A 72089-nucleotide genomic window follows, 5' to 3' on the forward strand; every position below is an offset into this window, starting at 1 on the left:
ACCGATATCACCCCATTCATAATTAAATCACGAATCATGCTATGTCTCACACCTATGTGTCGAGACTTACCATTATAGATTTCACTATAAGCTTTAGACATTGTTGAAGCGCTATCACAACGAACAGAGATGGGTGGCACCGGTTTCGGCTATAATGGAATCTCATATACCAGGTTATAAAGCAATTCAGCTTCCTTCCCAGCCGCGGCTAATGCTACAAATTCAGATTCCATCGTAGAACTTGTGATGCACGTTTGCTTCTTGGAAGCCTAACAACTTGCACCTCCCCCAAGCAAAAATGTCCATCCAGTGGTGGAATAATGATCTTCTGCATGGCTTATCAAACTTGCGTCTGAGTATCCTTCCAAAATTGACGGAAAACCAACATATGACAATCCATAATTTACAGTCGATTTTAAGTACTTGAATACCCTTTTAAGTGCATGCCAATGATGTATACTAGGCTTACTAGTAACTCAACTTAATCTTCCCACGACATAAGCAATATCCGGCCTTGTACATATCATAGCATACATCAAGCTACCTATGGCCCTCGAGTATTCAAGTTGGCAGACGGGTTTCCCGATTTTAGGCTTAAGTTTCACACTAGGATCCCAAGGTGTACAAACCGGAGTACAATTTTCACAATTGAATTTCTTCAGAATGCTCTCAATGTAATGTGATTGTGTAACTGTAATTCTCTTGTGTTCTTGAATAATTTTAATTCCGAGAATCACATCAGCAGCTCCTAAGTACATCATAGAAAACTTAGATGTGAGAAACATTTTGGTTTCATCTACCTTGCTTTGATCAGTGCCGAAGATAAGCATGTCATCAACATATAAGCAAATGATGACTCATCTTCCATTATTGGCAAATCGACTATATACACACTTGTCTGATTGGTTTAAACAAAACCATTTGACAACACAACTTCATCAAACTTTTGATGCCATTGTTTGAGAGCTTGTTTCAAGCCATATAATGACTTAACAAGCTTACACACCTTATGTTTGTTTCCCGGTTCAACAAAACCTTCCGGTTGCTTCATGTATACTTCCTCCCCCAAATTGCCATTTAGAAAGGCCGTTTTAACATCCATTTGATGGATAATAAGATTATGAATTGTAGCCAAAGCAATCAACAATCTTATAGGAGTATTCGAGCAACCGGTGCATAGGTATCGAAGTAATCGATACCTTTCTTTTGTCTAAATCCTTGGATGACCAATCGAGCCTTAAATTTGTCAAGTGTTCCATCGGATTTCATTTTCCTTTCGAAAATCCATCTACAGCCCAAAGGTTTGCATTCCGGAGGTAAATCCGACAACACCCAAGTGTTGTTTTCTAAAATAGAGTCTATCTCGTCATTAATAGCTTCCTTCCAAATGAAGCATCCCGAGATCTCATCGCTTCTTCATATATCTTTGGATCTTTTTCTAAATTACAACAATATTGATATAAAGATCCAAACTTGTCTCCCGATCCTTTAACTAAATAAAGATGAAATTCGGTACCAAAGGACTTTGGTTTTCTAGCCCTTTTACTTCTTCGAAGTTCAGCCGGTTGATTATTTTCATCAATATTTTGATTTTCTCCCTCATTTTCATCTAAGGTCACGTCCAGATGTTCATCACTCTCATGCTCATCATACCTGGTGGATTTGACACTAGATGAAGGCTTAGGCATCGACGTGAAACGTTCTTCATCGAAGAATGCATTACGTGATTCAATGATTGAGTGTACAGAGACATAATCATTTGGTTCCAGAATTTAGAACCGATATGCCTTTGAGTGCTCGGCATATCCTAAAAAAAATGCAATCAATTCCTTTTTCACCTAAAGTTTTTCTTTTAGGTTCAGGAACATGAACAATTGCTCTGCAGCCCTATATTCGTATGTATGTTAAGTTAGGCCGCTTCTTGTGCCAAAGCTCATAGGGAGTGACTTTGTTTTCGATTGTTAGGGACCCTATTTAATATAAAACAAGCCGTTAGCACCCCAAAATCCTTCCCTCAAACCCAAAAAAGACATCATGGAATTTGCCATCTCTTTCAATGTCCTGCTTTTCCTTTCGGCTACACCATTTTGTTGAGGTGTATAAGGAGATGTGGTTTCATGGATTATTCCAACAGCTTGAAAGAATGGAGAATCAAGATATTCTTCTCCTCGATCCATACACAGCGTTTTAATTGACACACCAAGCTGTAATTCAACTTCAGTTTTATAAACCTTGAATTTTTCCAAAGCTTCATGCTTTGCATGCAACAAATATACGTAGTAGTACCTTGTCGCATCATCTATATAAGTGACGACATAATTTTGATTTCCCAATGATGGTGTTGAATGAAAATCGCAGAGATCACTATGGATCAACTCAAGAATTTCAGATTTTCGAGTGATCCCTTTAAATGGTTTCTTTGTGATTTTCGTTAAAGCACAAGTCTTACACTTGTTTGTTGTAACATCAATTGCAGGAATTAAATCCACTAGACATATACAGCATTCTTTTATAATGCACATGTCCAAGTCTAGCATGCCACATGAATGAATCATATTTTGAATTGGAAACCATGCAAGTAGCATTAGAAACACAAGGTATATTAACCAAATTTAACATAAACATACCATGGTTCTAATAACCAAATCCTATGAATACACCGTGTTTAGACAACATATACTTGTCCGACTCAAATACTTGTTTATAACCAGAATTATTTAATACAGGACCCGAAACTAAGTTTTTACGTAACTTAGGTACATATAAAACATTACATAAAGTAATACTTTTCGTAGAACTAATTTCTAGCGTCACTTTTCCTTGTCCAAGAATTGGAGCGTAGTGATTGTGCCCCATATATAACACGGATCCATCATTCACTTGATGAAAATCCTTAAACTAGCAACGATCTTTACATACATGTAACGTGGTGCCAGAATCTACCCACCAAGCAAACATGGCATCCTGCACATAAAGTGCTTCAGAAATTAGTGATACAACATGTTTAATCGAATTATTATAAATATTCACTAAATCCAGACCTTGGTTTTGGGAAGGATCATTTGATCCCTTTCCCCCTTTGCTAGTGCTAGCACCTCGGCTTCCTTTTCCTACACGACAGTCGCGTTGAAGGTGCCCAGATTTTCCACAAATCAAACAGGCCATCTTGGCTTTCTTGTTGACACCTTTGTTAGAATCATTAAATTTGTGTTTTTTACTATGGCCTTCTTTTGAGGGCTTGTCTTTCTTTCGTTCCTCAATCATGTTTACCGAAGGTCTGGAAATATCCTTGCCTTTACTACCCTCTTGTACTTTTATTGATTCTTCTATACTCAAATGGCTACCGAGTTCACTACCAAAACAACAGTTTTCTGCTACAGCCGGAAATTCGTAACAAAAAGCCTTTCGTGCAATATGCGTATTTGCTACGCATTAGTGACGAGTTTTATCCGTAATGTGTACTCGCGAAATGAATGTTTTTTGCCACGCACATTTTCGTAACTACTACTCTTGGTCAACGATCCTTATGGCAAGCTTTTTGTTACGGTATTTGTTACAAATCTTTCCTCGTAATAAAAAGTCGAGCTTCCCACGCGTGTGCCAGGTCTTTTAGTCACGATATTTGTTACAACAATGCCTCACGTTACCAAAACATGTTAGCCTGATCCCTTGTCAGAGTACGGTTATTGTTACGATTTGTTGTTATGTTATTGAAGCCGTAATAAACAATATATTCTCCTATGGTGACGAAACCGGCCGTAACAAATAAATCCCTATATATTTGTTACGTCGAAAAACAACTTTTCGTTACAACATTTCAATTTTTTGTTACGTCTTTTTTTTTTGTTACGTCATTGAACCCTTACCAAAAATACCCATTCTTATGGTCACAGAACCGGTCGTAACAACAAACACCAAAACAAATATTTTGTTACGTCATTTCTCATTGTTGTTACGAAAAAATAGCATCTCATAAAAATGAGTTGTTGTGGAACAGTTGAATTTGTGCGTAACAAATAAACTTGTTGTGATCTTTCTTATACAACCATGCTATAAATATTACGATCGGCCATAATTGCAAACAATAAACACTATAAGGAAATCCCAACATAGGATATTAACATAACAATATTTACTAGTCGATGTCCTCCAGCAAACAACAAAGTAAATTGACCAATCGAACAAGGCTAGCAACATCTCCACTTCGGCATTATGTTCCATCAAACATAAGCATTTCAAACATCCAACCTAGTAATAAGCAAGTGGGGAGATCCATCAATTCATAGCAACAATTCTTACCACACAAAATATACATCCAAATGTCTATGCATATATTCCATAGGTATTTCACATAGCCATAAGAACCTACCATCCAAGCACATCCACGGCATGCAATTGATAATGCAAATACAAATAAAACATAAAGGAACCGGTCGATGTGCTTTAGGGGTGGCGCATGAGCTGCAATTAAAAACAAAATAAGGTTTAGTTTAAGTAATAATTATTGTATTTACGAAGCCATACGTGAAAGTTGTGAAAGTCGATCCATACATCCTTATAGTTCCACTCAATAGGATCTTAACCGACCACCTCGCGAAAGGTAGTCGCGCCAGCAATTGTCGGCAAAATAAGGGGTGTGTCCGGGACTGCGGCGGATGTAACGAAAACCTTGACCAGGGAAAGTGTGTCACCTACAACATTCACAAGAGCAATTTAAAAGTATGTAGTTCACCGTATATATCAACACATTAAACTGTATGTAAAACATGTCATAAATTATTTGAAGTGTATATTTCCCAACTTATATACCACGAGTATGTACATTCGGACATTTACTATGATACATGATATTTGACCCATTAATTAGGCACCAAACTACACTACTTTCTAATTTTCAATTCGTTTGCAACTCGAACTATAAACCAGCCATCCAAAAATAAAACCTACGTAAAGCAGTTGATCATGTACAATATTAAAATAATAATGTCAATAATTAATAATTCCTTACGGTTACCCCCAAATCCGGGCTGCTCCATGTATGTGTTGTAGTATCATGCCATTGGAGATTAATTATCATTTATGCGCTAAATATAAGCATACCCCCACAGATGAGTTAGTGATCTTCATCACATAAAAACCTATTCTGTGCAGGTCGGGAATACACAAATACTCAATAATAAAGCATCCATTCATCGGTGTTGGGACTGTAGTGTGCGCCTAAATAGTATAATAACAGCATAGCCATAAACAATGTCATGTCACCAATGAAAAATATAAGATCAGCACAAAATCAACATTACACCAACATAGCCATTGTCCCTACAATAACAACCTATATATACACAATACTTTAACTGCCACATATGTCAAATTAAGGATGCCCATACTTAATAAAACCATAATCAACTGCACTATAAGACCTGTATGGTCACAACATCGACAATGCGGTATGAACATCATATTGAAAGATTCAAAAGAATAAAATTAAGGCACTATGCCACGAACCTGGTGCAGGGGGGCTGAGCAGAAGTCCCTCAGCAACAACTTTCTTCTCTCTGGTGCGAGATAATATAAGCACACGGGTGCCAACCTACAATAGAGATTGCAGAAGAGTTGGAAGCATACAGGTTGGAAATGAGGTTAGCCTAAAGTTGACACTTTGTTAACTTTAGGGTTTCACAAAATCATACCGTCATAGGTGATTCAGAGACGGGCCTAAGAAACTCAGAGACCGTATCAATACGAGTTGTGGCCTATGAAAAATAAACGGATTGTAGCGAATTTTTTAGCCATTCAAAGAAGTGGGATGCAATTAAAGAATGTATGAATATTAAGAATACTTACAGATGGGCCACTAACTGCTCCGGAGTTTCTGTGCATGAATGCATACACATCAGCCTTGATGGTTTTGAACTCAGCCATCATTTCCTTGAACTCTGCAAGTCCGCTCTGCATTTCTTCCCACCCTTGCTGGAATGCTACAGTATCTGTTAAACCAGTTGCCTCACTACGGGGATGAGCTAAACTGGCAGCACTATCAACCTTTGAGTGTTTTTTGGTCTTTCCCCCAAGAGCCCGTCGGTAAAGAGTCTCCCGAACAGCCGGAGTCTACCCTTCCGGCGGAATCTTGTTTAGCTCATTCTGCAAATATGTCTACAACAAAAGAATCAACTGAGGCCGACCTTGCACGTATAGTTATAGAGGTAGTTAATGTCTAAATTGTATTAACATAGGAAATGAATTTATTATACCAATATCTCTTTGGTTTGTTGATTGTCTGTTCCTTTGCCTTGTGTCCGACTGGATATCCATATCTCTAAACTGTCGGGGTCCTTCCAATTCGCCTTGATCTGCATCAACACAAGGCATAGCGTCATTGAAAAACCCATCAACTATACAAAAAGAAAACGTATGGATAGAGCATAACATAGAAACAAAGAAATTTGGATTGATTTCTTAATTGTAATAAAAGGTACCTCCTCAGCGAGAGTCGTGAAGGACTTCCGCCCAGTACGATGCGGGAAGCTTCTTTTATGTACGTTAGATGCATTTTTCTTGGATTGAAGCTACATATATACGAATTATATATATCTCAAATAAGACTCTGCCAATATAATATTCAAATTATTGTTCATCTCTATTCCATACCTTAACTTTTTCGTCCTACCAGTACTCGACCAACTTCGGCCATTGATCGGCCACAATCCGGCTTGAAGGAACCTTCTTCAATGCTTCGTTGTCATCCTGGATTGGGTTGAAGTAAGTTGATTTGATGCTGTATTTCCAATGCCTCCAAACCTCCCGTAAGTCAGCCAAGACCACTTTCTCTGCTGAGTTTGGTAATCCGATGTTGCTCTGGTAGGACATGTGGTGTGGTTATCGCCCCGTCCAGACAAGATAGTATGAGAGTAAATAGAACTCTAAAAAAATCGAAGGAATTTATAATTAACGAAGGTTACATCACCTGAACCTCCATCCATGCACCCTGTCTCTTTGTCTTCGGTATTTCAGCAAACGTCGGGTAATGCAGAGGAAGTCGAGCTCCATTGCGCGCAATCACCCCAATAGCGGTCTTGTACTCGTTTACGTCAGATCCAACAATGCTTTTGCCATCCGGCGATGTAAATACAAGCATCTTGTGATCTTTTCCCCATCTATATGGCATTCTCGCTGCCCCCCTTCCCTGTTTCTTCTTCGAGGAACCAACTAATACAAAAAAAATATTACATGTTATTATAAGGAGCGTGTGTACCACTTTTGTCTTTAGTTAATGCAAGATATAAACTGTCAATGATGATTTCCAAACCGCCATCTGATGTTATCCCATCCAAGTGTGCCATATCGCCCGCCTCTGTGTCTTCTATGGCCATAAGGTCGGGCCCCAATTCCCCACCCAGGAACGGCATATCACTCTCCGCAGTCTCCATGTCTTGCATCGGTGGGATTGTTTCGTCATCTACTTGTGAGGGGGTATTGTCTCATCCTCATCCTGCATGGCTGCATTTGGCTCAAGGGAAGCTGGGATATCCCTAGCACTATGTTCCTGTTGGGTTTAATACTGTCAGCACATTACGGACTTATGTCAATGACAGTTAAAAACCAAGTGACGCAAAAGAACAACATTACCTCTGCAGGCCCCTGCGAATTCTGAAGCACTGCCCGTCGAGCGGACGATGTCGTTGATTTGGTGGGAGCATGAATATTGCCCTCTTTCTCCCACTCTGATGTGATGGAGCGAACTTGCCGGAGCAATGGTGAGACCCGCGTTCCCTTTCGTTTTGTCATTTTTTTTTTGCAGTTTTCCGCACAGGTGATGGGTTCCTGCTAGCTACATTAGTTCCATCTACGGGGCTGTTGCGTGCGGATGCCCGGGTAACACGTCTTACGGGTGAGCCAGTCGGATCTTGGGACCCTCCCATGGCACCTCGTTAAGTTTTTGCCATAACCTGCAATATATAAGCATTAGGGAGTTGTGCGAAACAACCAAAAAGTCACAACATAATAAAACAAACAATGCATGTAGCTGACGAAGAACATACAACGATAGAAAACAGAGTTGATAAAACGAGACGATTCACGCAAAGTTGTTACCTTAGGCGTACTTGAACTGATACACCCTTACGAAAAAAGTACCATATGTTGAGATGTGAAATTGATTCTGACCCTGGAGCTCAAAAAGAAAGTGAGGTTGTCACACCGTCAAAATAGGGGCGTTCACTAAGCAATATTTACAAACAGTCAAAAATGCCCGTTATCTTCCTTCACCACTAAGCATATTCATCTTCCTTCTACATTGTCAATCTGTGTTGTTCCATCAAGAAGCTAGCCCTCAACGTCTTCCCTTAGCCAATAGTCGGCAGCTTCTCTGGCGTTGCCTCCGTCATCTAAAGCGAACCTATTACTGAATCTATGATCGATTGTACTATACACATCAAATGTGTCCTGCCGAGTCACCGGAACAACAACACTCCAGTCCTCCTGAACCGGGTCTGCAATGTACCAAACTTGATTGGCTTGGGTTGCCAAGACAAATGGCTTATCAGTGGGCAAGTTCTTCGGGTACATCAGATGATTGAAGTTCACAAGCTTGTACTTGAACTCATCTTCTTTAACACCTCTCTCTGGATCCACCCAATCATATTTTAAAAGAAGGTACTTCTGTAGATTGTCATAGTACACCTCTACAATGTCTGTAACAATCCCATAATATACCACGGAACCTTCTCGTGGGTTATGGTCCCTAGCAGAGGCGTAACTTACTGTATCTACTGTAACCATAACATCTGCACATTGTGTCCTCTTTCCCGATAACGTATTCCAGAAACAATGCACGAAGAGTACCGCGTTGCACTACACGATGGTCCACGGGCCAATGCACGTATCCAATCTGAGATTGGGCAGACATCGTTATGCGTTGGATCATCTACCTACATTTGACGTAAAGTAGTTGATGTTCAGATTCATGGTTTCAATATTGTTTTTGGGGCGTTCCCGTGTAGGGTTACTGGTAGAGGATACTCACGTATGATTGAAACCATGACGCAAATTGTTCGTTGTGTTGGCGCTGCACCCCACGTGGAGGTGCGCGACCTCGACTGGACCTAATACTATCAACGTGAATCCTACAATGCAAAAAGAGAATTGGAATATATTGAACATCAATAAAGAATGCATACAAGTATTGTGAAGTTGAGGTGAAGTAACCTTCGTATCGGACTTATTGCATCTACATTTCCTAGGATGTAACCATGAATCTGACGCATCGTATTGTAATCAAGGTTAAACCTAGAACTAAATAATTCTTTCTCGTGTTGTGTCCCTTCTTCATCACCTTGAACACCCCGGTTCTCTTTGGTCTCTATGTCCCCAAGATATCTTGAGCAGAAGGTCACGCACTCTTCCATAAGGTATCCACGTGCAATAGAACCCTCAGGTTGGGCCCGATTCCGTACGTACCTCTTCAGAGTACTAAGGTACCTCTCAATCGGATACATCCAACGGTACTGCACTGGACCGTTGACCATTGCCTCCTCAGCCAAGTGGATTGGAAGATGCTCCATCACATCGAAGAATGAAGTTGGGAATAGCTTTTCAAGGTGGCATAATATCAACGAAACTCTTTTTTGTATTCGCTCCAGCTCGCGAACTGTGTTGCTAGTTGAGCACACAGAATTGAAGAAGTTACAAAGTTCAATCAACACGAGCACAACATTCTTAGGAAAACACCTAAAAGAAGTGATGAAGTGGCACCTTTAATTATGTTAAGACGAAGCGTGACTTGGGTTATCAAATATAATTGTGTTACAACGGTATACCGTCGGGCTGCAATAGGAAGAAGTCGTTGCATAAGAATGTGGCAGTCGTGGCTCTTAAGACCCCATAGTTGTTGTTGTTGTACACTAACACGACGCGATAAGGTCGAACTGAATCCATAAGGTGGTCGTAGATCCTTCAACACAGATAGGAAGATTCGTTTTTCTGGGTTACTCATAGTGTACATAGCAGCAGACAAGTATATAGAACCCCTCGGGCCGGAGACCGGGTGCAAAGAAGTGCGTATTTGCAGTAACTGCAAGTCTTACCTTGTGTTGAAATTATCCTTTGTTTTTCCTTTAGTCCCCAACAATGTATACAATACATTCTCACACACATTCTTTTCAATGTGCATCAAGTCGAGGTTGTGACGTACTTCGTTCTCGGCCCAATAAGGGAGCTCGAAAAGAATGCTCTTTTTTTCTATGTACGTTGGTTCACATCTACCTCCCGGATACGCTTTCGGGATCTCTGTGCAACAAGCTTCTGAATAAGATCAACCTTACGGTACTCAGTTCGCACATCCTGAAGTTGCTAGAGCAGTTCATTGGAAGTCAAGCGAGACGGCTTTGTCTTAAAGTCCATCATACCGTCAAATGCATGCTTATCATAGTGCATTCTATCCCCACTCGGTAGGAACCTTCGATGCCCACAGTAGCTATATTTGTGGCCATTTTTTAGATACCTGGAATGAGTTTTCACACCACAAACAGGACATGCATTCGCCCCATGAGTTGGCCACCCTGACAACATACCATAACCTGGAAAATCACTGATGGTCCACAGCAACGCAACTCGCATTTGGAAGTCCTCCTTGCTTCTTGCATCGTATGTCCGAACACAGTCATACCAAAGCTCCTTCAACTCATCCATCAAAAGTTGAAGGAAGACGTCGATCCGATCCCTCGGGCCTTGCGGACCATCTATAATTGTAGAAAGGATGAACGATGGTTGCTTCATGCATCGCCATGGTGGTAGATTATATATCACAAGTACTACGGGCCAAATGTTGTAGCTGACGCTCGTATTTCCAAAGGGGTTGAAACCGTCGGTGGCCAACCCAAGGCGTACGTTGCGAATATCCTCAGCAAACGTGGGGTACCGATGATCAAACCCCTTCCACGCAGGAGTATCTGCTGGGTGACGCATCTTGCCATCATCGACACGCCCTTCGGCATGCCATCGCATAGATAATGCTGTTTTGGAAGATAAGAACCATCTCTACAATCGGGGAATCAACAGAAAGTACCTCAACTTCTTCACGGGAGATCTATATTTACCCTGTGTGAATTTTTTTTCCCCACACACAACACAAGCATCACGGTGAACATCTTCCCCGATAAACAACATGCAATTGTTGATGCATGCATGATTAGTCTTACATGTGAACCCCAAGTCCTTCGTGATCTTGTTAGCCTCATAGAAGTTCTTCGGGAGGACAACATCGTCTGAAAGTGCATCCCTTAACAACTCTAACAACAAGTCAATAGATTTATTAGACCAGTGGCACAAAACCTTCAAGTGCAAAAGGGGAGTCTGCTCATTTTTTTGCACCCTAGTATAAGCTCCTTCTCTACATCTTCTAACATTTTTATGTACCCCTTACTGTCACGATGTATATGGTCATCCTCCTTATCATTAAGAGGTTCGGTGTTACTGGGCCCCGGCCCGGTGTCCTCAGTGATTGCGTACTCTTGCAACAGAAGATCTAGTTCATCCTCCCAACGCATTAGAACACTGTCTTCTACAGCCACATAGTTCACCTCTCCTTCCCCATGACAAGTCCAGACCTTGTAGGATTGGTCGAATCCATAGCGAATACAATGAAGCAAGATATCCGTTCGAGATTTTGTTATGCGATTGCCACATGATGTACAGGGACAATAGATGGAAGCATCAGAGTTCCTATATTTGAACACAAAATCTAAGAAAGCCCTGACCCCATCCAAATATTGAGCCGAGATATGGTTCGCATTGTCTATCCAACTCCTATCCATCTAAAAAGGCAATGTACATGTGATTCCATCAACAAAACATCCATTCAAACTTGTATTGCTTAAGTCTTGATACCGGCGTGCACCCTCAATTTAAAAGAACAAAGTTATAGCATCGGCTTTAATAAACCGCATTTTTGTACCTATAAGTCCATGTAATGCACTTATAAGTAAAACATAACATTCATCACAACATTAAGGCCCATGGTTTAAAATCACCCATTATCTCCACTTTAGAACCTTTTATGGATGCCATTTAATGAGAATTGAATGATTTCTATGCTCCGCCAAAAATTCTGAGCGTCATCTCTAGATACTAGAGCAGCAAGCATTATCCATACCCTACTTGTGTCAAGAAAAATTTCTAACTATTCTAAATTTTTCCTTGCCCTTTTGTACGAATATGAAAAACATCCTCAAATCTGATGTCCAAAGAATATTTCAGGTATGTGGGAATGCACACAACACTTAACTACACCACCACTCGAGAAAACATAGAACACTTAGAAGCTTTGCACTGTGGAAATGCATTAAAAAAAAATCCGACCTTCCGTTAAACTCAAGTCTGCTTATCCTGAATTCACACTGCATGCCTTTGTCTCCACAATTTAGTGTCCTTTAAAAAAAACACAAGTTAAATATGCACTCATTTTCAGTAAAAATAGCACAAATGGTGTTGCTTCCGACAAATCGGCGCATACAACCACGTTGCCAAAAAAATGGTGTTGCTTCCGACAAAGGAGCCAATACTTAGAGTGTAGATATGATATCATATTAATATTATGCAGCATATGTATGTATCACTATCTAAAAATATATGCATCTGAATCCGTATATATTATGTTGTAGAATCCAATTAAACTTACTTAAATATCCACACATAATAACATAATTCAAAGTTGTTTTGGTAGATCATATTTGTACTTCATTGCAATTATTGCAGGATGAAAAGATAAATGAGTGAAAGTCTTAGGAGGGTACACCAATAAATAAATAAATAAAATTCACAAAACCATCAAATCATGTAGTGTATTTATTAACTTTGCTTTTGTGTGCACTTTGGTTTCTCACCTTAAAAAAAAAAATCTTGTTGCATCATATAATCTATACTAAAATAATCCTCTTCCCTTTAGTTAATTATCACATCCGACACCTATTTTCTATTCAAGACATAATATCCAAAAAACCTTTTTCCATTCCAAAAATTTCAAATCCAAAAAATCCACAACACAAGCACCCTTTCCCAAATATTCTAAAAAGCAGCCTTATAGATGACTGAAATGCAATACAATTACACAAACAGAGAAGCCGTCATATCTTCATGAAAATTGAAACAAAACCATACACCATTGGAATTTCGCCTATATATATCATAGTGTAGGATGCCCAAATTCCATAAACCAAACAGCACAAAACATCACACTTAACTTAATCAATAAATTCACTTGGCACAATTGTATAAAATTACAATTAACAATGTAAAAAATTCAAAAGAGCTGCACTTTGCTGGGTAAATGAATTTTCAGTATCAGTGTTACAAACACATCACCAACATGGTGGATCACGCAATACCAGAGTTTGCTTCTAACAAAATATCAGACTTCCAAATATATAACTCAGTGTGTAAAAATATACAAAAGAATATTTTAAATCTAACAGAAGGAGCTTCAAAATCAAACCTAGAGGACATTCTACAATGTAAAATACTACAAATCTTTCAAACTTATTGGCCATTGGTTGTTGTGGCTGAAAAACCAACCCCAACAACAAGCAATGAACAAATGGAATGGAAACGCAAAATAGAATAAACAAAAATCACCAACAAGGGCATGGCGAGGAAGGAAAGCAAGACAAGAAGAAATAAGAGAAGGGAGAAGCTAGAGAAACCACCTACCTGATGGGTCGACGCCGGAGACGTGTTCCAAAAGCCCTCACTTCAACGGGACGCTGCGGCGGGGAGAAATCGACCTGCGATTACTAACAGTAAGGCACAGGTAGCTTCAGTGGGGTATTTTGTTCGTCAACGAATGCGAGGGTTACTAACAGTAAGCAGCGGTACCGGCAACGCTTTTCGGAAGGTGCAGTAAATCGGGCAGGTACGTTAAGAAAAAAGAAAAAAATTATGGAAGAAAGAAAAAAAAGGGAGAATGAGAGGAAAGGAAGAAGTGAGAGGAATTAGAAAAATGAAGAAATGAGAGAAAGAAGAAGACGACCAGGAGAAGGGCGGCGGCTGCAGGCGCAAGGGTTTCATTTTTGTAAAAGATGTTTTTTCTTTTTCTTTTTAATGTTTTTTTAAGAGAAATAATTAATAAATATTTTTATAATTAAAATAATGTTAATATTAATAAAAAAAATTCAATTTATTTAATTTAATTCAATCATTACGTATCAAATCATTATCTATCAAAACTCTCCAAACTCTGACAAAACCTACTTTGCCAAAGGAACGCAACTTCCCAAAACTATCAAAAATTTCAAATTCAATCCCAATTCTAACCAAATCTTCCCAAATCAACCCCAAAGAAACGCACCCTTTATAAATATAATTAATTAATAATAAATCTTTATTTATATTTATTTTACATTCAATTTGTTAAAAATACATTTTCAATAGAGAGGGAGGGCGGCTGCTAGGAAGTGCAATATGTTTTTACTTATTTATTATATATTGTAATAAATTATATATATATAATTAATTAAATATAAATTTTTATTTATATTTATTTTACATTCAATTTTTTAAAAATTATTTTCAATATTTGGAGTTTGAAAATTTGTGACTAAGGCCGTATCAACAATCTGTCCCAAAATTTGTGTAACTCATCAAAATCACGTCAAAATTAGCTTCTTCGAGTGCACACTTCACGCATCCCATCCCAAGTTCATTTAATCCCAACATTCATTGGTCTCGAATAAATCCAATTACGCTAAAATTACCAACAATACTCGCCATGCATAAAAGTTAGTTGTGATATTATTATTATTATTGTTGTTGTTGTTGTTCATTGTCCAATGGATGCACCCCACCCAATAAAACTGAGGAATGTTGGTTGCTTCATCACAAAAAAGGTTTTTTATTTTCTGACAACATCCTTCGTTATACCTTTTATGGTAGATAGATCAACAATTTTCACTTGTATGTTCATGGAATGGACCACCCGATTGATTTACCAACACGTGCATGCCTTAGTTAAGGTAATCTATGGATATCTCTGCTAGACTGGCTACCTATGTGTTGGATCCTGCGATTCGGAGCTCCAAAATAGCTCGTCAATTTCGTCGGTGTGGGTTCCGGAAGTACTCCAGAGAGCCAATTCGTCATCGGGCAATGCAGAATTCACGCGATTAACGAACTAAACTACGATAATCTACGGAAAGCGAGTAAATAAATTGCAGAAAGCATATAACCGGAATTAAATTGCATAAACAAAAATATAACAGGAAAGAGAAGTATGAAAATAGACGAATTGTTCTGTTGCGCGTGTGTGTGTTGTGTTTCTTTTTCCTAATTGTAGTCCTAGGCTAGAATAACCACTTCTCCCACTAACAGGGGTGGTTAAAATTATTCTTCCACTTATTTCTACCTCTCTTAACCACCAAGTAACCTCCTTCCATTAGTTCCCAGCGGCTTCCATTGCCTCTGGACTGAGTTCCATTCGCTTTGAGCATCTTCCATCGTTCCTGGACCAAGTTCCATTCGCTCTAGATTTCTTCCATTGCCTTCAGATCAGACTTGCAGCCTACCCTAATTTGTTTCCATCATACTCCTAGCCGGTCTACAGGGGTATGTTCCCGACAGCCTTGAGTTACATGGAACCCTCATTCCTCTTCCTTCCATTTTGACCCCTAGAACCTTCCATATAGGACATATAGGTACCGTGGTCTTCCATTAACATTATGAGGTTGCCAATTCAGGGTTGATAGAGCTTGTCGTCCGAAGGTCTATGGTAGTCATATATTCTTGCTCTATGGAAGCTCCGCAGCCTAATGGAAGTTACTGCCTTCGACATTTAAATCATTTTGGACCTGGGGTCCAACAATTGCCCTCCTCAAAAAAGAGGTGAAATGCAAGCCACACGAAGCTTTGCTCTCTTTTTTGGGACTTCATTCGTATGGGACTTACCCTCGTGGGCCTTGGCACAAAATTTATCCCAACTTAATATCTCACGTAAAGCCCTCTAGCCTTGATGTGACAGCTGCTTCATTCGATTCCCGTGTCATCTGAGAGAGAAAAGACGTTCAAGGGTTTTTTTCCTAAGGGTTTATCATCACTTTCCTTTTCCACTTTCCTCTCCCTTCGTTTCTTCTCTTTCTTCTCCTTCGAAGGTTTTATCCTGTTCGGTGGATGCGAGTATCAAGCTGTATGGCCTCTTCGACAGCTCTTCCTTCTGGTAGTGTAGCTGAACCTTCGCCGCTAACGGTGGTCCCAGGTCCAATCCGCTACTCGATGCCGGTCGAGGAACTTTTGCGCTTGTCCGATGATGGGAATTCGTGGGTATTGATGCCGTTGGCGGAAACAGATTCCCAAAAGGAAGAACTCCAACAGGTCCTCGCCGGCGATGGTGTATCTCCCTTGTTGATCACAAAACCATTTTATTTGTTGGCTCTTCGACAAGGTAGGGTTCTGACCAGATATCCCGACGGTGCAACCTTCAAAGAGTGGATGTTGACCCTTGGCAGTTCAGTCGATACACAATGGGAAACTTGGGGGATTGATGACATGATCACCGTCAGCACACAGGTTTCTCATCCTCACCTTGACCTCCTTTTCGTACTCTTAGGGTTTTGGTGTCCGGCTATGAACGGATTTTGCTTTCCTTTCGGCATGATTTCGCCTACATTGCTCGATGTTGTGGTGTTGTTAGGTCTCCCTGTAACAGGGGACGATTATGCTCTATTCCCTCCCCCATCGAATGCCGTAGATTTTGGTATAGATTACACGAAATCTAGCTCGAGTGCCCTGCTTTATGGAAAGTACGGCGCGCCAAGCTCCAAAACCAATTTACTGGACAACCATAGGACTTTCTTAATGCTTTGGGTGAATCGCTTCTTCATAGGCATAGCTGGTAGAAATTTGGTTAGGGAATACGAGCCCTTGGTAGTGTCGATAATAGAGGGTGGCAATTTGGCGCTAGCTCAGTTGTTCTTAGGGCATTTGTATCGAACCCTTAACGATCTTCATACCCGCCTAAGTCGTGAGGAACACGTATCCACCCAGAGCGGACCTTTGTGGTTTCTTCAGCTTTGGGCTGCTTACATGTTTCCAGAGTTGTTCAACATACCGTGGCCGTTCCAAATTTCCGAAGAAAGAACGTATCGGTGTGTTTTTAGCTGGATTTGAGTGTTCTCGTAACGCTTTCCAAATCGCTAACTTTTTCTTGTCATCCAGTAATCGTGAGGATGCATGATTCTTTCCTTTACTAGAGCGATCTCATGGGCCTCATTGGTTTTCTAAGCCCCCGCCGATGAAGGATGATGATTCTCTTGATTGGTCTTCCATTACTTCATCATGGAATCAGGTTCTAACCGCAAGGCCTTTGTTGTTGGGTCTAAGACCTACGTCTCGTTCTTTACCCGTTGGGGTGGAGGGTTACTTCCCACAGTTGTATGCACGTCAGTTTGGACTCCAACAAACTATCCCGATGTACTGCTTCCATTGTCGAAGGTCCTTTCCACTGGTGATGAAGGATTTAACCTCCGAAGGTCTTGATATGTTCCGGGGCCTGAATGCGGCCATTGAGGACTGACCCCTTTTTGTTTTTGAAACCAAGCCTTCCATCGATTCGAAGTTTGCGAGCTGGTGGGCATCCTTAAAGGACGTTCTTTTTGCTGATCCTCCGGCTTCCTAGTTATGCCATTTTATCGATACTGATTCCAACCACCAAAGCGAAGTAGCTGACATTGTTGTCAAGGAGGTTGAAAGTGCGGCCCTTGAGATCAACGAAGGTAGACTTTCATCCCCTCCTTTAGCTTTGATCAATAAATATAAGCTAACACTTGTTTGTATTCACAGTGATGGATTCCTTCCCCGTACGTACATCAACTCGACATGCCAAAGCCAGAGTTGCTACCCCAAAGCCTTCAGAGAAGCGTCGTGCAACCATTTCTCCCAACACCCAGTTTCATATTCATCTCCATGTATTTACCAAGGACACTTCATGGTTTTCTTACTCGTATGTATTGTTGTATCCAGCCTACTAAGAAGGTGCATAAAGGTGTTGATGCAACCCCTGTGACAAGGACTGCGGCTTATACTGCGGTGAATCTTCCTTCGAAGGTTCATCCACCAAAAACTTCTGTGTCCAAGGTATTCCCGTCACCCAAGTTGCATTTCTCTTCACACTCATATTAAAATGTTATTCGCTAACATCTTTTGTCAGCATGTACCTTCGAGAACGTCGGGTACTCTTTTTCCACCTCCAGACTTCACTCCTACCCCACCTCATGCGGGCTACATTACTTCCGATTCAGCTATCAGTCAAGAGCGTATTTGGGAGTATTTCATTGGACATCAGGGTGCACCGTCTGCCTCTAAATTTGCTGGTCAACTCCCCGAAGGGATGGATGAACAATTCATCACTACCTGTTTGGAGGCGTCCCCGGGAGACTCTGAAACCTTAAGTTACATCCAATTGGCTCTATTGAATCTGGTGGAATCCCCTTCCTATGCAAATCTCCCCGAGTCTATTTGTGCGCAATGGGTCAACTTATCTTCCAAAGTGAACACTTTCGCTCAACGTTGTAGGATGGCAGAGAAGAACCGAGACTTCGGGAGGACACATTTGGATCAACTGGGAGCACTAAGGGACCAGAAACAATCTTTCTAGGACGAATTTTTGCATACTGAGGATGAAGCCTCCAATGCTTCAAACCGGCTTGAAGCCTCTCGCGCCGAGCAATTAGCAAAACAGGCCAAAGTGGTTTGTCTCCAAGCTCGGCTTGCCCAACTAGGTCCTGAAATTGCAGATTTGGAGCGGCTATTGGCGGAGAAATGCCGAATGAAGGCTGATTTATATAAGAGGTCCTAACGTCTAGATGCCCCCACAACCACTTTATCACAGAAAAAAGGTTCTATATGAGTTTAATGCTGCCAACGGGGAGGCGACTTTGAAGGACTTAGAGTCGGAATGGGGGACCCTAGCCTCTTTGTGGGAAGTTTGTAAACCTTCAGCCCAGGTATTCTCTTCACCATCTCCAGGTTTTGAAGATAAGCATGCAGGGGATACATCACCCTCTGCTCCCGTGGCCGACACTCCCATGGTTTCCAAAGCTGAACCTCCATTACAGACTGTTGCCGGTGTCTAAGCGTCTATTGCTCACGTTGTGAGGGATTTGATGTCGGCCTTAGAAGTGGCAGCAGACCATAGCGCCTCCGAATCACCTTCGACTTCAGCAGTTCCCATCTCCAAGAAAGCTGTATCGATCCTGGAAGGCTCGGCTTTAGCCGGTGTAGCTTTGAGCTCCGGTGGAATGCCTTGTCCTCGGAAGGTTTCATTTCTGCAGGTGTGACTCCAATCGTTGATAGAGCAACCCCGACCCCAGACATTTCAACTCTAGTGGAAGCAGCGTCAGTTCTTGGTGGAACAGCTCCGGCTATGGAGAATCCGATTCCGCCTTCAATAGATCCAATACCTGTGGAAGCAGTTCCAGGGCTTGATGGACTGGTTCCAGATCCGGAAAATCTTATTTCAACTCCAACAGATCCAGTTCCTATAGAAGCAGTGCCAGGCGTCGATAGAACGGCTATGTCTATGGAAGGTTTGGTTTCAACTACAACGGATTCAGTTCCCGTGCAAGCAGCACCAGGTCCCGATGGAACAGCTCCGTCTCTAGCAGGCCCGACCCTAGTCCCAACAGATCCAGCTCCCATGGAAGCAACACTTGATCCTGATAACTCCGAGCCCAATGTGGTCCCAGCAGCATAAGATACTCCTCCTACCGTGCGTTAACTTTGGGAACCATTCGCCTTTCTTTGATTCACCTGCCGTTTCGTTTGGATTTTATGATCTGCTACTCATTTGGCTATTTACGATGACTTATTTTTGTTTTGTTTCCATTCGCACATTAGCAGCTTAATGGCCTGCTTTCATTTTGCGTACTAGCGGCTTAATAGCCTGCTTTCATTTTGCATACTAGCGGCTTAATAGTCTGCCTCAGTTTTGCACGTTAGCGGCTTAATAGCCTGCTTTTATTTTGCTTTATATCTAGCGGCCTAAACAGGACCTGCTTTCATTTTGCACATTTCATTTCTTTATCTGAACTCGAGTTGTGACATGTATCTCTTAAGTGCTTAGCATTGATAACCTTTCTATGTTTTATCCCATCAATACTCATCAATCTATAAGCACCATTAGGCAACACTTTCCTTACTTGATACGAACCTTCCCACGTAGGAGACCACTTCCGGAATGTGTTATCTTTGAATTCCTCTGGCAACACTGCCTTCCATACCAAATCTCCTTCTTGGAATGTTCGCCGACGTACCTTTTTGTTGTAGGCTCACGCTACTTTCACTTTATTTGCTCTGATATTCTCCAAAGCCATCATCCTATCCTCGTGTACGTCATCCAATCTTTGTAACATCATTGTGTCGTACTGCTCGGGACTAAGCAAATTCTGCTTCAAAACTCGTAGCGATGGCACTGTGATTTCTAACGGCAATATCGCCTCTTGTCCATAAGCCAGTTGGAATGGAGTGTAACCAGTGGCTTTATTTCGGTATTGCCTACAAGCCCATAAAGCCTCCCCTAACACTTCGTGCCATCTTCTCGGGTTATCTTCCATGGCCTTTTTTATTACCCCAATTAAGACTTTGTTGGCTGCTTCGGCCTACCCATTTTCCTGTACATAATACGGGCACGAATGCAAAAGAGCAATCCCGTACTGTGCGGCGAAGGCGGCCACTCTATTGCTGGTAAAAAATAGTCCCTTGATCGGCTGTAATCGTCTGCGGGATTCCATATCGGTGAATAATGTGCTCCTTAATGAACTTGATCACTTCCTGATATGTTACGTTCGCCAACGGTACAGCCTCTATCCACTTTGTGAAATAATCCGTGGCCACCAATATCCGATGATATCCATTGCCCATCCCCGGAATGGCCATGGCTTCACCACTGCGTGCATTTCTTCCGCCGAATCTCGGATCAAAGAACCATGTCGCTGACACGCTTTACATCCTTGAGCGTAATTGATGCAGTCTTCTGTCATTGATGGCCAAAAATACCCATATCGTCGGATCGTCCATCTCATGACTAGCCCGGATCTATGTGCTCCACAAATTCCTTCATTCACTTCACCCATCACCTTCATGGCTTCTTGATTATCTACGCATCTTATTAACATTCCATCGGCGGCTCTACGGAAAAGATCTCAGTCAATCAGAGTATACTTCAGAGCCTCTTTCCGCAGTTTTTCCAAGGTTTCACTGGTTGGTTGTTCCAAGTATTTCCTTAGTTCTATACGACAGTCCTCCGTTTCCACTGGGCACAGACATACTTGCCCTAACTTGAAGTTTCCCGTGGCTGATGACTTATACCCAGAGGCTTCTTGAGCCAAATCATTCGCTATTATGTTTTCAGCTCGAGGTATGAATTTCATCACCGCGTCATCGAATGTTTGCAACATCCTAACTGCTTCCATTTGAAGATTTCTCATTTTCTCATCTTTGCATTGGAACTCTCCAGCAATCTGCTTCAAAATTAATTGTGAGTTGCCTTGAACTCTGATCGCCTTGGCTTCCTTTTCATGGAGAATTCTCAATCCAGCTAATAAGGCTTCGTATTCTGCTTGATTGTCAGTAAATCCGGGTGCCAATCACCTAGCAGCGGTCCACTTTTTTCCCCAGGGACTCTCAATGAATACCCCAGCTCCAGTGCTAGTCTGCGTTCTGGACCCATCGAACTTCAAAATCCACGGCTTCGGACTAATAACAGCTTCCATACGATCAGCCGCCTAGTCAGCCACCGAGCTCGGATGATCTACTAGAAAATTAGCGACTACCTGTCCCTTAACAGCTTTGATTGGTACATATCATAGATCAAATGCGGCTAGATTTATGGCCCATTTTGCTTGTCTTCCCCTTAAAGCTGACCTGCTTAATAGATATCTCAAAATATCAACGTGACATACAACTTCCGTTTCCCTATGGACCAAATAATATTCAAGTTTTGTGCAAGCGTAAAATAATGCGTGACATAATTTTTCCATAGGGGTGTACCTTGTTTCCGCATCACTCATTACCTTACCAAGGTAAAAAAATGGCACGTTCGCTTCTATCGGGAGCCTCTTGCGCCAGTAAGCAACCAACCGTATTCTCAGTGGCCGAAACATACAAGCATAGAGGTTTGCCTGCTTGCGGCAGCATTAACACCGGTGGATTGGCCATGGCTTTCTTAATAGCTTTGAAAGCCTGCTGGTGTGACGGCTTCCACACGAACTCTTCTATTTTCCGCAGCTTAAGTAACATGGAAAAAGCTTTAAGCTTTCCTGCAGCGTTCGAAACAAATCTCCGCAAAAATTTGACCTGCCCGAGGAATCCTTGAAGTTGTTTCAGATTCTCCGGCGGTCGGGCGTTGATGATGGCTTTCGTTTTATTGTTGTCCACCTCAATGCCCTTATTATGCACCATGAAACCCAGAAAGTTTCCAGAGGCCACTCCGAATGCGCACTTTGCTGGATTCATCTTCAAATTATAGTGCCTCATTCGCCGAAAAGCTTGCTCGAGATCTACCAGATGTTCCAGAAAACTCTTGGATTTCACCACTATGTCATCAATGTAAACTTCCACCGACTGTCCAATTAAATTGTGGAATATGGTGTTCATCGCTCGCTGGTAAGTCGCTCCAACATTTTTCAACGCAAATGGCATCACAACCCATTCATATACTCCAAGGGCCCCTGGGCATCGGAATGTCGTTTTTGCAACATCATCCTCGGCTATGAAAATCTGGTTATAGCCGGTATACCCATCCATAAACAAAAAACTCCCGTTCATGGCGGCTGCATCTACTAACATGTCGGCAACAGGCATGACATATTCGTCTTTGGGTGTTGCCAAATTTAAATTGCGATAATCGACGCATACCCATAATTTGCCATTTTTCTTGAGTACGAGGACGACATTGGCTACCCATTCTGGGTATCGAAAAGTTCGAATGAATCCTGCCCCCAAAAGCCGTTGAATTTCTTCCTTAAGCTTTAGGTATACATCTGGGTTGAACCTTCACGGTAGCTGCTTGTGGGGTTTATATCCGACTTTTATGGGTAGTCGATGTTCCACTAGTTCTTGAGCTAAGCTTGGCATTTCATCGTAATCCCAAGCGAAACAGTCCCGGTACTCCTTTATAAGTGTCACCAAGGCAGTTCGATTTTCTGATGTTAACAGCGCACTAACTTTGGTGATTCGCGGAACTTCATCGGTACTCAGGTCAACATCTTCCAATGGATCTTGAGCCTGGAACGCTGGATAGGTCTTATGCACGGGCGACGGTAACTCTACTTCGCCGGAAATTTCCTTGGATGGTTCCGGACCGCCGATGAACTTTCCTCTAAGTTGTTCCGCTTCTTCTACGGGGTCTGCTCTGGTCGGCTCTGGATGTTGCATAATAAAGCCTGTTTCGGGCGGCCCAGGGTTTTCTAAAGGGTCAGCTCTACGGCTCTGAACGCGCCATAGAGCTTGTTCCGAGCCGCTGAACACTTTCTGGGGAACCCATTCTGAATGGCTCTGTATTTGCAAGGGAGCCTGCTCCGGGCGGCTCAAATTGAATTTCGATGCATTCGAAATTCATCATAGTCTTCTTCATTTATAGGCCGTGGATCGGCCCTCGCTTGAATTCTGAATTGATTATCACTAAACACACACTCATAATTTCCCTCGTTAGGCATAGGGACGATCACTTCTGACATCGGAATCATCTTCGAATAGTAGAAAGTTGCATCTACAGCTGTGACTTCCGCTGCGAATGGATCTTTCTCTGCCTCCACTTCTTAAACCTCATCGCCATCCCAGAACAGCGACTTCTGTTGCAAAGTCGACGGGACACACTCGCAAGCGTGAATCCAGTCTCGCCCCAACAATGTTGCATACGGAGGGCGACTATCTATTATCGCGAACGCTGAGGGCAACTTCTTGGTGCCTACTTGTACCTCAACGGTAGTGATTCTTGCTGGTTTATACGAATTTCCAATAAAATCCGTAGCTCACACCGAAGTTGGTATTAAATCGTCCCTTGTCTTTCCTAACTTTCTGAACGTCCGAAACGGTATTACGTTGGTAAATGCACCACCGTCTATCAATACTCTGCCCACTGGTCGTCCTTCCATTAAAGCTCAAATGTAAAGGGGCTTTACGTGTTTATTCTGCCCGGACCCGATTAGATCAAACGTGACCGTTGTCACTATATCGTTCCATTCTGCAGCTGGCTCTTCATCTACGGTCACTCCCTCGTAATTCTTCTCCCCTTCTGGAACTTTGAACTCAGATGGCAATAATCCCACAACCGATAGTTGACCACCTTCAGCATCACACTCTTTTGGTTGTGCAGTTTTCGGCACCCATCGGCGCTGCCATTTTGGAGTGGGTCCGGCGTTTGGCGTAGAAAAAATCAAACAAGGTTGCAACTCTTGACTTTTCCGAGGTCTTTCCTTCTGCTCATAGGCTTTGGAGGTTTTTTCGTCCCGATTTGCTGCTTGCTGAATTTCTGATTCAATTTTCCTATCCTTGGCCCCTACACCCCTCTGATTTGGTTGAACACCTTCAGCTTCCAACTTAGCCTGTAGTCGTTTCCTTTGTGCCTTTCTTTTCTGGGAACGCGTGAGGTCACCCATTGTCCTCCTGGAATTTTCCTCCGGCACATTGATTGTCCACTTCTCCAAATCTACGGCTGATGGAGGCTTCCGTGTTATTCTCAGAGTAATGGTGATCTGATCAGCAGACGCAATGGTCCAAACTCGTTTCCCCCTAGCAACTTTCACTTCAGCCACCGTGGCATCCGGTTTAATAGTTGAGCCTGGAGTTGTGGCTTTGGTTATCATGTTATGACGCTCCCGATGTTCTCGGGCATTCGAAATCGTCACTTTCAAATTAGGGCTCCTCGCTACGACCCTAGGTTCCATACTTCCAACATTTCCATTAGGCGTCTTTCCCATAGAAAGCCTATCGAAAACTGAACCCCGTTGTGGTATCCTAGGCCCGAGTCGCTTATGAACCGGTTGCCGGACCGGTTGCTTCCCTTTGTTCTGTCTCTTGAGACCTCTTGTAGACATAGTATTAATGGACGGTGCAGGAAACAGATTTGCATCCACCTGCATACTCTACTCTTTTCTGCTAGCTTCAGTCTGCGCTCGTCCAAGGCTTTCTGAATCGTGTTTCATAGGTACGTACAATTGGCGGTAGCATATGTATAACTCCCATGCCACTTGCAGTGCACTTTCCCTTTCAGTTCTTCTGGTGACGGCACTCACTGCCCGTCTCAAAGTTTGATTTGTTTGTCCTATTAGCAGGTGATCAAAAATCTGTTCTACTTTAGACACGTCAAAGGTATACTGCACGCCTCCGACCTCCTTACCCCTGGTAGGTTTTAATGCCGAACAAGAGTAAGTTTTTCCTTTTAGCAACTCAGCCGCTAGCACATCTTGTTCTTCACCACAATCTTCATCGGCTGAGATTTCATCGTCTGCACAACAAGTTATCCCTGTTTTTCCATCTTTCTTCCACCTACCTACAACAGCATCCTGTCTCTCTCGAATGAGCTTTTCTGCTCTCATTGCAAGTGCACTTAAATGCGAAAAAGTCCTGGAAATCCTGAACTCCCAGCCGGTCTCGAAGATCTGATCGCATGTTATCCACGGCCATCGCGGTTGCTTGCTGTTCAGGGATCTGCACCGTGCACCGTGTATTAGCTTGTCGAAACCTCTCCAAAAACTATGCCACAGGCTCGTCATATCCCTGTTTTACAGCTACCAGGTGGAATATTGTAGTTTTCACTAGTGGCGCATAAAAATGGTTGAGAAAAAGCCTCTCCAAATCCAACCAAGACTGCACAGTGCCTGGAGCCAACGATTTGTACCATGAAAATGCAGTACCCGTCAGAGATAAGGAAACCAATTGTAAACGATACCAGTCATTTCCTCCCAAATCCCCGCACTGAGCCGTAAATTTCCCAATATGCTCTATCGTTGATCTCCCATCTTCGTCTGAGAACAGTGTAAAATCCGGTGTTTTATTTCGCCTGAGAAATTAAAGGAGAGAAGAAAGCTATTAGATTGAGTTGTCAAGGAAAGGTGTATCTTTTTTTTATAAACATTTTCACCCGTGGGCTTGGCATGGCCTATTTGGGTTCACACGACCAAAATACGAGGCCTTTAAGGCTCCTATTTTATTAAAAAAAATTATGTATATATAGAATAAATATTATAAATATATTCTTAATATTAAAGGTTTGTTTCTTTACACAAGTTTGGAAAAAATTACTTTTCGGCCACTGTTGGTCCAAGTTTTGGCTTCAAACTGCAAGCACTGACCCTTTTTTCTAACAGGCTACGCCTTAGCCTGCTAATATGGTGTCGGTTACTTTTTCTTTTCTTTTTTTAATTTGACGGTAATAAAAATGTGTTTCCGTGAATGGGCATTCATACACAACCTCATCTACGACCTTCTCTTTTCCACCACAGCAAAGAAGATCGACTCCAGAGAAGTACGGCGGAACAATTAGTCAGAGCGTCGACGAGTGGTAAAAAAATATATATACTCATAATAAATACTTAAAGTGATAAAAATGATAAAAAAAAGATACTCAATATTTATTTACTTTTTTGTTGAAAAATAAAATAATATTATCCCAAAGTATCCAAAAAATATCTTCTTCCTATTTTTTTATTGTACTCAAATTTATGTTAAAATTTGTCTCATTGTATTTAAATTTAGTTTTTTTATTTAATGCTTAATTTAAATATATTTTAAGATAATATTTTATTAAGAAAAATAGAACTCCAATTTTTTTATTTTTGTCTGTTTTGATATTTTTTATTTTGGATAAAGTTTACTAAATAAAAACATATTTAAGAAATATAAATCAACTTAATTAACTATATAACATATAATATTACATATTGTTGGATTATACTGTAAAGCAAACTTTTAGTACGCTTTTGTATTATTCAATTTCCTTATTAACTGGAATAAATAAATTGTTATTTCACATTGTGTTGCTTTTATTTATGTTTTATATATATTAGCATGTCCACTTATTTAATATTGTAGACAACATGGTGTGTGGAGATCACACAGAAGATCTTGTTGTCAGTTCTTTATTAAATATAAATGGGTTTCACAACTGAGATGGTTATGGACAAAACCATCGGTTTAAGTTGTAGTGTAAACTTGGAATTAGTTTGTCTTGACTATTAGTTTACACTAATGTGCTGCGTCACATTGAAAGGATTACAGTTGAGATATGTTCTTCTATTCTGACATTGAAGAACCAAGATCTCGGTAACTCTGTTAATTCTTAACCTTAGATGAAATAAATTAAATATATGGAATAAATGTTCGTTGCTTTAATTTACCATAAGTGAGAATCCTTAGTGATTCAATATGCTTCGTATTTTGGGCAACTACATTATTCGCATAGTAATTAATTTATTATCATTAAGGCACCATGTCCTGGACATCCAGGTTGATGACATCCCCTTAAGGAACTCAATAAGGATTATTGTATAAACCCTGCAGGTGGATTTAATCCGTACAATAATAAGTTTTGAGTGGTATTACTTAAGGAATTAAAAGATATTAATTAATTAAATTGTCAGAAGATTTAATTAATTAATGGATGTGGAACATCTTAAACATGGGGAATTAATTAAGTTTAATAGAAGCCCAGATTCAATTTGGGTTGGGCTGGGAGTGCAATATTAATTCTTTAATGGAATGAATTAATATTTTATGATTCGAATTATATTCAGGGCTGAATATAGAGATTTGGATCTATAAGGGAGCCCGAGCCCAACACCTTCTAAAGATCCCCGGTCTGGCCCAATTACCTGTTGGGAGACTTATTAATATGCGGTCTTTGTCAAACCCTAGTGACGTTTTTTTTAAAAAGAGGCGAAAACCACAGGTGCAAGCCGTCAGCTCTAGGGTTTCACGAAGAGCAAAATTCGTCTCCCTCCGTTTGATAGATCGCCGCCCATCCGGTGTTCGAGCGGGGTTCGGGAACAGTCTGGAAGGTCTCTAGCGGAATCAACCTGTTCGTGATTGCTGTTGGTGGTTCCAAAAAGGGTACATCTCTAGTTCATTCTTATAGGAGCATGCTTAGGATCGTTTAATACCATGTATGTACGCGTTGGCATCCAACAACGATCCGTGGGAATGAACAGCCCTCACCGGCGTGTTCCTACAATTGGTATCAAAGCAAGGTTTTGTGGATTGTTGGCTCTGCCAGAAAACGTGTAGTTGGTATTGTCTTTAACGTTTTCGCATGTAATGTATGGAATGAATATTTTTTTTGTGCGTGTATGTTGTTTCCCTTCGCAGCCCTTTTGGTTTTGTTGTAATCGTTTTTCCCACCAGATAATAAGTGTGGGTAGATAGGCGGTTTTGTATATAGATCCATGTATGTAGGGCTTTTCATGTTGTTTTGAGTTATACTGCGTAATTCTGAAAAAGACATGAAAAAGGGAGGCGATTTGGAAGCAGTTCGCATAAGCAGAACAGCCACGAACGCAGTGGGGCAGCGAAGCAGAGGTGGCGCTGGAGGTAAGGGCGGACATGAGGCTTGTAGTGACGGCCAAGAAACAATTTTTGGTGATGGAAATTAGGTTTTCGGCTTTTGGGCCGAAAATCTAGGGTTTCCGTCGGCTGAAACTGTTTTGGCCATAACTTTTGCCTCGGTTGTCCGTTTTCAGCCCATGATACCTTTTCGGAAACGGGAGGACGAGATCTACACGAATTACGGCTATGCCGTAACGGCGAATGCCGCAGCCAAATTCGATCGTCTTCACGAAGTTTTCGCGACTTCTTCCCGAGGCGGCCCGGTTCCAGTTTTTCCATCACGTGAGAGGCCGATGTCTAGCATCTGTCCGCGCCCCTTTTAATCCTGTAATGGTTGTCTTAGGCTATTGGTTAGGGTTTTAAGGGCTGCGTGGGTGTGCTTTTAATTTTCTGCCTTTTATTGCTTTGTGGATGTATTTAAATTAATGCTTGCCAAAGTATTATGTGATATGCATGATTATGTGACAGGCATGATTTAAATTTACAAGCATGTTAGGAGCATGCTAGGAATTTAATTATTCTATGCATGCTGTCAAAACCTTAAAGTTTAAATGACTAAGTATTTAAGTTGAATTATTATTAATTCATGGGCCTCCATAATTGATCTTTAAGTAAAGTGTTTGTTATACGCGGGATCCATGGGGTCTCCTCCCTAACGGATATTAACATGCACAAGTTTACTAGATAAGATTTCAATTAAAGTGATTTAATTTTAAGTAAAGTGTGTGGCATACGTGGGATCCATGGGGTCTCCTCCCTAACGGATATGTCACTCATAAGTTTACTAGATAAATTAATTCGTGATAACTGTAGGAGATTATTTGCATTAAATATGACTGCCCTTCGGTTGCATATTAACTGTAAATAGTTGTCCTTGGCGTTAAATTATGGTCATTACTTAGATGTGGATTTTAAATATAACCCCCCAACGGGGTCCCTGTTTTAATTCACATGGCCAGTTCTAAAGTATCGGCAATTAATTTCATTCGTCATAAGGATAAGTTGATGAGATAATGAAATTATAGGCTAGCTGCCTGTTTGGTGAATGCATGTGTAAACGTCCGTCATAACATGGCTTGCATGTGCGATTTACTGAGTTGTCGTGATATGTATAATCTCGTGGTTTTTGAGGTTTTCCCATGATTTTATGCTTATGTGTTAATGTGAATTACTGCTTACGTGTTTGCATGTTTCTGTTTGTTTATTTCAGTTATCAAAATGTCGTTCAATCCACTTATGACTGTTCTCAATCAAAACAAACTCGTTGGTCCGAATTATTTGGACTGGAAACGAAATCTGGACATTGTCCTTGCTGCGGATGACTATAAATTCGTCCTAAGCACCCCTGCTCCAGCAGACTTAACTGAGGAATCCACTGAAGAGGAAAGGGAGGCTCATCGGAAGTGGCATAGGGCTGATCAAATGAGCCGTTGCTACATATTGGCGTCAATAACCAATATGTTGCAATTGCAGGTTGAAAAGTTGCCTACTGCTACTGACATAATGTTGAGCCTCAAGGAGCTCTTTGGTGAGTCAGATAGGGCTGCTCGATTTGAGGCAATGAGGAAGATTATGACTTCCTTCATGCCAGAGGGAACTTCTGTGCGTGAGCATGTTCTCAAGATGATGGAAAATCTGAATGAGATAGAGCTGCTCGGGGGTCAAATCGATGCTGACACCAAGATCGATATGATCTTGCACTCACTCCCTAAGTCCTGCGAGAATTTCCGTCTCAACACAATCCTGACCAAGAAGGACTATACTTTAGCCGAGCTTCTTGTGGATTTGGTTGCAGCGGAGGGACTCATGGGTAGGACTCCACAGGCGCTGTTTTCTGCGCAGTCTGGACCTTCTTCGTCGAAAGGCGGGAAGAAGAAAAAGCCTGCCAAGAAAAAGGGTGCTGCAAATAGTGGGAGCAAGTCGGTCGCGCCTTCTGGTGGCGTGAAGAAGCCAAAGGGGAAGTGCTTTAAATGCAGCAAGACAGGACATTGGAAAGCTGATTGTCCCCTTCTGAAGGGCAAAGATGGTACGTCTTCTACTTTGCTTGTTGAAACATGTTTCGCGGCTAGTTCTACCAGTATTTGGGTAGTAGATACAGGAGCCACTGATCATGTTTGTTGTACAATGCAGGGGTTCCTGCCACCAAGGCAGCTGAGTGAGGGCGAGATTATCATAAGCTTGGGAGATGCAACCAGAGTGGCAGCGGTTGCAGTGGGAGATGTGCATTTATCTTTTTCTGATTCAGTTTTAGTTTTAAAGAACGTTTTGTATGTGCCAAGTTTTAGAAAGAATTTAATTTCAGTTTCGAAACTTTTTGTGGATGGATATTCAGTTGTTTTTAATAAAAGCGTTTTTATTATGAGAAACAAAGTTGTTATCTGTTCTGGCACATTGGAAAACAATCTTTATACTATTACTAGTGCGCATCAAACTGAAACCAATACTCAAGTTCATGCATCTTCATCATTAAAAAGAAAACAATCTTTTAAATCGAATCAAACATATCTTTGGCACCTTAGATTGGGTCATGTCAACCTTAGGAGGATCCAAAGACTAGTGAGCAGTGGTTTCTTGGACTCTCTCCAAGTGGAACCATTCTCAGTCTGCGAGTCCTGCTTGGAAGGCAAGATGACCTCCAGGCCTTTTAAGGCCAAGGGAAATAGGGCTAATGAAGTGTTAGAATTGATTCACTCTGATGTATGTGGGCCTATGTCAATTCAAGCTAGGGGTGGTTTTGAGTATTTTGTGACTTTCACAGATGACTACTCAAAATATGGATACATTTACTTGATGCGCCGCAAGTCTGAATGCTTTGACAAGTTCAGAGAATTCAAGGCAGAAGCGGAGAACCGTCAAGGTAAAAGTATCAAGTCATTACGGTCTGATCGTGGTGGCGAATACCTTAGCGCTGAATTTAGGCAATATTTGTTAGAGAATGGGATTACATCCCAGTTGACTGCGCCTGGTACTCCGCAACAGAATGGCGTGGCAGAGAGGAGGAATAGGACTCTTTTAGAAATGGTGAGGTCAATGATGAGTTATGCTTCTCTACCCATCTCGTTTTGGGGATATGCCTTGGAAACAGCGGCGTACATCCTGAATTATGTGCCTTCCAAATCAGTTCCTAAAACCCCAATAGAATTGTGGTCCGGGCGAAAGCCCAGCATGAACCACATTCGGATTTGGGGCTGTCCAGCACACGTGTTGGACAAGGAAGCTGATAAGTTGGCATCTAGGACGGAAGTACGGCTATTTGTAGGATACCCTAAAGGAACACGAGGGGGTTGTTTTTATAGTCCTAAAGACCAGAAGGTTGTGGTGAGCACCAATGCCAGGTTTTTAGAAGAAGACTATATGCATGAGCATAAGACCCCAAGTGAAATTATTCTTTACGAATTAAGGGGAGACAATCAAGTACCAAGTGTACAAGAAGATATACCACAACAAACTGCACAGCGTGTTGACCCTTATGTCACCACACATGAATTGCCTCGGCGTAGTGGGAGGGTAACTCGATTACCCAGTCGTTTCTTGTTAGTGGGAGAGTCCTCGGATTCAGTCCCCAGTGATGAACAAGAACCTGATCCCTGTACCTATAAAGAGGCAATCCAAGATGTTGATGCAGATTCTTGGCATAAGGCCATGGATTCAGAAATAGAATCCATGCATGCTATGGAGGTCTATGACCTCAAAGACCTTCCCAAAGGCAAGAAAGCCATTGGGAGCAAATGGGTCTTTAGGCGTAAGAGAGGACCTGACGGGAAGGTTACTACCTTCAAGGCACGGTTGGTTGCAAAAGGTTTTACCCAGAAAGAGGGCATCGATTATGATGAAACCTTTTCACCAGTAGCCATGCTAAAGTCAATCCGGATACTCTTATCCATAGCAAGTCACATGGACTATGAGGTTTGGCAAATGGATGTCAAGACAGCATTCCTTAACGGGAATCTGGATGAGGACATCTATATGCAGCAACCTGAGGGTTATGTGAAGAAAGGCCAAGAGCATCAAGTCTGGAAGCTAAAGAAGTCTCTTTATGGACTTAAACAAGCTTCCAGATCTTGGAATATTCGCTTTGATGAGGTGATCAAATCCTTTGGATTTGAGCAATGTCCAAGTGAAAGTTGTGTGTACAAGAGGTGCAACGGAAACGTAGTGGTATTCTTGATACTATACGTAGATGATATTCTTCTCATTGGAAACAATGTCAAGATATTATTAGACGTAAAGGTATGGCTTTCTGAATAGTTTCAAATGAAGGACATGGGAGATGCATCGTACATTCTTGGTATGAAGGTCACTCGTGATCGGAAGAAAAGAATGTTGTGCTTATCTCAAGCCGCCTACATTGATATTGTGCTTGCCCGTTTCAGCATGCAGAACTCCAAGAAAGGATTCTTACCTTTCAGACATGGAGTTGCTCTATCTCAGGATATGTGTCCTAAAACACAAAAGGAGATAGATGAGATGGCTAACATTCCTTATGCTTCGGCTGTAGGAAGTCTCATGTATGCCATGCTGTGCACGAGGCCTGATATCTGCTATGCTGTTGGCATGGTAGCTAGGTATCAGTCCAAACCTGGTCAAGGACACTGGATTGCGGTAAAACATATTCTCAAGTATCTGAAAAGAACTCGAGATTATAGTTTGGTTTACCAGTCTGACAATCTAGTTCCTTTGGGTTACACTGATTCAGATTTTCAAGGTGATCGAGATGAGAGAAAGTCAACCTCGGGTTATGCGTTTACCTTGGGAGGCGGAGCTATTTCATGGAGAAGCGTAAAGCAGAAATGCATCGCAGATTCTACCATGGAAGCCGAGTATGTTGCTGCTTCTGAAGCAGCAAAAGAGGCTGTATGGCTCAGGAGCTTCTTGTATGACTTAGGGGTGTCTGAGAGTTTGCCTGAGCGTGTAATCATTTATTGTGATAACGCTGGTGCAGTGGCAAACTCAAAAGAACCTAGAGCTCATAAAGCAAGTAAACACATAGAAAGGAAGTACCACATCATACGAGACATCGTAAAGCGAGGAGACATAGCTGTCACTAAGATTGCATCGTTGGACAACTTGGCAGATCCCTTCACGAAGACTTTACCCATTAAGGTTTTCGAGAAACACGTAGACGGCCTTGGTTTACGATACATTGCAGCTAGACTTTAATATAAGTGGGAGAGCATGTTTTTGCATTGTATACTAAAAGTTTAGCTTTAGTATAAGTGGGAGATTGTTGGATTATACTGTAAAGCAAACTTTTAGTACGCTTTTGTATTATTCAATTTCCTTATTAACTGGAATAAATAAATTGTTATTTCACATTGTGTTGCTTTTATTTATGTTTTATATATATTAGCATGTCCACTTATTTAATATTGTAGACAACATGGTGTGTGGAGATCACACAGAAGATCTTGTTGTCAGTTCTTTATTAAATATAAATGGGTTTCACAACTGAGATGGTTATGGACAAAACCATCGGTTTAAGTTGTAGTGTAAACTTGGAATTAGTTTGTCTTGACTATTAGTTTACACTAATGTGCTGCGTCACATTGAAAGGATCACAGTTGAGATATGTTCTTCTATTCTGACATTGAAGAACCAAGATCTCGGTAACTCTGTTAATTCTTAACCTTAGATGAAATAAATTAAATATATGGAATAAATGTTCGTTGCTTTAATTTACCATAAGTGAGAATCCTTAGTGATTCAATATGCTTCGTATTTTGGGCAACTACATTATTCGCATAGTAATTAATTTATTATCATTAAGGCACCATGTCCTGAACATCCAGGTTGATGACATCCCCTTAAGGAACTCAATAAGGATTATTGTATAAACCCTGCAGGTGGATTTAATCCGTACAATAATAAGTTTTGAGTGGTATTACTTAAGGAATTAAAAGATATTAATTAATTAAATTGTCAGAAGATTTAATTAATTAATGGATGTGGAACATCTTAAACATGGGGAATTAATTAAGTTTAATAGAAGCCCAGATTCAATTTGAGTTGGGCTGGGAGTGCAATATTAATTCTTTAATGGAATGAATTAATATTTTATGATTCGAATTATATTCAGGGCTGAATATAGAGATTTGGATCTATAAGGGAGCCCGAGCCCAACACCTTCTAAAGATCCCCGGTCTGGCCCAATTACCTGTTGGGAGACTTATTAATATGCGGTCTTTGTCAAACCCTAGTGACGTTTTTTTTAAAAAGAGGCGAAAACCACAGGTGCAAGCCGTCAGCTCTAGGGTTTCACGAAGAGCAAAATTCGTCTCCCTCCGTTTGATAGATCGCCGCCCATCCGGTGTTCGAGTGGGGTTCGGGAACAGTCTGGAAGGTCTCTAGCGGAATCAACCTGTTCGTGATTGCTGTTGGTGGTTCCAAAAAGGGTACATCTCTAGTTCATTCTTATAGGAGCATGCTTAGGATCGTTTAATACCATGTATGTACGCGTTGGCATCCAACAACGATCCGTGGGAATGAACAGCCCTCACCGGCGTGTTCCTACACATAACACTCACTCAAAATCCTTTTATTTCTATATATCTCCTAACATATAAATATTTTTATCTATATTTAAAACTACACATGTGTTTGTTTTGTGAAATAATTTGAACGAATATTTTTATGTGACGTATAGAAAGTTGTGTAGATAATAAAAAATAATGAATATATGTAATGTATTAATTTTTTTGGAAAAACTTGTAGAAAAACCAAAAAGAACACACCATCTTTTATAAAATTAATTTATATTAATTAGAAATAAATATATAAATATATTTTTTTATTTACTTGTATTATAGAAATTTTATTATCTACAAAATCATATTTATATTATATATATTTTTATTGCGATATAATATTTAAAATATTTAATATATATTCTAATTTTTTAATCATATATATTAAATTTATTTTAAAACTATCAAGATTATTAATTATAAAAAAAATAAAAAATAAAATCATTTCTTATTATTATTAATTAATTAAACAATATTACCTTAAAATTTATTATTTTAAAATTATGTATATATAAAATAATAATAAATTATTTATATATAAAATAATTACATAAGGGCTTTTTTTTTTACTAGGCTTTTTTTTTACTGGGCTCATCAAAATTCAAGAACAACCCTATACGTGGGATTTATGATATTACATGAATTTTTACTATTCATAATTGTGGTAATTGTCATTAGTCATTGTTGGTCCCACTAACCAAATCCAGCAAACAATAAGGATAGAACCTCGACACCCCAATATGAACTCGATTAAGAGAGAGAGTTTGTAACCAGATCAAACAATGTAAACACACTGACCTACATCAATGACCAACATGAATAGTTCATACTTACATTGATACACTATCAATGTTTAGCACACACAAATCACAAAAATCCCAACTCTCAGATTTCTTTTTGCCTTACATCACACACACTGTATCACTCACTAAGCCATGTTTTCTTCCTTCCTAGAGCACGTATACTCGGTACCATTTTCACACCATTATGATCAACAACCTCACATGCCATCCCTCCATGATCGATTGTATAATGGGGACTAGCCTTCTTTTCTTTTCTTTCTAGTAACATCAACTGGATATCTTCATATTGGGCCACATTTAAAGCATCAAGCCCAAGCTCAATTGGATTTCTGTACGCCACTGAATTTTGCTGATTGATCGACCTTTCTGTAGACAATTATCAACCAAAACTAAAAATCATTTTAACTATTAACAATCTCTCCCTTTTTAGTTGATGTTGACCGGCCAGAGGAGATGCGCCATCATAAAGTACGCCTAGGCTAATACAAATTAAACTCCCCTCAAGTCAACAACCGAAAAATGCATGCACAAACATAAAAACAACAAAGTTAGTTTATGATAGTTCAACCCACATACATGATCATTCAAAAACAAAAAGAACACAACCACTTTCATGCCAAAAAAAACATTGTTGCGGCAATGTCACAGAAACTTCATCATCTCATGCCACAAAGCCTTCAACTTCGACAAACACTCCAACATCTTCTTCTTATTTATCTCCCCTTTGGTTAACATTAACCAGAGTTATAATCTCCGCCGTCACCGTGTCCATCGTCTCCATCAACATGTTCATCCTCAACATTGTCACCACGATGCAGAATACCATGAAGCATCCTGTTCATCTTTCCAATGGAATGTCAAATCTGAACACTCCGTTGCTCGAGCTGTAATAGCTATTGTTCATCAATGTCGTAATTATGGGTTATGACTGTCATAATTGCATGGGCTACAATGTATGATTTCTTTTGGCCTCATCTTCGTCCTTGAACCATTAGTCTTGTCTTGAAATATAAAAAGTAATGATTGGATTGGATTTGGGATCATAACTAGCCTCACCAATTCAAGCATTTACCAAGGTACAAGACTCTCGACCAGTGTCTATTCTCGTAATTGTTTCAATGTAAATGTAATGCGAATAATTCAAACTAAACCCATAGAGTTAAACTTTGTCTATGTTGCATGGACCACATTCTATGGTTTCATTTGGGCTCATATTTACCATTCGACTCTTGGGTTTGTCTAGAAACATAGAAGATAATAATTGGGTTGGGCTTCCGATTAAAAATGATCTTACAAAGTCAAATTTTTACAACACTCTCAACGCAATCTAGATCTGGACTCGTGTTCGCTCTGGACGAATGGTACACACGTGTGGCCAACTTTTACCAAAGCTTTCTAGCTCAGTACTCGTGTGTACAGATGATGCACATGTGTGTGGCTACGTCCAACGCTTACAACTAATTATGACTTGTATTTGTATTATCTAAATAAATTTTATACAAACATACCAAATTATGTTTTAACAAGCAATATTGAATAACTAAAATTAATTTCCTATTTTCCTTATTAATCTGTTAAACAATGATATCACATTATTTATCCTTTAAGCCCAATTAAGGCCACTAACCCAGCCCAACTCAACGACAAATATATCATTAATTTGTGTTTCTCATGTGAAATTTCTATAGCCTATTGATATATTTCGAAAATAATTTAATTTAAATTTAAAATTTTCATATTAAATACTGTTAATTAATTTTGTCTCATTAATAAATAATTCTAAGTAGTTGGAGAAAATATGGAACACAAACCACAATTTAGAACAGGAGGTGTGAAAATACGAGGAGAGGAATGTTGGATATTATTATATATATACTACCTATTTGTAGAAACCATCTGCATATTGTTTCGATTTTGATTCTGAGTCAATATAGAAAGAAAACTAACTACTATTAGCTTTAGAATTAGAATAGAATGTGATCGATCATGATGATCCATGCAACCCAGAGCAGATCAGAGAAGAGATTTTTCCCATCCCATGTAATAAATAGTAACTCTTAACCCACAACGTATAATCGATTAATTTACTATTAATTTATTTATCTGTTTTCTGGAATTTGCAGGAGGGGTGGGAATTACTACTGAGACTACATTTATTTATTGTTTATATATGACTAGTGTCTGTCTGACTACAGTTCACATGAAGCAGGAATTCTTTTATTGAATGCTAAATAATTATTTATTTGTTTATTAGAGCAACACAAAGAAAGAAAGAAAGCGGACAAAAAGGGCGAGCAAGCATGAGAAAAAGGAATATGCAATGGCAAAGGCAAAGCAGCACCACCACACAGTCACCCACACACCCTACTACCAACTTAATAATAATAATAATAATAATTCATTCCATTGAATTGAAACTTGTGGGAGGCACCATCGGCATCATCATTCTAAGTATTCGATTCCCCTTCTTTTTCGTTTCCTTGAGTCGGGTTGGGTTGGGTTGGGTTGGGTCTTCATTACAGTCACTCATTCCCTCCATTACATCTCTCTCTCTCTCTCCCTTTCTCTTTCTCTCTCTCGTAATGCCTTGCCTGGGCATTATGTAAGAATCGTATTTGAGTTCCACTTCCAACAATATTATTGATTTGTTCTACATTCTGGTTTGGAATTTCCGCTGGGTTTTCTTTTAACTTTGCAATATGAGACCTGGTGAGTTCTTGCGCTTGTTAATTTAATTTGTTGGGTTTTGAGTAGTTTTCTTTTTAATACTAACATTTAATACAACAAGCTAGTTTTCAGTGTCCTTTATCGGAGAAATGTATGGTCTGGTCTGCTCTAGAACAGTAAGTGAGTGAGTGAGAAGTGTATGGGTGTGCAAATCTGAAAAGAAGAATTTATCTTCTAAAGTTCAAGTTGTACCGTGCCCATGCCCTAATACTTTCTGTTTATTGCTTTGAATTTTAACATACTCATGATAATGCATATTCATTCTGTACATAAATTGGTATAGTTTATGAGCAAGTCAGGTAAGATCTGACATTTTCAAAATCATATTATTCCTAGGATTTGACTATTGATGCATTTCTTATTCTGATTTGTATATATATAAATGCAGAAAGAAATTCTAGATTTGGATGGTTTGTACTTTGTTGGGTGCTGTGGTTTCTTTGGGGTTAGCAACTGTAGATGCAAATCAGCAAATATGGAAGAAGCTATATGTGTATAAATCAATTAATCAAAGGATTTCATATCATAAAATGCAATGCAGATCTAAAATGCAGCTGATATGTACTGTCTAATAGAGTTTGGGGCTTAAGAAAATTGTGCAAGAATTGCTGCAAATTTTACTACTCTCTCTGGACTTTAGCTCCATTGTATCTCTCTGTTATCAATGCCATGCCCTCAGATCTTTGTATTTGATAAAATTGTATGCCGAATGAATAGTCATACTCATTTGTGGTGTTCTTCTATATGATAGAATTCAGGATATTGATTGTCAGTCAATAAAAAGAATATTTTGAGCCAAATCAGTTATGTGAATGAAGTTTTTCATATTGACAGTTCAAATGCTTACTTGAAGTTTATGTTCTTTTGGTTTTGATCTTGGCTCTCTTGTTGTTATTTCCGGAGACAAGTTTTACTTGGATTTTTTCTCTTACATGGTTATTGTCTGGGATTCGAATCCAATGAACAGGAAATCATAAAAGTGATTCCGAGTCATCTCCGGGGCCAAGTTTTGATGGAAGTTTAAGGATTCCAGGATCTGGTATGTTCAACATAACTCTTTCTGATGCATTTTCTTTATCGATTATAGAAAAAGTTCCAAGCTCGGTGTTTAGATTGAAGTACACTACTCGATTACACCAGTTCTTGCAACATTGAACTATTTTATTTGCTTATGTTGCCTGAAGATCCATTCTTGTTTGACGGTGGTTAAGTAAATGTTCTGAACTAGTAGTAGTGTCTCCATTTTAACAGGCATCGAACGAAATTTTACTTGCTGAATTTCATATCAAGTCCATTAAAATGCAATTTAATCTGTTTGTTGTAGTTGTACTTTATAAAATGTGACTATTTTGTTTAGATCTAGATCATCAAATTTCTGTTAGTGTTGCCAAATGACTTCAATTAATACAATACATGATGAAACAGCAGCTTCTGCCCGGACTCCATCCACCACTTCAAGCAAATTCATACCAACATCAAAAAGGGTGTATAAAGTCCTCAAGGAGTATTCTTCAAAACTCGTGGACTTCAATATATTTCAGGACTATCTCGAGGATTGGGTGAAGGAGACCTTGTGCAGCAAAGCTGGTGACGGCGATCACTGCTATGGTTCTCCTTTCTTAACTGATGAATTGTCGATGTTTGATTTAGCATTGGAGGGAGTCTTCTTTCAGCAGCTGCTGCGAATGCCTTACACGCCGTACTCCTCCGGAAACCTCAAGGAAGACGAGTTTCTGGCATTCGAAGATTTTCTATACACAGCTGCTGAAGGACTGTGGCACACATTTTGGCATAAGAACAAACCGTTTCCGTACTTTGTGGCATGTCCTCGATATCCTCGATCCAAGTTCTACACGGTTGAGAAAGCAGTTTCGAGGGGGAGGCTTGGGGGGCTAAGCGGGGTTGCATTGATGTCGAAGAGTAAGGATAATCTACATGCTCGTTGGGACGATGTCGTCCATTTCATGTTGTTCAAGCAGAATCTTTTCCGAGAATTCAGGCTTTCCCCGTCGGTTCTCTGTGAAGCGCTGTTCTATGGTGTTCATATATTGTTTTCCCGGAGCTTGAGCAAGTACAACGCAGTTACGTCTGACTTTGTCTTGGTCTCTATTATGGATTCTCGATTTGGAGGCGTTGTGAAGCTCGGTGGCGACCTCGGTAAGCTTGAGGTCGATTCAAATAATGTGTACAAATCGATGGCCGAGTGGATAACATGTCACGCCGATATCGCTGTTTCTCCTGTGGAGCAAATATGGAACAAACTCGGGAACGTAAACTGGGGTGACTTAGGCTCGGTGCAAATACTTCTGGCTATCTTCTACTCGGTCGCCCAATGGAACGGGCCACCACGGAAATCGTTATCTTCAGCTGCGGCAAACCATAGCCTCCGCCTCCAAAAACGTCGCATGGAGACTCGTCCTGTCAAGAATGGAAGCTTTCCATCTCCGGTTGGTTATCAACACGACGGAAACTACAGCAGGGAAATAGTCGAACACAGCTTAGAGAAATGCGACGACTTAACGAAAAAAGGGAAAGGGAAAGGGCCACGGCTAAATCTTACTCGCGGCGAGGTTTTGGTGCTCGAAGATCTGAAAGAGGGGTGTCTCAAAAGTTTCCAAATACAGGAGTTTGTATACGACGGAAGCGATTGCTCGTACACGGCAGTCTCCACCGAGTGCCACTCTCGGTTGCTTACTCTGTTGGTCGGTGCCCATCCATCCCAGTTGGAGCCGTCGTGGGAAGACATGAATCTATGGTACCAAGTGCAACGACAAACCAAAGTACTGAACGTATTAAAGGAGCACGGCGTTTCGAGCAAGCACCTACCGGAGATAATAGCGTCGGGTAGGATCATGCACTCGGGCGCTTGCCAGAAGCAAAGCCCCAAGGGTCGATGCGATCATCCGTGGTGCGGAACACCCATTCTCGTCACCTGTCCAGTCGGGGAGCCTCTTTTGTCTCTCATCGCCCACGACGGCCCGTTCTCCCCCGAGGAAGCTACTCGATGCTGTCGAGACTGTCTTGCGGCGCTGAGAAGTGCGAGGATGGCAAATGTCCTCCACGGTGATATCAGGCCTGAAAACGTCGTCCGCCTTATCGACGAACGGGGCTCGAGAGGGGATATTAGCGTGTACGTTCTCCTGTCGTGGGGGCGGGCGGTGCTGGAGGACCGTGACAGCCCGGCGCTGAACTTGCAATTCTCGTCGTCCCATGCGCTGCAGCATGGGAAGCTTGGCCCGTCGTCGGACATCGAGAGCCTCATGTACCTCGTATACTTCATGTGCGGCGGATCGATGCCGCAGCAAGATTCAATCGAGTCAGCACTGAAATGGCGGGAGAGGTGCTGGGCGAAGCGCATCGTCCAGCAGCGTCTCGGGGAAGTCTCGCCGCTGCTGAAGGCGTTGGCGGACTATGTGGACAGCATAATCGGGACGCCGTATGCGGTCGACTACGACGTGTGGCTGAAGAGGCTGGATAGAGGATTGGCGGAGAGGGGGAAGACGGTGGAGATTGAGGACGATATTCAGGTGGCTGAGTCTTCATGTGGGAATTCTTTGTGATCCTCTCTGTGTCTCTCTCTGTTTATGTATGTTTTGTGTTTTTCTTCTCTGTGGTTGTGGTTGGGTTTTCTTTTTTGCAGTTCAAATGGAATTCAATTATTGTTTGATTTGAGGTGAGGGTTCATATTATGTTTTTGGTTGATTTGCTGGGATGATAGATTGATTCTGACTGGAAAAAGGATGCAATGGACTATGTTCTTACATCGTTGTGTTGTAAGGCTTTTACTGATGCACAATTCAATTATTTTTTCTTATTTTTATTTTTTTTTTGGTAATTTCCACCTATTGTGTTACTATGTATATATTTGTTACCGTGAGTATGATAACCAAGGCTTATTTCTTAAAGATACCAAAGCTTATTTCTTAAAGATTTAGAGTGGTTAAATCTTAAATTCGTATCAAAACGCAGTGTCAAGACGTTAAAAAACTAACGAAGAAGAAGAAAATGCGAGTAATTGTGTTACGCATGAAATTTAGAATTAGGTTAAAAAGCCCAAGGGAAAAAGAAAAATGGGCCTAACAATTGAGATGATCGAGCTGGTCGAGGGGCATTGCGGGGAACTCAGGTAAAGTAGATGTATTTCTAAGGAAATAGCGGGTCGGAAGGTCCGTAGCTTGGAAGGTCCGCAGGTCGGAAGATCCGCAGGTCGGAAGGTTCGCAGGTCGGAAGGTCCGCAGCTCGAAAAGTCCGCAGGTCGGGAGGTCCGCAGGTCGAAAGGTCCGTAGCTTGGAAGGTCCGCAGGTCAGAAAGTCCGCAGGTCGGAAAGTCCGCGGGTCGGTTGGTCTATAAGTCGGAAGGTTTGCGGTTGGACCAAACAAGTCGGATGGTCTATCAGTCGGGAGGTTTGCGGCTGGACCAACAAGTCGGATGGTCTGTAAGTCGGGAGGTTTGCGGCTGGACCAAACAAGTCGGATGGTCTATCAGTCGGGAGGTTTACGGTTGGACCAACAAGTCGGATGGTCTGTAAGTCGGGAGGTTTGCGGCTGGACCAAACAAGTCGGATGGTCTATCAGTCGGGAGGTTTGTGGCTGGACCAACAAGTCGGATGGTCTGTAAGTCGGGAGGTTAGCGGCTGGACCATACAAGTCGGGTGGTCTGCAAGTCGGGAGGTTTGCAGTCGAACCAACAAGGCGGAAGATTTACGGTCAGACCAACAGGGCGGAAGAGTTGCGTTCGGGCCAAAAGGGCGGAAGGTCTGCGGTCGGTCCAGAGAGTCGGATACTGTTGAGAGTGAGCGAGAATGATACTTCGGTCGGTTGAGGGCACGTGTCAGCAAGAGAAGCGTTAGCAGACGGTTGAAAAAAGAGGCATTGTAACCGTTCGGGCGACGGTTTCCAGTACTGTTTCTGAAGAGTATTTAAGGATTAAAATTTGCAACTGGCGATTCATCTTCAATCAACTTCAAACAACGACAAAGTCACTGATTCGGGGATCATCATTTAAATTTTCAGCATTTTAATTTCCAGTTAATTTTCTGTACCGTACAGTGTTTAGAGATTTTTAATCTCAGATGCTAAATATATCAAGTTCGAAAATAATTTCCTATTTTCGGATTTTACTTTTTGTTTGTTGAAAAAATACATAAACAAATTGGCGACCACAGTGGGAGAAAGGCAAGATTGCTAATCCTGCATTATCAGAGAATTTCATACGACTGCGGTCTGGCCGAATCATCAGAAAGATCAATATGGCAGGCTCACAACCTCAATCATCATCAACACCGGTGGAAGAAAATATTTCACCACCTGTCATGCCAAATTCAGGGGAGATTCCCCAACCACCTACCGATTCGTTGTCTTATGTTCAACAAATGAACAATCAGCAAACTTCGGTTATGCAGAACATGTTGCGCGAGCAACAAAATCTTATGCAGAACATGTTAGATCAAGCATTATCAAGGGTTGCTCTTCAACCCACCCAGACGCCGCCAGGGGTGTCACCATCAAGAATGCAAACAAATTTTGCAGGGCCATCATATGTGGACAGCACACTTCCAATCGCCACAACGTTCAACCGAACAGATAGGGGAAAGACTCCTCTGACTTTTCCAAATAATATTCCTTTGGGGCCAAGGGTTGAGAATCTGCAGCCGAACATTACAAGGGAGGAAAGACCAGGGGGACATGTGAAGCATCCTATTCTTGTTCCTGTGCAAAATCCCATTGATATTCCTGATCATCAACATTTTCGTTTGGGCGATGAAATTGCTCACGTATTGAGGGTTCAGTTTGGTCTAAATCCTCAGATGGCAAACCGACCTGTTTATCAAAGACCTTTTCCAGAAAGGATTATTAATGAATATCCTCTCCCAAGGAATTACAGGCCACCAGATTTTCATGCTTTTTCTGAAGAGGATGGATCCTCTACTATAGAGCATGTGGGGCGTTTCACAGCACAGTTAGGGGAAATGGGTAACAATCCTTTTTACAAGTTACAACTGTTTGGATTGTCTCTAACTAGGACAGCTTTTTCGTGGTTTGTAAGTCTGCCACCTGGGCAAATACAAACTTGGGAAGGTTTAGAGATGGCATTTCATGCCAGATTTTTCAATCCCTTGCCAACGGTTTCTTTGACTGATTTATTGGAAATGAAACAATATCCAGAAGAGTCAGCTTCACAGTTTATTGAAAGGGTGCGATTGATGAAAGGACGATGTCCTACAATAATCAATGAAAAATAGATGACCAACTTAGTGGTCCGAAATATGCATGGTCGCCTAAGAGATGCGCTCACTGCACATGATGTCGAGGATTTGGCAAGTCTTGCATCCAAGGCTGGACGTTTAGAATCTCTTTTCAGGGAAAGGGATCAGAATTTCAGGCGTAATAAAGGTCAACATATGGCTAGTGTGAAAACAAAGGCATACGACTTTGATTATGATCAAACAGAAGAGATGGCGGCCGAAATAATTTTAGGGAAGCCTTATGTATGCTCTAAGTTAAAGCCAGCACCAGGAACAGAAGCTAAAGGGCAACCGATCTTTGACAATTCAAAGGCCGATGAGATATTTGATATTCTACTAACTGATGGTCAGATCCGAATTCCAAAGGGGCAGAGGTTGGCTACTAAGGAAGAAATCAAAGGGAGGCCGTATTGTAAGTGGCATAACTCCTTCACACATAATACAAGTCAATGCACTCATTTTCGAAATGAGATCCAAAAGGCTATTAAGGCAGGTCGGCTCAAATATATTGCTTTGGGAGTTGAGCAACAACCATTTCTAAAAGTAACCACAGCAATGGTTAATATACGAGCAAGTTCCAGATCAGAAAAAGGGAATTCATTAAACACTGGCTGACCAGAGGAGAAACTCAAGGTCTGTGAAAGAACAGTGGCTGAAAATGGGATAACCAAGATGGTTCTTTTAATGTGGAATTGAAGGAGCAAGTCTTGGTTCGGGACCACCCGACTAGGAGAACGGGTTCGGTCGGAAGCAAATAGACTCGAAATAAGAAACCTTTACCAATTGATGTGGATCCTCGCTTCCCAGGCATAAATCGTACTCAGATTCGGAATGCCAAGCGCAGGTACGCTGCGAGATACAGAGACAAAATCGCTTCCTCGAGGCAACCAAGTATGCAAGGCACTAACAACTCTTCAGAAGGAGGTCGGTACATACGGGGCGCCTCATCAAAGCAACCGAACGACAGCCGAGGCGCTGCCAAGTATATTAAAAGAGGTCGGTCCATCAGGTTCGTTTCGTTTGAGCAGCCGAATGAGGCAGAAGAAGGTCGGCCCATTGAGGTCACCTCGTCAAAGCAGCGGACCAGCATACGAGACACTCCTAAATACAATGAGGGAGGTCGGTCTATGCAAAGAAAGGGTAAAGGCTTGTCTGATGAAAGAGTTGAGGGTTTCAGATGTCAGTATTGTGAGAAGGTTAACATTAACCCACCACTTGAGGAATTTCGTTTGGAATCTCTGACGATTCAACCTGAAAGTGAAACCAATGATGAAATTCCAGAAACCGTGTCAAGGTCTGTTAAATCTCGACTAGGGCCACGTATCCCCTGCCGAATGACAGAAATTAATTGGGTTGAGGAAGAGCCTTTGTGGGCAAGTCTGGTGGATGAGTTTATAGAGGAGCGAGAATGGGCAAAGATTTCGGATCTTGATTTTCAATCAGAGGTCCCTCCAATAGTCTTCCCTCCCATTCCAGAAGGCATGGCGTCTCATTTGAAGCCTCTGTACGTTAATGCTCATATTTGTGGGAAACCAATCACAAAGGTTTTTATAGATAATGGGGCCGTCTTCAATGTAATGCCATTAAAGACTCTCAAGAAGTTAGGAAAAGGAATTCACGATCTATCTCTTGTGGATTTTGAGATGACTAGTTTTACAAGGCAGCCGACCAGACCAGAAGGCATGATGGTCGCCTCAATTGAAGTCGGTTCTGTTTTCTTCGTGGTGGATGCAGATACCACATATTCAATCCTGCTTGGACGAGATTGGATTCATACATTTAAATGTGTGCCATCAACTCTGCATCAATTATTAATGTTCTGGGAAGGCAATCAGGTCTTCAAAATGGAAGCAAATGACAATCCTTTTGGAGCATCAGAACAAGTTGAAGAATCAGTTTTTTATTCTGGTCATGTACCTCCAATGTATTAGTTTTTTATGGCTAATGAGTACCCAAAGAAGGGTTTTAAATTCATTAGCCAGAATTCAATGTTCTTTTAAAAGAACAGTTGTACTATATGGCTCTTGAGTAAGCCAGACCTACTTTTTATATTTTTATGGAGGTTGCAGATTTACAAGATTGTAGTTTACTTATTAATCAGTATTATTTAGACCAGCTTTTGAAAAAAGTAGAAAAAATCAAAAAGATAGATGATGTTCATTTCCAAGAAGATGAACAATTTCGTTGGCCTGATCTATTAGAGAAAACAGAGCCAACTTTCTCAGCACAAGATCCTTTACTGGATTTCAACTTAGGAACCGACCTGGTTCCAAAAATAATCAGGATGAGTGGTTATTTGTCTGAAGAGCAACAAAAATTGATGCTCGAGGTTATAAGAAACAATATTGATTGTTTAGCATGGGATTATTCAGAAATGCCCGGTTTAGAGCAAATTCTGATAGAACATTTATTGCATTAAAAAGGATTTCAAACCTTGTAAGCAATCTCCAAGACGTATGAGTCCTGACTTGATGCCTCAGATCAAAGAAGAGATTCAGAAGCTTCTTAAAGTGGGTTTCATCCAACCTTTCCGTTATGCGGATTGGTTGGCCAATATCGTGCCAGTGGTTAAAAAGAATGGTAAGATCAGGATATGCATCGATTTTAGATATCTTAATATGGCCAGTCCTAAAGATGAGTACGTGATGCCTATGGCCGACATGTTAATTGACTCAGCAGCAGGGCACATGATTCTCAGTTTGATGGATGGTTATGCAGGATATAACCAAATCTTTTTGGCAGAGGAAGACATTCACAAGACAGCATTTAGATGTCCAGGAGCATTAGGTATTTATGAGTGGACAGTTATGCCTTTTGGTTTGAAGAATGCTGGGGCAACTTATCAGAGGGCCATGAACTCAATTTTTCATGATCTCATTGGTAACTCTATGGAAGTATATATTGATGATGTTATCGTCAAATCTTCCAGTTTTGAGGAACATTTGAGGGATCTTAAAGATGCTTTTAGTCGGATGAAGAAGTACAAATTGAAAATGAACCCGACTAAGTGTGCTTTCGGTATATCAGCCGGGAGTTTCTTGGGGTTTTTGGTTCATGAAAGGGGAATTGAGATCGATGCTAATAAAGCCAAGGTAATTCTGGTCAGCCAACCACCTCAGACGGTTAAGGAAATTCAAAGTCTATTGGGGAAAGTAAATTATTTCAGGCGGTTCATTTCCAATGCTGCTGGCAAGGTCAGACCAATCACTAAATTATTGAAGGTAGGAGGAAACGCCTTTGAGTGGGGACCAGACAAATAGACAGCTTTAGAGGCTATAAAGCAAGCATTGGCTCAACCACCTGTGTTGATGCCTCCCAAGGAAGGTCGGCCCCTCAAACTTTATTTGGCAAATACCTATGAAGTGGTTAGTTGCTTACTAGCTCAAGATGGAGATTATGGAAAAGAAAGGGCAATTTATTATTTGAGCAAGACTCTCACAGGACCAGAATTAAATTATACAATGTCAGAGAAGATGTGTTATTCACTGGTGTTCGCGTGCATCAAACTTGAACATTATACGTTGCCCAGAAGAGTTGAGGTTATTTCAAAGATTGATCTCATCAAGTTAATTTTGCAAAGACCTACGATGCAGGGCAGACTCATGAAGTGGGCCATTAAATTAGCGCCTTTCGATTTGTATCATTCCCCTTTGAGGGCGGTCAAAGGCCAAGCAATAGCAGACTTTGCAGGTCGTGAGGAGCAGCCGACTGGGTGTATATCTTATGTAAGCACCCGAAATTGGTTAATGTTTTTTGATGGTTCTACCTCAGGAAACAGATCGGGCGCATGAGTTTTGTTAGAAGGGCCAGACGTCCAAAGGATTAATCTGCAGTTGCAATTAGAAGCTATGACCCATAATTCAACAGAATATGAGGCTTTAATCTTAGGATTGGAGGCTTTGATAGCTAGGAAAGTTCAGTCGGTCATTATAAAAGGGGACTCTCAATTGGTGATTAACCAGGTAAACAAACAATATGTTTGCAATTATCCCCACCTACGCAGGTACAAGGATTTGGTAGGTCGGTTGCTATCAAAGATCTCCGAAGTGATAATTGAGTTCGTCCCTAGAAAGGAGAATCAATTTGCAGATGATTTAGCTCAAAAAGCTTGCAAGGGAATCCTAAAAGATATATGTGCAGAGGTCGGCCCTGAGACAGAAACAGGAACCGACTGGAGGACAGAACTTGTCATGTATTTACAAGATCCAAGAGCAAGTGTACCGATTGGAATTCGACTAAAAGCTTGGCGATTTCAATTGATAGAAGAAGTGCTATATAAAAGAACATTCGAAGGATTGCTCTTGAAATGTTTGGGGCCCAAGCAGGCTTTGGAGGTAATGACAGAAGTGCACAGTGGAATTTGTGGAGCTCATCGGGCAGGTCTGAACATGAGATGGGCTATCCATCGTTTAGGTTTCTTTTGGCCAAAGATTTTTGAAGATTGCATACAATTTGCCAAAGGCTGCCAAGAATGTAAAAGATTTTTGAAGATTGCATACAATTTGCCAAAGGCTGCCAAGAATGTAAAAGACTGCCAATAATGTAAAAGGCATGGGCAGTTAATTCAAGCAATGATAAAACCATGGCCTTTTAAATCTTGGGCTATGGATATCATTGGTAAAATTTATCCTCCCTCATCCAAGAATCATTGTTTTCTTCTGGTTGCAACATATTATTTCACCAAATGGGTGGAGGCAGTTGCTTTGAAAAATGTAGATCAGAAGGAGGTGATTGATTTTGTGCTGAATCAGATCATATATAGGTATGGGATTCCTCATTCAGTAACAACCGACCAAGGTTTGCTCTTTACTGGGGAGAAGTTTTTAAGCTTTTTGGCAGAGTTTGGCATTCGTCTAAGTCATTCTTCGCCTTATTATCCCCAAGCTAATGGGCAGGCAGAAGCAGCTAACAAGATTATTATTGGAATTATCAAGAAAACGATTGAAGGGAACCCAAGGAAATGACATTTGTTGTTATCTCGAGCTTTATGGGCACATAGGAATAACAGAAGTTCTGCCACAGGGGTTTCGCCATATCAACTCACTTTTGGACAAGATGCTGTGTTGCCAGCCGAAGTGCAGGTCTCATCTGGACGCACAAGCTATACCAATGATGAATTTACTGAGGAATACCAACAACTGATGCTGCAGCAATTGGAAAGTCTGGATGTCAACCGACTTCATGCAATTGATCAAATTGTAAAGCAGAATGAGATCAGGGCCAAGACTTATGGAAAGAAAATCTTTTACAGAACATTCAAAGAAGAAGATTTGGTCTGGAAGACTATTCTTCCAACATATAAGAAGATTGATCAATTAGGAAAGTGGTCCCCGAATTGGGAAGGACCATTCATAGTTCAAAAGGAGATCAGAAATGGTGCCTTTATTATTATAAATCAAGAAGGTAAAAGGGTACACGACTATATTAATGCCAGATATCTGAAGAGGTATTTTCCTGCCTTTTCAGCTTACAAGAAAGCATGAAACAGTAAGTTTTTCAGAACCCATTTGCCAAGGGTTCGAACCTAACAAGGGTTCATTCATTGTCAGATCTTGAATCATGCAGAGGATCACTTTCTCCTGAGTCAGAATCGTCATTCCAGTGATTAGGGATTAGTTCTGGCTCTTCATCAATAAGGTCCTCTAAGCTAGGTCGGTACTTCTCCCATTGGTCCTGCATCTTCTCAAGATCATAGTCGGTCCGAGCTTTCATGTCTGTCACAGCTTGGCGCTCACGATCAACAAGAGTTCGTAATCTCGAAAAGACTACGCGTTGATTGGAGAAGGTATGATCCCAGCCGAGGTCTGGGAGTATGGCTGTCACATGGTGTTCAATCAAATCCATGTGATGATCAATGTCGGGAAGGCGATTTTGAATATCCCGAAGATTTTCATATCCTTCTAATACAGTTTCCATCAGGCGAATAACACGATGGATGGCCTTTCTGCCTCGTTGGGAAAATTTGAATTTGAAATCTAATTGCTTGAGGATGCATAGCAGGTCTTCGGCATGACCTCTAACTGGATGATTACCCACAAAAAAGGGTTGAATGACACCTTGCCAATTGTTTACAGGAACATGAGGACGGTGGGGTGGCATTTTAATATCTGTTAGCAGGTGTGTTCAAGGTTTGATTTATGGATAAACGCTTGTTTGCTGGTTAGCAAGGGCTGCAAGTGTTTATAAAGGAGATGAATTGATTGGTTCCCCGGAGGGCTGGAATTTGGAAAGTGATCCTTAACAATAGGACAAAAATTTATTTACTAAGTCAAAGTTTCCAAAAGTTTATAGAAGAGATCCTAAAACAAGTTTAATCTGGGACCATTTATCTTCTGTCTTGGAAAGTCGCCTGTTATTGGCAGCCGACTGATATTGCCTTATAAGTTGAGATCGGGCGTGAATCTTTAATTCCTGGTCTAGGTCGGCTTCATTGGTCTTGTACCGATCAATCAGGCGTTGCTCGTCGTTGATATGGCCTTCCAGAACTTACTTTTCTTGATGAAACGCCCTCAGTTCTGCTTCTTTTTGCTGGATTAATCCCTCTATTTGTGCCTTGGCATTAATAAGGCCTTCTAGTCGGCCAATTGCCTGTTGAATGGATTCCTTGGTTTTGGCCAAGGAAGCCTCCAGACTTATTCGATCCAAATCAGGCAAGGGAGTTTTAGTGGTCAGAACACGAGCGAACAAAACTTCATTCCGGAGTTCGGATAGTCGCTCCATTATTTGATAAAGAATGGAGGTAGCAGCCGACTCTGAAGACGTTTGAAACAAAAGACCACCAATGGCTTGAAGAAGGCTGTCAAGCAAGTCTGATCCCAGGTCGGGGAAAGATTGGTCAACAGCCTGTGCAATTATAGTTCGGACGTCCGTCGGAATAGGGATAGCCGACAAGAGAGCTAGGTCAGAGCATCCCTGGAGGAAAGGATGTCCATTTCAGACTGAATGGAGCGTGAATATTAAGAATTGATTGTGGAAATTGTTCTTACCTCTGGACGAATGGTGGTCACTGAAGGTGCCAGAATAGCCATAAGTCTAGAGGGCTGGGCGGCTGGTACTGTGATGGCCGACTCGTCGGCTGGTTCAAGTGGACGTTGTGGTATGGATCTGGGCCCCTGAGTGATGGAGATATAGTGTGTTAAAGATCATGTTAATACTAGCTTGTAGTTTGGAAGAAGGAATCTCGAGGGTTTACCAGATTAACAGAGGTCTCTGATTCAGATGAGGGAATCTCTTGTAACTCCTGTAAGAGTCCCCCCGGTTGAAAAGGCATAGGTTCGTCTGCATGTCTGTCCACTTCTGGAAGAGGGTCTCCTGCCCTCGGGTCTGCTACCCTTAGGTCGGCTGCCTCCAGGACGGCTGCCCTCACTTCGGCTGCTCCTTGGTCGGGTGCTTCTGGGGCGGCCGCAGCTAGTTCATCGAGAGCGATTTGAATGGCCGCATCAAGGACATTTCTGTCTCTTGAAGCGACCACGTCAGAGGCGTCTGCAGTGGAGGCGGATGCAGATGTGGCCATTGGCGCCATAGGAGGCAGAGATGGGTCTGAAGCAACATAAGGTAATCTACCCATCTCTGAAGCAGTCGCCTCACTCGGGGATGAGACCCTTGTTGTTGCTGGTTCGGCCGGTGAAGACGCTCTCACTAGGGCCCGTCGTTTGGTTGGGGGTTCCGGTTCGTGGAGTTAGTCGGTTGGTGGCTTTGTTGGTTTATTTGGAATTGAAATAGTTTGGGCGGACGCTCTGGCCGAAGTCGGACCTGTATATTAGAATGATGGTTAATAAAATGCTAAGTACAGAAGTTGTATTGAATCAGGATTATTGGAAAAATACCTGAACGAGGTCGGGTCCTTACAGGTGCCCGACCTGATAAGCGGTCTCTCAAAGGCTATTGATCGTTTCCAGAAGAGGGAATAGCTTGAGTCTGAGGAGCTCTTCTTTTCCTCTGTGGAGTGCCCGACCCAGTGCCTTGAGTAATTAATTTCCTTCGGGTGTTGGTCAGAAGGGTCACCCCTAATGTCAACGCAGGTGGGGGAAGGAGAATGCCCAGCAAACGATCTTTTTCAAGGGCAATTAAGGCCCAAGTAACCAACCACCATTCACGAAACGATTCGGCCAAAGCTGGAGAGGTCCGGAAGGGAATGCAGGAGTTGGAAGTTATGTAATTAGTGAGCTGGGATACGTACGGGGCAATCAAATCAGGAATGGCTCGCCCATCCGGGCTTTGAATTATTAAATGTGGATGAGAAATAGGACCAGGTAAGCCTTGTTGGTATCCGAATTGACGTGCCAAAAATTGAGGCTGGTAGCTGAAGGTATAAAAAACTTTGGGACCTTTCTTATCAATTTTCTTACTAGTAAATAAGGACCTGTGCTTAAGAGCAACATCCCAGGAGAAAGAATAAGTTGGATGTGGAAGTAGGTCTGGTTCGGACAAAGGTGAGGATACAGGGAATGGCCAAAACAAGCCGGATGCATAACAAATATACCTTCTATGTATTTAGAAATGGGTGCCATTTCAATTATCAGCAAGAATGGCAGTTATGATCGGATCAGATGCTTGGAGGTTATTACGACCTAAGCAAAGTCGGTTAAGAGCTATTCCTAGAGACTTCTCAAGTGTGGGGGCAATGGGAGGATGACCGAGTTGGAAAGCGTCGGGAAAATAGAGACGTAACCATAGTTCCAGGAACCAAAAAGGACCCGACGCAGCTGTGTCTAATTTTTTACCGTCCTTATCTGTAAGGCGGGTGCTAACCCTGGATAACCCTTCAAAAAGATTGGCAAGGAAAAGAGTACCCAGAGAAAAGAAACGGCCAGAGGCTATATGTATGGCCAAATCAAGGTGAGTAGGAAGAACACACTTCGAAGGAGAAGCTACAACATACTTACAGATCCAAAAGAGCAGGAAGGCAGTATGCTCGCGGTAGGTGACAGGGGTACCGTCTGCTCCTTGTTGATCATTTAAAAATTTGGTCCAGCCCCATTCCTTCACGTCCGTCAGAGACCAGCCCAAATGGTCTGCATTGGGCTCTTGCCCATCTAAGGCACCCATTACAGGATCTTCTTCTACAATGGGTAGATGAGCGATCATAGCCACATCCATGAGTGTGGGGCCGATGGGGGCTGTTGGAAGAAGGAAAGTGCAAATCTCAGGGTGCCAAAACGTCGCCATTGCTGAAAGAACTTTCTCATGTAAATGACATGGGAGAGTAGACAGACGTATGGCTCGATCGATCTGTTGATGTTTCCATTGATCCTGAAAATGTTCTGCTACTCTCTGGTACCAGGTGCGGTATGGATTCTTGGGGTCCGTCAAATGAGTTTTGATGTTGTCATGGAGGCGGACTGCATTGTAGTTAGGATTGTTGACAGCTAGTAGGTTTCGGGCTTCCAAGACTTCTCTCATTCGGTTGGAGTCTTCAGAAGTTGTGTAATATGGACGAATGGTTGGAGTACGCATTTTCGTCGACACAAGAGTGGTTTCAGGGATTGATCCGTCCAAGGGGAGTCCAGGGATGTATTGATTCGCCATGGTTTGGAGTTGCAGGAAGTGCAATTAACAGGGGTAGTTTTGAAGAAAGGGGGAGTGTTGCAAAAAACTGATTGCAGTTGCAGAGGCAATTCCTCAGTGGGGTTGTGGTTTATGAACTTCCAAACGGCGATTGAGAAATGGCGTTTGAAAGTCCCTTGGCGGCGAGCAAGTTGTTACGCATGAAATTTAGAATTAGATTAAAAAGCCCAAGGGAAAAAGAAAAATGGGCCTAACAATTGAGATGATCGAGCTGGTCGAGGGGCATTGCGGGGAACTCAGGTAAAGTAGATGCATTTCTAAGGAAATAGCGGGTCGGAAGGTCCGCAGGTCGGAAGGTCCGCAGGTCGGAAAGTCCGCAGGTTGGAAAGTCCACAAGTCAAAAGGTTCGCAGGTCGGAAGGTCCGCAGGTCGAAAGGTCCGTAGCTCGGAAAGTCCGCGGGTCGGAAAGTCCGCAGGTCAGGAGGTCCGCAGGTCGGAAGGTCCGCAGGTCGGAAGGTCCGCAGGTCGGAAGGTCCGTAGCTTGGAAGGTCTGCAGGTCGGAAAGTCCGCGGGTCGGTTGGTCTATAAGTCGGGAGATTTGCGGCTGTACCAAACAAGTCGGATGGTCTATCAGTCAAGAGATTTGCGGTTGGACCAACAAGTTGGATGGTCTGTAAGTCGGGAGGTTTGCGGCTGGACCAAACAAGTCGGATGGTCTATCAGTCGGGAGGTTTGTGGCTGGACCAACAAGTCGGATGGTCTGTAAGTCGGGAGGTTTGCGGCTTGACCAAACAAATCGGGTGGTCTGCAAGTCGGGAGGTTTGCAGTCGAACCAATAATGCGGAAGATTTGGGGTCGGATCAACAGGGCGGAAGAGTTGCATTCGGGCCAAAAGGGCGGAAGGTCTGCGGTCGGTCCAGAGAGTCGGATACTGTTGAGAGTGAGCGAGAATAATACTTCGGTCGGTTGAGGGCACGTGTCAGCAGGAGAAGGGTTAGCAGATGGTTGAAAAAAGAGGCATTGTAACCGTTCGGGCGACGGTTTCCAGTACCGTTTCTGAAGAGTATTTAAGGATTAAAATTTGCAACTGGCGATTCATCTTCAATCAACTTCAAACGACGACAAAGTCAGTGATTCGGGAATCATCATTTAAATTTTCAGCATTTTAATTTCCAGTTAATTTTCTGTACCGTACAGTGTTTACAGATTTTTAATCTCAGATGCTAAATATATCAAGTTCGAAAATAATTTCCTATTTTTGAATTTTACGTTTTGTTTGTTGAAAAAATACATCAACAAATTGAAAATAAATTGCAGAAAATAAAAAGAAATAATAAATTTGATTGAGATGCTGAATTTTAACTATTATAATGTTTATTTATAAAATATAAACTTACAAGCGAATTAATGCAACCTTCTGGTCTATTAACAATAAGAAGAGATGCAACTCTTCGTATTATACAATTAAATTATTTTTTAATTTTCTAAATTTAGAAATCACTTTTAGATATGATAAAATAAAATAAATATATTATTTTAATGTTGGGGCGTCTCTATTCTTTTATGTAAAGTAGGCCCTAACCTTTGTAAATATATATATATGATACTCTGTAAAATATGTCTAGGCCTTTGTAAATATATTTTAAAAGTATATCCAGCCTTAATAAAATAAAATAAAAATAATATTTTAATCAGTTCGGTCGTTTCTCCTTCGGTAAAACACGCCCTGTAGACTGTAAATATATCAAACACTCCCAGACTTCTGTAAATATACGTGAAAATATATCCAACCTTCTCATAAAATAAAATAATATAATATAATATTTTATCATGGTTGGGGCGTCTCTGCTTCTGTAAAATATGTCTCTACCTTTGTAAATTATATATATATGAAGATACGCTCGGACATATGTAAAATAAATTTGGCAATGCGTTGTTGTGTAATTTCTCATGTCCCACAGAGGAAGTGTGATAAAAAAGTGGGGCATTGACTCCTATAAATTAACCCATTTGGGTCCAATTTTAAGATATGGCAACAAGCCTTTTTTCTTTAGTAACTCGAGATAGTGAAATTGAGATTTGGTGAGTTGTTGTGAGGAAGGTTTTACAATTTTATTCGTGAAAAATTATAATAAATATTTTAGTGGATTATCCCGTTTTTGGATTGTGGATGTAGGTCTGTTGTGAGACCAAACCACATTAAATTCTCATGTCTTGCTATTTGTTCTTCTCTATCTTCCCTTGTGTGTTCCCAACAAGTGGTATCAAAGCGAGGTCATTTTTGAGCGAGTTCTTGGTGAAGGGATGAGAGAATGAACAAGAGGTGTTTTAAGAGAAGTTAATGGCACGTCAGCAGTCCAGATTACAGTTCTGCAGCGGGTTCTGGCAACACACTAGAGTTCTGCCAGAAAGGTCGGTTATGTCTTATTTGAGTTCCTGGTGTTATTTTTTAGCCTCGGTTTATTTAGTTGTTGGAAGTGCTTATTTATTGGGGAGTTATTAAGCACTATGTCCACTACTTTGAAATATGAGGTTCCGCTCTTTGATGGAAAAAGTGATTTTACTATGTGGCAAAGCACAATTCAAGACTATTTGGTGCAGAAAGGTCTTGATGTTGCCTTGGAAGATGTAAAACCAGAAGGTATGAAAGAAGGTGATTGGAGTTTGATCCAGAAAAAGGCTGTTAGAACGATTCAATTGGCACTCACCCTGTAGATAAAGGTTACCGTGTTGACGGAAACATCGTCGAAGAGGTTGTGGGATACTTTGGAGAGTAAATTTGCCACGAAGATGTTGACTAACTGCCTGATTATGAAGATGGATCTATACTCTTTGAAGATGGAGGAATGAGGTAATATAATTGACCATACTAACAAGTTTAATGAGCTAGTATGTCGACTGTTGAATGTAGGAGAGAAAATTAAAGAGAAAGAGCAAGCATTGCTCTTGCTAGCTTCATTGTCCAAATCCTACAAGCCGTTGGTGCACTCAATGTTGGTTGGGAAAACTACATTGAAATTGAATGAGAAAATAATAGTTTTGCAGGAGAATGACAAGATAATGGGAAAGGATGACACTTTAAAGGAGAGTCAAATACTAGTTGTAAAAACAACAAGTTTTCAATAGAAACTCGTACCTGGAGATTTGAAATCTGTGGCTAAGCGAACCGAAGAGGAGATTGGGGACCTGGGTTTGCTTCGCTGGTGGGAGATCGATGGAGAGGGAGTGTTACAATTTAATGGGAGTCATAAGGGTAAATTAAGTAATTTGGGTATTTTAGGAGAAGCAATCCTAATAATACTCGCTTAATCCGCGCGTGCATACCAACCTCCGTTATCTTTTAACATTTGGGGGGTTACGTGCAACGTTTCTGAAAACACATGGGTGAACCACGCAGTTTTTAAAGTAAGGGGGGAATGGCGCCGAGTTTCCAAACCACATGGGGGATATAGGCAATTTTGCCTTATTTTTTTTTGATATTCTTTAATTTTATGCATAATTCACTTTAACACATTTTATTTTCTATACAATTTTATCATCTCTATTTTAACATATAATAATCAATTTGTAATCTACTCCAATTTATCCTTTGATATATTTATCCTTTGTTATCTCATTCGTATGGGCAACTTTAAAACTCCATGGAAGAACCTTTGTAATCTTCAATACACGAAGGGATAGAAACACCAAGGTGGAGAGAAAAACAAACTTGTTTGTATCACTGCAATTCAAATCAAAACATATACATTGCACTGCATACACACAAGCTAGTCTTCAACCATTTTGAGGGCTGTGGAAAAAAATATTAATTGTCCTGCAGACCTCGAGTCATACACATTTGTCTGTTGGAAAATTTTTATACCGTGAGAATATCAAATAATTATCAAAATATAAAATTCGATATCAAAATAATTTATCGAAATTAATTCGATAATCAATAATAATTTATCGAAATAAATTCGATAATCATGACAATTTTATTGAAATAAATTCAATAACCAATAATAATTTATCGAAATAAATTCGATAATCAATTTATCAAAATAATTTTGATAATCACAACAATTTTATCGAAGTAAATTCGATAATCAATTTATCAAAATAATATTATCGAATTTAATAATTTTTATCGAAATAAATTCGATAATCAATTTATCAAAATAATTTTGATAATCACAATAATTTTATCGAAATAAACTCGATAATCACGTCGAGTCGAGGTAGAACCTCTTTCCGTAAAAACGATTACGCCCTTGTAGTGCCTCCGGTTCCTGGCATAACATTCCCAAAGATAAAACGATGTTCATCTCCAAATTAGGTGGCACCCAAATATTTTGGAGCTCCGGCGAACTAAAATGAGGTGAACTATGAGCAATGTTGGGAGGCTTAATTAAACAAAGGAGTCTCCAAAGCTCGCCGGAAATTGTTGCCGAAGATGAGAGGGAGAGTAGAGAGAATTGGTGTCCCTTCTTGGTTTTGGTGTTTTTGAAATGGGTGTGAGGGGGGTCTTTTATAAGCACCCACCCCTTGGAGTTTAAATGCCGAGTCGAAATTGTCGACTCTTAATTCCGATAACGTCCGGTCATAAACATCAAATTTAATTTTGGTCATAAACACCAATTTAATTCTGGTCATAAACACCAAATTTATTCCGGTCATAAATATATTATTTGAATTTTTAAATTTCAAACAATAATTTATTATACATGCATGTAATTATAATTTTTTTGGATCCGGGCAGGTGGTACGCGCCGCCTGTGGCTTACCAGCATTTATATGCCTATCCACATTATTAATAACCACCGATTTTCCAACATTGTCTTCACTTGAATTTTCTCCACATAAGACAATTTGAATTTGTGGAGGTTTCTTTTTTATGTTAACCACATACTGTGACAAAGAAGCCACAACATATTTCATATGCAAAAAATAGAAAAAATGTTGTCATTTTTCCAACAAGTCTTCCATTTTTTTGGCATATGATACAAGACATCAAATGCAACAAGGCAAACAAGTGATAACAGTCACACTGAAGTGATAATAGTATCTTTGAGTCAGCAGATACATCAAAATAGAACATAAGCAACAAAGCGTTAAAACTTCTAGCAACAGTACGAACAACACAAATACAAAATGACAGCTCCCGTGGCTTGCTGCAGATCTCCCCCTTGGCTTGCAGTAAAGGACAAAAGGGGTACGATCAAGGGGCTACTTTATTCGCATCATCATCGTCATTAGGAATGTCTCATCATCATCAAGCATGGCAAGATGGTGGGGCAACAGGCTAAGAGCATGTGAAACTTTCCGTTTTTGGACGATCAAGGGAGCAGCCATTGAGGTTCGCTCCTTCATGACATCTTGCAGTAGTTTGTGGCACTTGTCAAGACGGGCTTCAACATCCAGGGGCTCACCATGGACAAAATCATTTTTTAACCTAATCAAGTTGGACTGGGTCAGGAATGAGTGCACCATAGACACTTCCTCACTTTGTTTCTAGATGAATCCCATGAGAGCTTAGAAATAGATCAAAGTAGGAGATGGCACACGAGTTGATTCGACCTTGGAATCTGACAAAAACTCTAGCATCTTTCTTATCACCAGAAAATTACAATTAATCAGCTCAATGCATTTGTCAATTTAAAAAATTAAGTTACTCATATCAATGTTGATGGCATTAAAATTTCATCGTTAACATTGCAACAGTAACACATGCTCTTTCAAATGAGGTGGTGTTTCCAATGGGGATGGTTTTTGCTATCCCTCGAGTGGACTGCTCAAGTAGCTCTGAGGAAACCTTTGCTTTGTCATTATCAGGTAGTTGCATCAATGAGTTGAGAACTGTTGGACTAAACTCCAGAATGCATCCTCATGAATAGCAGGAGCATCCTTAGTTTGCCTCATCTTCCTATTTGGTTATTTCTTTGATTTCTCTTGGACAACTGAGGATGGGCTTCCAAATTTCCTATTCCGTAGACAAACCATCACGGCTGAAAGACAAACAGAGTCCTCATCATCTTCCTCTTCCATATCATCACCTCTAGTGCGAGCTTGAACTTCTTCAGCATTTCTAGTATCATCTTCAATCACACCATCCAAAGGCTGCTTTTTTGGGACAGGAGCATCAACAAGGGCTTCCTGTATGGTTATAGCAACCTGCTTACCACTAGTAGCAGGGGTGTCCATCTTACGATCACTTTTAAGAGTTTCCTATGTGTTACCAGTATCATAAGAAATTTTTTCAGCAACATTGTAAATATTTTGAGCAATGGTCTCATTCCCCTTATTGCGTTCATCATTTTTGGTCTCCATCGGGGCAGCAAAGTTGAGATCAATTTGCGCAACCACTATGATTACTTCGAACTGACCTTCAACAAAACCATCATCTTTTCCAGATGTAGGTTATCTTCTTGAGGTTATAAGAGCAGTGGTTTCCAGAACATGGTCACCAATGGGTGTTTCCCCTTCGATTTCGGAAATAGTTTCTTCAACGAGTTTCTCAACAATAAATTCAAAAGTAGCGGTGGAAACTTTTTTAGATATTTCTTTTGCCTTTCTAAAAGATTTCCCACCCTTAGGTACAGTTTTCTTGCTTTGGAAAAATAGTTTTCCTTCATTTTTCTTACAGAGAGAACAAGCATTGGATTAGGTATTCACTGTAATTCGTTTAGAGAAATGAACTCACAAATGAAATTATGGTTTCAAAATGTTGAAAGTGACAGACACACACTCAATACCTAATTGATATATGGGTAAACTGTTTTTTTAGTCCTCTGATCCCTTTTATCATTTTAGGACTTTAAATAGACTTTGTTTGAAAATAGTCCTGCAAGTAACATGTTTTTGGCTAAAATGGCCCTCTGGTGTCGGACTTTCCACGTTGGCACGCCGTTGTTGGCGTGGCTGACATGTCATCGCCACGTCGGAGGACCATTTTAGAGAAAATCTTTTACTTGCGGGACTATTTTTAGACAGAGTCTATTTAAAGTCCTAAAATAATAAAATGTGTCAGATACGAGACCACAAAATATACACGTGTCGATGATGTAGCATCTACGTGACAATGACATGTCAGCCATGTCAGTGTCACGTCAGCAACGACAGGCCAACGTGGCAAGTTCGGCATCAGAGAACCATTTTAGTAAAAAAAATATTACTTGCAGGACTATTTTCAGACAATGTCCATTTAAAATTCTAAAATAATAAAAGAGGTCAGATACGTGACTAAAAAAATAGTTTACCCTACACCAAAGGAGAAACATATCCTTCACACGCTATCATTATTTCATTCTTTGAAACTAGGCACGTAGGATTGTCAGTGTGCAGTCATGAAAATATCAGTGCCTAAGATGAAAAAACTACACAAGGCCCAAAAAGCTGTCGATTTGACCAGCCAATCCAAATTTTCCATGATTTCTCTTTATTTTATCCTAAAATATTCTGAAACTTTATCAAAAAAAATCCCTTAAATATTGGAGAAAATAATTTTATGACCAACTTAGCATAGGTATGAACAGATACCTAAACTTCTCCTCATCGCTTTTAAGTTTTTGGAGTCTAAAGCCTTAGTGAAAATATCAACTTTCTAATAATCAGTTCCAATATACTGCAATTTACAAAATTTATTTTCCACGCTCTCAAATAAAATGATATCGGATGTCAATATGCTTAGTCCTCCCATGTTGAACCTAGTTATTTGAGATGTTGATTGCATTGGTGCTATCACACCAAAACACAAACGACTTTCGTTCCATACCATAATTTTGTGGAATTTTCCTTATCCACAACAATTAGGCACAAAAGCTCTCAATTGTGATATCTTCAGCTTCAGCAGTGGAAAGGGCAATGAAATTTTGCTTCTTTGAACTCCAAGTTATCAAATTACCATCAACGTAAAAGCATCCTCCAATTATGTTATTCCGATTGTTGCAATAGTCAACCTAGTCTGAATCTATAAACTCAATCAAGTCTAAAGCTTATATCTCAAAATCCTATTCTCGGTCTACAACTGTGATTCCTTTAGGGTGATTAAAAACAAGCACAAATGTCAACACAAAATGCAATATCTGGGTGACTTGTAGTTAAATACAATAAGCTTTCAACAATACTTTTATATAGCTTCTAATCAACATTCTTTCCATCAACATCTTCGATAGTTTGTCCTATTTTCCGAGAGGTGTTCTAATAACCTTAGAACTTTACATACCAAATTTTTGTACCATGTTCTTCACATACTTGGTTCGGCCAAGAAAATTCCTTCACAACAATACTTTATTTGCAGACCACGAAAGTATGTCAACTCTTCTATCATACTCATCTCAAATATTGAGTGTATGAACTTAACAAACCCATCCTTAAGTTTATCTGTTGTTGATCCAAAAACTATGTCATCGACATAAAAATTAAGCAATCATAACTTCGGTACCTTTGTATTTGATGAATAGCTTCTTGTCTATGGATCCTATGGTGTATTGCTTTCAATAAAAATGGGTTGAAAATTATTCATTTCAAGCACGTGGGGCTTGCTTCAATCCATACAGTGTTTTTCTCAATCTGTAGATATAATTCGAATGAAACAGATCTTGAAATTCTTTGGGCTACTCCACGTAGATTTCTTTCTAGATCCAAAATTAAAAAATGCAGCTCTGACGTCCATTTGATGAAGATTAAATCCAAGTGAGCAAGAAATGGAGAAAAGTAACCTCACAACTTTGATCCTTACTACGGGTGCGAACGTCTCACTATAGTTGATCCCTTGAATCTATGTATATCCTTGAGCAACGAGTCAAGCCTTGTTCCTCATAATATTCCCTTTTTTATCAGACTTGTTTGTGAATATTCATTTTTTTCCATTGATATTGATATCATTTGGTCATTCTACATGCGTCCAAACTCTGTTTCTTTCGAACTGGTTCAACTCATCTTGCATGGCATTGATCCAATATTCATCTTTCAATGTTTCTTCAATATTTTTTGGCTCAAAGGTGGACACAAAGCAATACTAGAGATCTTCTTAAAATCTATTTGATTTCCTTTTGTTCTACATCATCCATACGGATCTCCAATCACAACATTGATGGGATGTTCTTTGAAATTATGGATCCCAATCTTCTTCACTCAGCATCTGACTGGCAATCACTAGGTTGTGTTGATGCATTTGTAACTTTCATGATGAATTAGATTTTGAATTCTGCAGTGGTTGATTTTGAATTTTAGGAAGAGAATCATGAACTTCTGGGAGAGGTATTACCACTTCATTATCATCTTGGTTGATGTAGTTTCTTTCCAAAAGAGAGTCATCAAAAGTAATAATCATCGATTTCATTTTTATTGTGCGCTTGTTGTATACTTGATAAGCTCTACTATTATGAGAAAAACAAAAATTATTCCTTCATCAGACCTTAAATCAAAATTTTGAAGATGTTCCCTATCTTTGAAGATGTAACACCTACATCCAAAAATGTGAAAGTAAGACACACTTGGCTTCCCCATTCATATCTCGTATGGTTTGATCTCAGTGTGCGGTCTCAAACAAACTCTTTTGATCACATAACATGTTGTATTGATTGTCTCAGCCTATAGACACTTTGCAATACCTTTGGCTTGCATCATAGATCTAGTTATTTCTTGTAGCATTTGGTTCTTTCATCCCACAACTTTATTTTGTTGTGGAGTCTTTGAGGTTGAATACTAATGTAGTATTCTAAGATCATCACAAAAAGTATCAAACTTTTGATTATCAAACTCCTTTCTATGATTGGTATGAATTCAATTCACCTTTGACCTTTTTCTCATTCATTAATCTCTTACACAAATTTGACCTTTCTTTCTTCATTCATTAATCTCTTGTAAAAAATTTCAAAGACATTAAATTACCCTCTCCTTCATAAAATCAAACCATGTGTATCTTGATAAATCATTAATGCAACACATGAATGTACTTCTTACCTTCAAGGTTAGGAGTATTAACTGGACCCATCAAATCCATATCTCGCAATTTTAGACGTGTGTTACTAATCTAATGTTCTGGATGTGGGTGTGAGACACGTTTCTATTTTCCACGAGCACATCCTGCAGCATCAAAGAAAATAAAAATACATTAGGAGAATCATATATAGCTTCAAGTGAACAAACTTCAACAAGGGGTTCACCTCCTTCTTAACAGTCTTCACTTTATTGTTATTTCTAATCTTCCTACTCTTTCGCAATGTCAACAATGTCATTATGTTCACCAAAGCTCTCCAATCCACCAAAATATTACCTACAATCCAGTCATTTAAAATAACTATAAGAAAAAAAAAATTATTTATATGTCGTGTAGCCTCTTCGGTAAGCTTCTTGAAGATTACGTCCTCCATCTTATTTTTTGATTGATTCTCCATGTCACTAGCTTACAACACATGATTGGAGTTTTCAACCTTCTCACCTCACTGAATTTCGTCAATTGTGAAACGTCTTTGCCCAAAATCTCTTTCCATCTTCTTTTGTTGAATTTGGGCCTCTTTTGAATCACCCCTTATCGATTTTCCTTAGACTAAGCCTCCTTCTAATTATCGGTTTAGGCCCATGCACTTATTTCCTTTTTAACTTGGCGGTCCAATAATAATATTCAACACAATTAGAGTAGATTAAATATCTAGGTTATTATTAATTAAAAATAAGTAGCATTTTATTGGATTTTTTTTTTTTTTTCTCTGTGCATGGAGCAATCATCCTAAATTATGCTATTCAATGTGATATTTTTGATTAAATTATATACAAAATTCAAAGTTTTCTATATTATGTAAAAATATTTTCATTTTCATTACTTAATATACATAGAATTTGTATATTGATATAAAACGAAATTTGCAAAGTCAAAGGTACATATAATTTTATTGTGAGTAATAATAGTTAACACAATATTAATGAAATATGCACTAAAATATATGATTCAATTATATTATGCACCATAAAAATTATCAGCACGTTGAACTTTATAATTATATAGCACTACATTTATAAATAAAAAATATTACTTCCTCCTCTGTTCAACTCTAAATTTTACATTTATTTTTATGTTATTGTATTTAATATTAAAAATATTTTTATATTTGTATTATATGGTACTAATAAAATTAACGTTGTCTTCTTTTTTTATTTATAATAAATTAATATTTAAATATTAACGCGCAAACAAATAAATATAAATTTTAAAAGTGGACGGAGAAAGAATTATTTAAAAATTTTAAAGTGACAAATAATTATAAATATCCATTCTTCATGTGTTCTCAAAATACACACAAGTATTTCATTTAATTAATTTTGGTGTAAAAAAAATGTCCAACTCTAAATTTTACATTTATTTTTATGTTATTGTATTTAATATTAAAAATATTTTTATATTTGTATTATATGGTACTAATAGAATTAACTTTGTCTTTTTTTTATTTATAATAAATTAATATTTAAATATTAACGCGCAAACAAATAAATGTAAATTTTAAAAATGGACGGAAAAAGAATTATTTAAAAATTTTAAAGTGACAAATAATTATAAATGCCCATTCTTCATGTGTTCTCAAAATACACACAAGTATTTCATTTAATTAATTTTGGTCTAAAAAAAAAAGAAAAACCCTGTACTATAGTAAGTATTAGCATAATAAATTTAAGTTATTTATCATTTCAACATTTACTTGAAGTTATTTATCATATCATATAAAACCATATTATAGGCTGCCAGTATCCTCCTGACCTTGTGTAATATTCAGCACCATCCTGAACTCATTTTGACCATTGGATCAAATATCATCATAATCTAATGGTTGACATTCATCTGAGGGTAATTTATGGATTTTGAAGAAAAATAATTAATGATAATTAATTATAAAAAGTTGATTTTGTTAACTAGATACATTATATTTGGTAACATTAACCCACATAAATTAGAAACGTATGCAATTAAGTTCTTTCCAAATAAAATTACTCGAAAACGTATTGATGCACACAGCTTCTAACTGCTGTCATAATATTTCTAATATGATGTTTTAAGGTAAAGTGAACACAATACTATTATCTTAAATTGATGTTCACAAACTCGCAATATGATGCCATATTTTTTTAATAGTAAATATTAATTATAATGAGTAATTTTGACTTCTGTATTTTCAAAAATTCAAAATATACACGTATATCAAAATTAACCTCAATTAGTGGAGTTATTTTTAGAAAACTAACATTCACATTATTGCATTAATTTTTTTTTAAAAAAAAAATCCTTAAATGAGTATTTTTTCCAAATCTTCAATTATTCACACAACCTAACCCATCACTCAAAATGAATTCACCATGTCCTCAATCTCCAGCCACGCTGCCACCGCCTCCCTCTCCCAGCGTTGACCGCACGCCACCACCGCCAAACACACATCACTGTCATCGTTTGCCTCATATTCCCCACCAAAAATAACCCGAACCTTAATCCAGTCGTACCCGTACAATCTATCGCGGTTCTGAGCAACATTGTTACACTTGGTCCATTTCTTCCATCAATCAGTCAACCGCCGCCGCATCAATGGCGAAAAAAAAAAAAAAATAGTCCTAGAGCTCTCCGTGAAGCCCAAGCCATAGAGATCTAAGTTTATACAAATTTTGTGTGTCCCCATGAAAGTTTTTTATTTAAATAAAGCTAAGCTCTTTCGACTTAGCGGCAGAAGGAAACAAAATTTATGTTAATCTACTTTTACAGCCAAAGAACACGGTTGGCAAGTATGTCTGGGAGAAAGGAAAAATATATGCATCAAAGGAGGTGTGTTGGCCAAACTCATTAAGGCTGCAGAAGAAGAAGAACAGAGAAAAGAACAGCCATCATATTATGGAACGAGAGGTATTGCCGCGCGTGGTAGGGGATGGAGGAGGGGCATAGTTGGTTGATGTTGAACATATTTTTGTTGCCTTTTTGTTATGATTGTGTATTTTTTGCACAGTTCTTAGCCGTAAATATGTATTTTTGTTTAGATGCTTGATGAAAAAGAAAAATTGTCCATGTTAGTTATATGGTAGATGAATCATATAATAAATATACCATTCTCACACTCAATATTTTTTTTCATGTGATATATTGGATGAATTTTTTTGTCTTATATTAATATGATGCCACAAAATATCTTAAATCATGAAGATTTTATACTAACATGCTTGTTTAATATCTATTCATCCATTAATATGATGTGTGGGTATAGTCTAGATGATGTCAATCATAAATAAATATGCGATATTACTGATATGTACTTAAAAGGACTAAATGATGTATCTGTTAAATACGACAATGATTGATTTTTCGCAGTTTTGAGGATCTATTTTTGACTTTTCTTGCATTTGTTTTTACACAGCGAAACCCCGTCTATGTGCATAAGTACAATATGATGTATAGGCATCATCAGGACTTGAAAATAATGTGTTCTCCCAGCAATCGGCGCCTGGAAAAGTGAATGATACTCAACTTTGTAAAATACGATGCACATAGTTTTATGAATTGATGTATTTAGTCTAATATTATGATATTAATTCAATCTAAACACTGTGCACGTAAATACTAATTCAATCTTCCAACTATGTTGTCATAATATCACTAGTATGATGTATTAAGGTAAAGTAAACATAATACATATTATGTTCACAAACTCTTAATACGATGTCATATTTTTTAAACAGCAATATAATTATTATAATAAGTAAGTTTGACTTATGCATTTCCTAAAATTCAAAATCTTTACATAAATCAAATTAACCTCAATTAATGGAGTTATTTTTAGAAAATAACATTCACATTAATCGTGATATTTTTAGGTAATATTTTACCCATAAAAACTTAATTAAATCTATAATCGATCCAAGTATTAATTTCGATCGTTTTGTTTTTTCCCCACATCTACGCGCATAACTATTGAATTTGACAAATAATGTAGTATTAAAACTTCGTAACATACTATTGAATATCCATATTTTTTTGTAAATTTTTATTATGATTCAATACCACCTAACACGACCACCGCCGTGCTGGATAACTAATAAAAGTATGATGTACGTATACATATAATTGATGTTGAATGAATACAAATATGATGTAAGATAAATCCGTCATACGTCACTTTCGCGATAAATGAGAAATAAAATAAAATTTATTGCGTTCGTGACTTTCTTGAATTTCATCTTCGACCACAGGGTGCCGGCACTCACGAGAATGCACATCACTTTGATCTATCTTCTTCCAAGTTATAAGTTCACTAGTTTATTTTCTCGGATCGATCAACGTCGGCGGAGAGCATATAATTTTATTTTTTTTTATTTTTTTTATTTTATAGTGTGAGAATGTTTAAGTGATTTCACAATAATAAAGAAATATTACATATATATCTCCTTATTTTATGCATGAATTTATATTTGCCTTATTTATTATATAATGTAATTTACTAATTAACCCCTTCAAATGATTTTAACCGTTCATCTATACAACAAATCATATGGCTATAATTAATTCATGATGATCCTGAATTATAAATTCAGGACCATATTGGAACTCATATTATAAAAAGAAAATTATGTATATATACGGCTGCGGGTTCCTACGTCATCTAAAAAAAAAAAAATTATGTATATACTTCCTCCTGTCCCATGAAATTAGTCCAGTTTCTTTTGGGCACGCAGTTTAAGAAATAGTGTGTTAAGTAGTTAATCATTTTGATTAATGGATGTAATAAAGTGTTATATTAAATATTTTTTATTTGATAAAATGTTAAATTAAAAGTTAAAATATTTTTTATTTTAATTTTTAAATATTGAATTTTTTCTTTATTGATATTATTTAAAAATAATAATAATAATTGTATTTATTGTAAATCAATACATGTATTTAGATATAATAATAGTAATAATAATAATTTTAATATATAATTTATACAATAAAAAATGTAATAAAAATATATATAAAAAATACATAAAATTTTTCGAATTTAGTTGTTGTTAGAGATAGTTCGTTATGACATACCAAATTTAATACCACATCACATACATACGGTACAAAATTTTTAGTATGATATTTTACCGTATCATACAAATATTTTGGTATACCGAATTTGCGAATAAAAAATACTGAATTACGGAAATAACATGCATACTCGTAAAAAAAAATACCGAAAAAATTTCAAAATTTCGATACAATATGACTTTTTTTGTATAATAACGATATACAATAAGATATTTTCAGTGTATATAAATAATTAAAAAAAAATTGATATTTTTGTATGTACTGATTATTTGATACAATATCGATATGTTTTTTAATAAACTAAAAAATTTGGTACAGTATACAATATATTTCGATATTTTTGGTATACTATCTCAAACCATCTCTAACTGAATTGTATACACGGTATTAGAATATAATATTTTACGTCAAATATCAAAATTAAAAAAAGTTTATAATTTTTCTTTATAAATAAGTTCTATTTTTTATTTTTTTTGAACAAAGAAAATAAAATCAATATCAAATCTCATTTTTAATTAATTTTTTAGTCATGAATTTTCAAATCAAACATTAAATTTTATTATATATTACATTAAAATTTAATTTTAAAATTAAATGAATATTTATTTATATAATATTAAATATTTATTATTTTTATTATTCAAAATTTTAGTCCAACTTCTAAATTTACAATTAACAAATAATAAAACTAAAGATATTAGTAAGTTAATAAAATATAGTTAAGTTTTTTTAATTAGAAGTATTAGTTATTAATTATTACTAAAATAAGAAAGTGGACTAATTTCATGGCACGGCTAAAAAAAGAGGAAAAAATGGACTAATTTTGTGGGACGGAGGGAGTATAATGTTATATTTAAAATGTAAAAGAACTAAAATATTCATTATTGTGCTTGAACTATGCGTTTGGATAGCATTTAATTATTGAGTTGAAAATTTGGTTGAAAGTGATTTATTTAATTAATATTTAATTGATGATGCAATATATAAGATTTAAAAAATAAAAATGTGTTTAATTATTTTAATAAAATATATATAATTGTTACGCACAAAAAATAATAATAATAATAATAATAATAATAATAATAATAATAATAATAATAAGGTATCCAGAGTCAGTCGGTGGGTTCTCAGTCGGTTGGTTCTCAATCAGATAAGCAAGTTAGATGGTCCGCGGTCGGGCAAGCAGGTCGGAATATCCGACTGGGTCGGTTGATACAAAGGTTGGCTGCTATGGGAGTCGGTCGAAAAAGGAAGTCGGGCGAAGAAAGGTCTGTTGATAGGTCAGACGATTGAAGAGACCAAATAGTGGTCGTTTGATGGGGCGACCAGTGAGTCTTTTGATCTGGCGACCAATTATGTATCTAGATTGGTCGGTTGGTCGGTCGTTGGGTTATGCGGTTGGCGAGGCGGTTAAAGACATGTGTCAATGAAAGAGGCAGTTCTGAGTTCTGTAACTGGTGGGAACGGTTGGTGAAACAGTGCGACGGTTCTGAACGTTTTCTTCAAAGAATATTTAAGGATTTGGATCATCATTTGGCAAGGCATCTTCAATCAACTTCAACAAAGCAAAGTCAGATTTGAGGATCACCACTTTAAATTTCAGTCTTTTATTTTCCAGTTTATTTTCTGTACCATACAGTGTTTAGAGATTCCTAATCTCAGGCACTAATTAATCAAGTTTAAGGATATTTTCTATATCTTTGAATTTTACTTTATTTTTGTTGAAAAATTACATCAACAAATTGGCGACCACAGTGGGAGAAAATTGCTGATCCATATGGCAAATTTTCAATTCCACAGTACAGCCGTTGGCTTTATCACGGCAGAAGAAGCTTCCCAACTACGGGCCGAATTGACAGCAGGTTTTCGGCAAATGTACGACCAGCAGATAGCAAATCTGCAGGCAATACATGACGCAATGCAAAACTTGATGGAGCAATCAAAATTCATGTTGAATTCGGTTCCTGCACCGCCAGAAATGTCATGCCCCCAAACGGATACAAGTCAGGAGGACCCCGCCGAATGGACGGATACAGGTCAGGAGGACCCCGCCGAATGGACGGATACAGGTCAGGAGGACCCCGCCGAATGGACGGACACGGGTCAGGTCGCCGACCATAACTTTTCAGGCGAGCAAAAGAATGACAGAACAACAGTGGCCGAAAGGAGGATTAAGTCGGACGGGAGTCTGAATACAATGGTAGTGCAAGATCGACCAACGTCCAGGCCAGCACCAGTCCGCGATAAATGGAGGTCGGGTCCAACGTAGCCTCAAAGGATGGAGGTCGGATCTGAGGCTGACGTAGCCTCGGATGCTAACCTACTAACTCCTAAAACATCATAAGAAATGATGCTTAGGAGTCTTGAGGAGGAGGCATGTTGTTACGCACAAAAAATAATAATAATAATAATAATAATAATAATAAGGTATCCAGAATCAGTCGGTGGGTTCTCAGTCGGTTGGTTCTCAATCAGATAAGCAAGTTAGACGGTCCGCGGTCGGGCAAGCAGGTCGGAATATCCGACTGGGTCGGTTGATACAAAGGTTGGCTGCTATGGGGGTCGGTCGAAAAAGGAAGTTGGGCGAAGAAAGGTCTGTTGATAGGTCAGACGATTGAAGAGACCAAATAGTGGTCGTTTGATGGGGCGACCAGTGAGTCTTTTGATCTGGCGACCAATTATGT

At 39.6% G+C, this 72089-nt stretch overlaps 2 protein-coding genes across 3 annotated transcripts; both read left to right on the forward strand.

Annotated features, from left to right (window-relative positions):
* The first annotated feature begins 30036 nt into the window (after nt 1-30036).
* On the forward strand, nt 30037-30592 carry LOC127242013 (uncharacterized). The gene is made up of 2 exons (XM_051261346.1): nt 30037-30487; nt 30555-30592. The coding sequence occupies exons 1-2, from the start codon at nt 30037-30039 to the stop codon at nt 30590-30592; spliced, it is 489 nt and encodes a 162-aa protein (XP_051117303.1).
* Nucleotides 30593-38364: 7772 nt separating this feature from the next.
* On the forward strand, nt 38365-42436 carry LOC127241917 (uncharacterized). 2 transcript variants are annotated; one of them, XM_051261186.1, is made up of 3 exons: nt 38365-38614; nt 39600-39671; nt 40058-42436. In XM_051261186.1, the coding sequence occupies exons 1-3, from the start codon at nt 38605-38607 to the stop codon at nt 42190-42192; spliced, it is 2217 nt and encodes a 738-aa protein (XP_051117143.1). In that variant the 5' UTR covers nt 38365-38604; the 3' UTR covers nt 42193-42436. The 2 variants fall into 2 exon arrangements, with proteins under 2 accessions (XP_051117143.1, XP_051117144.1); XM_051261187.1 differs by having other exon boundaries at nt 40061-42436.
* Nucleotides 42437-72089: the final 29653 nt, after the last annotated feature.

The sequence above is a fragment of the Andrographis paniculata genome, unplaced genomic scaffold (assembly GCF_009805555.1).
Source record: "Andrographis paniculata isolate CXL003 unplaced genomic scaffold, ASM980555v1 Contig86END, whole genome shotgun sequence".
Lineage (NCBI taxonomy): Eukaryota > Viridiplantae > Streptophyta > Magnoliopsida > Lamiales > Acanthaceae > Andrographis > Andrographis paniculata.

What these genes read in the sequence shown, in the direction of transcription:
- LOC127241917 (XM_051261186.1), top strand. An exon ending in TTTAAGGATTCCAGGATCTG is followed by an intron (nt 39,672 to 40,057) that starts GTATGTTCAACA and finishes ATGATGAAACAG; the next exon opens with CAGCTTCTGCCCGGACTCCA.
- LOC127242013 (XM_051261346.1), top strand. Translation starts at nt 30,037, where the DNA reads ATGTTGCAATTGCAGGTTGAAAAGTTGCCTACTGCTACTGACATAATG. An exon ending in GAAAAAGGGTGCTGCAAATA is followed by an intron (nt 30,488 to 30,554) that starts GTGGGAGCAAGT and finishes CTTTAAATGCAG; the next exon opens with CAAGACAGGACATTGGAAAG.